Source organism: Hibiscus syriacus, unplaced genomic scaffold, assembly GCF_006381635.1.
Source record: "Hibiscus syriacus cultivar Baekdansim isolate YM2019G1 unplaced genomic scaffold, ASM638163v2 tig00110328_pilon, whole genome shotgun sequence".
Classification (NCBI taxonomy): domain Eukaryota; kingdom Viridiplantae; phylum Streptophyta; class Magnoliopsida; order Malvales; family Malvaceae; genus Hibiscus; species Hibiscus syriacus.
This window is the reverse complement of record NW_024062685.1, coordinates 1,599,438-1,671,526: the sequence shown is the minus strand read 5'-3', so window position 1 is coordinate 1,671,526 and position 72,089 is coordinate 1,599,438. Positions and strand designations below refer to the sequence as shown.

At 34.7% G+C, this 72,089-nt stretch overlaps 2 protein-coding genes across 2 annotated transcripts; one reads left to right on the top strand and one right to left on the bottom strand.

Annotated features, from left to right (window-relative positions):
* Window positions 1-29,249: 29,249 nt before the first annotated feature.
* LOC120118455 lies at window positions 29,250-48,750 on the top strand. The gene is made up of 14 exons (XM_039138479.1): window positions 29,250-29,865; window positions 38,961-39,047; window positions 39,268-39,371; window positions 39,546-39,596; window positions 39,711-39,882; window positions 39,982-40,302; window positions 43,431-43,634; window positions 43,765-44,244; window positions 44,375-44,584; window positions 45,080-45,268; window positions 45,887-46,053; window positions 47,231-47,383; window positions 47,464-47,545; window positions 47,833-48,750. Exons 1-14 carry the CDS (start codon window positions 29,341-29,343, stop codon window positions 48,220-48,222), a joined length of 3,135 nt encoding a protein of 1,044 aa, XP_038994410.1. The 5' UTR covers window positions 29,250-29,340; the 3' UTR covers window positions 48,223-48,750.
* A 2,862-nt stretch (window positions 48,751-51,612) lies between these two features.
* Window positions 51,613-54,820, bottom strand: LOC120118831 (LRR receptor-like serine/threonine-protein kinase FLS2). Its single transcript, XM_039138791.1, has 4 exons — window positions 54,762-54,820; window positions 54,575-54,637; window positions 52,154-52,312; window positions 51,613-52,033 (listed from the first exon to the last, which is right to left on the bottom strand). Exons 1-4 carry the CDS (start codon window positions 54,818-54,820, stop codon window positions 51,613-51,615), a joined length of 702 nt encoding a protein of 233 aa, XP_038994722.1.
* Between the last annotated feature and the right edge of the window lie 17,269 nt (window positions 54,821-72,089).

The following is a 72,089-nucleotide window of genomic DNA, read 5'->3' as shown; positions in this document are numbered from 1 at the left end:
CATATCACCATCTGATTGAGGATTAAATTTATTGAATTAATTAAAAGTTATGACCAAATTAATAGAATGTGTAAGTAATGAGGATTATAAGTATAATTATACAAATTTTATTAATTGTCGCGTCATCTCCTCCGTTAATATTTAACAGCATGTGGCTTGATTGACAAGATTTAAATAGTTAGGTGACCTGATTGACAAAATTAAAAAATTGGTGGTTAAAGTAAAAAGGGTAAATAGTTAGGTGGTCAATAATATAGTTTACCCTAAAAACTAATGTTTTATAAATATTGTAGTTTAATTAAATTATATTTAAACTTTTAACTAATTTATAATTATACGTTTAGTACTTTATAATTTAACATTTTATAAATTAATTTAAGGGTAAAATATAGTAATGGTCACTGAACTTTTCTAAAGCTTTCATTTAGGTCCCCCAACTTTTAAAACTTACAATATAATCCCCTAACATTTAGTTTGTTTGTAATATGGTCCCTCAACATTTAGTCTGTTTGCAATATGGTCCCCGATGTAACTGTTGGGGGACTATATTGCAAACGGACTAAATGTTGGGGGACTGCATTACAAGTTTTAAAAGTTGAGGGACCTAAATAAAAGCTTTAGAAAAGTTCAGTGACCATTACTATACTTTACGCTAAATTTTATATTCATTTAAGCTTAAATACATGATAAATTAACATGATATTAACTAAAATTTCATAAAAACTTGGTCATCTTTCTCCTTAATTTCGTGGCCTTCATACCTTAGGTAAAAGAATTTTTCTTTTTCTTTTTCTTTTTTAAGCCAATTTATTAGGTTTTTTGGACTAAGTCGTGAAATAGAAAATTGTTCTATTCGATGAGCTCTATTATTTGATACCAATATTTCATGCTAATCTTGCTTGAGTTCAAAGATCCCAAATTCCAGGGTTTATGTTCATGTTAAGGTTTCATGAATTGATGATGGATTTTGAGGTTATTTAGGTTATTGTGTTTTAATGAAATTTGATTAGGGGTTTGATTGTAGAGATTTTTTAATGTTGAATGGAGGTTGATTTCATGCTCGAATCAAATCAAAATCAAGTGAAATCATGAAAACCATAATCTTGAATGTTCAAAGTATTCGACCTAGGCTATTGAGGGTGAAAAAAATATGGAAATATTATATAGGGGCTGGAAATAATGTAGGAAGTATTCTAAAAGCCTTAGCAAAAAAATTGAAAACCATTTAGTAATTTTTTGGAAAGCTAGGGGACCTATTTGGCAATTATGGAAAGGTTATGGGTTAATGTGTAAATGTGCAATAGTTGATTTACTATGCTAGAAATTAATGTGTGATTGTTGATATTTAAGTTAGGATGTGAAATTGGATTATTTTGGAAAGTTGGTAAAAGTTGAGGTTCAAATCACAAATATGAAAATGTGGGGATTTTAAGTGAAAATGTTATGTGAAATTTGGATAAAAAGGAATTTGATTGGTTAATTAGAAGTGTTAAGGTCAACATTTATGTTGTGACATGAAATTTATATTGAATAAGCATCAGAAGATTTTTAAGAATTTATTTTCTAATGTGTACCTATGTTAATAAGATTCTAACATATTGTTTGACTTTGTATATGTTTTGTAATGACGCTCATTTAGATTGTGTGCTTGAAATCAATATCAAACATTATTAAAGAAAAGGAGAAGTTTAAGGATGAAATGTGAATCCCTAAGGAAGGTTTACGAGCTAAGAACATCACGTGAGTACAAATTTAATTTGTACTTATATTATCAAACAAACATTGGCTTGCGATGAGCCAGTGACAGAGTTACTATGGTAATAAGTGATTCCTAATTGTTATGTGTTTTGTGGTTTATAAATATATGTACATTTTGTGAGCTAATAAAATTAGTGAATAAGCTAAAAATGCAAATTGGTGAAGTCTGCCTAGAAATTTAAGTTATGGATAGTAAGTTTAGTAAACCACCATAATTTCTATAGAAATGATTAGAGGATGAATTTATACCGTTAGATTTTTATATCAATCCAGTTTTATGCAAAACAAATAGAAACTAATATTGAGGTGAATACAAAAAGATATGATTTTTTAATCGAGGATGGGTCAGAAAATAGGACATCAAGTTCTGCTCAAAACAGATTCTGTCGGTCAACTTTGAAATTTCATTATAAATAGTAAAAATTAAACTAGAAGGAGAATCTTATATGGATAGATTTGTATTCGAGTCTAGTATAAACAGAGTAATTTTTTATTGTGTAGATTAATACAGACTAATATTTCTTTGAAGGTAGTGCAAATTGTCAGGATATGAAATTATGATAAATTTTGTGATTTAACCAAATTAGAAGCAAATGATCAAGTTAAAGCTTAGTGAGGCTTATAATTTGACTTGTATATAATGTCAAAGTGAGTGCAATGCACACATAACACTATACATGGATGTTTTATACATCATTGGGAAGGAATTGTAATAAGTCTACCTTATTTATATTGGCATGATATTTATGTCATTTATCATATAATTGATATATTCTAAATATGCCAAAGGCTATTGATATATATTATATATATATATATATATATATATATATATATATATATATATATATATATGATGTTTATTACAAATGTTATTTTGGGTATGAACTACCCCATTATTAAATTAAATAAATACACATTGCCAGGGATGAAACAAAAATAGACTATATGCCCAAGTGAGTCATTGAAGGACAGAGTATAGTTGGCATGCCATAGAGTCCAACAACTATAGGTTTCAGCACTATAGTGTGCAAGGACACTTAGTTCAACATTATAGTGTGCAAGGACACTTAGTGCATGTGGTGGGCACGACCTTATGTGTCATAATTAATTCATCACTCTAGTGTGCAAGGACACTGAGTACATGTAATTGACTCGAGTACCCAGGGTCTTCATAGGTTTATATTTGGGCAATGATTTATTGGTTAATAAATGATAAACATGTGAATAAGCTTATGAGCTTATAAAATAAATGGCAAGTATATTGGTAAAAAAATTTATATCCATTTTATATCATGTTAGTATATGGTAACATGGTTGGAGATCAGGTAAAGTGAGCATATGAATATTGTCAGTCATTACATTTATGTGTTGCATCGCTTTAGATATTTCTATGATTGTCTAACTAAGTGTATACTTAGCATGTGATAATTTTCGCATGTAGGTAAAAGAAAGCGAGAGGAGTAAACAGTTGAGCTTAGCATCAATCTCCAAGGGATAATTACAGATAATAGTGATGAAATCCTATTGTGTTCTAAATTTTCTAGCTGACATGTATACGAGTAAAAAATATTTGAAAGTTTATAAATATGGTTAGTAATTAATATAATTAATAGTTTGAATAAATATTTTGATATTAAACTATGTTTTAAATATTAATTGATTGGATGTAAATAAGACAGTTATAGACTGTTTTATTTATTATATGAAACAGAGCAGAACTATCTGTTATTGCCTGAAACAAGATTTGAAATAGAAGTTAAAATGTTGTAATTTGATTTTCTATAATTAACTATTTTAATATAAATGGTTACAAATATGAAATTTGTGAAAGAAACAAAATTTTACCTATTTAAGCTTAAAAATGTTTTGAACATTTAATGTGACATCTTTAACTCGTAATAATAAAAATATAATGGTTAAGGGTGTAACACCCCCAACCCATATCCAACTCGGATACGAGTCCGAGGTGTCACATTGACTTTTCAAATCATTTACTTTGACAAAAAATAAAATAATTAAATAAAGATTCAGTTCGACATTTTAAATAAACCAAATAATTGCTATTGTGTAAAACATATTGATTTACAAAACTTATCATAGCGTATCCGACACCAATCTTTTATCTTACATGCCAACTACATTTCATAAAATGCATATAATTCAAGATTTTTCTGATCTGAACTTCAGGAAGGAGATGTTGACCTGATGAGCTCATCTTCGATCCCTTTTTCCTCTTCTCGAAACCTACGTGTGAAACATTCACACGCTAAGTCGATGACTTAGTGAGGCATTAACACTTAAATATTAAATCTCAACTCTAATTCATACTCTACACACTTCATGGAATTATAGTAATTTAATAAGCTCATAATACCTACAAAACATAATTACATACATATATATATACCATACCAAATCATATATTCTCTTATGTACTAATTACATATAGACACACATATCATCATTTACATTCATAATCTTTTATATGTTATCATCGTTTCTCCCTTTTTTATATTATCCTCTTCTTCTTATCTTTAATACATATACATATCATATAACATCACATCACCAACAAACATATAACATCACATAGAATTTTCACATATTATATCTTTAATGGCCCATGTACACATGTGAGAACTATAGATATGTGAGTTTATAGAGGTTGTGCAATAATGTTGTCACCACAACTCATATAAATGCACCGAAGTGCCACGTAGGATTGCACCGAAGTGCCACATAGGATTGCACCGAAGTGCCACGTAGAATTGCACCGTAGTGTCATATAAGATGTATTTAAGGACCACATAGAAAATTCCTTACGATTCATATACATATACTAAGGACCAAATATGTGTCTCACAAGACCTCATACATGTTCCAAAGAATACATATATGTCCCGAAGGACCGCGTAGACCCTCGACTCTTGGCATGTCAACTATACCTCTAGCTCTCAAGACACATAACATGGGCATTAATATTTATGTTTGTCACATATTCATACATTCGTATCAAATAGGCATATAATCTCATAGCTTCTTGTCACGTAGATCGTGTAATATTCTAGTAAAATCTCATATCTTATTATCATATATATCTTATCACATATCTTGGTATTCACATAGACAAATAGTCCTATAGATCACTTTCACATAGCTTATATTATACTTTCATGTAATCACACATCTTTTGTCACATGTCTTATATTTTATGATCATATAATCATATAACTTATTATCACATATCTTATAATCACATACCTTATTTCATTTTTCCCTTTAATTATATAAGTCAATTATATTAGTTCACATGGTTTATCACATACACATGCATTCACATAGATCATGTATAAAGATGCACTTAACATCTAGACATAGGCATATACTCATGTACACATAAGGATCATAGCACTACATGCTTGTATTCGTGTACTCATGTAATCTAATATCAGAATTAGACTCATCGCAAGTCTTAATTCCATAAATAACTTATACTTAATACCATGTACTCATTTTCATATAGTCTATTTATATATATATCATAACTCCATGTTTTACATAATTACTTATCTCCCATCATTTATTTACTAATTTCATATATTTACCTAGTTCAGTTTCACATAGCTTATCACATATACAAGTCTTCTAATAAATTATCATCAAAAGCTCCTATAATATCTCTCTATGACTTCATAGATTTTTACTATATATCTTATTTATTATAAATTCATTTAAGCCTATAAATCTTTCCCATATAATTTATCTTACATGTTTATATAGTCACTTCCTCTTGTTATCACATAAGTCATTGGTATTTTACTTAGTTCGTGATCCTATAATTTATATCTCAGGTTCATATAACTCAACTAACATTTTCCTATAATACATAAATCATTGCCATATAACACATATCATATAAATTCATACCACCTAACATGTAATACAACTAAGCATATTCACGTAATATCAAACATAATCATACTTCTAATCATACAATCATATATTCAACATATTGGAAACAGACTTGTCGCAAGTTCAATTTCCATATACAATATTTATATTTTAATAATACGCATTCACCTGGCCTCATTAGTCAATACCGATATGTTATTTTTTCTTTGATCGATCTTACTTGCCAAGTTTCGGAACTTGTTTAGGCTCTGTATCTACATAGTAATTCATTGATACTTATCAGTATACTAATTAATATATTCTAAACTATCATTACTTAGGGTAAAAGAAAAGTCATTTTCATCTTTTAATGAAGGTATGCATCGATGCACTACACCATGTATTGATGCATCCCTTGACGGGTGCATCGATGGACTATCTATGCATCGATACATAAATCCCATTCGATGTTTGTATTTAAGGGGGTGTATTGATGCACTACTTGTGCATCGATACACTGATGGCATTCGATGTTTTTATTTTAAAGGAGTGCATCGATGCACTTCATGTGCATCGATACACCTTGAACAATTTCTGGGATTTATCCTTGATGCATCGGTACACATTGAATGTGCATCGATGCACATAGCCCAGAAATGTTATTTTAGCACAAAAATCTCTTCATAATCTTCTCAACACTTTATATTTCACCTTTTTTATATCCCTAACTTGCATACTCTTACTTAAACTAATTATTATCCATTCCATACCTCTAAAACTTAGAAATCCAATTCTCCATATAGAATTTAAGAATCTCACTCAACTTCTAACATGTTCTTAATCTGATTCTAACACTTCCTATTCCTTAATTAGCTTGATGACAAGTCAAATCCCACTTCTAATTCTTATTATGAACTCTAATCCAAGATTTCACTTTTCTACTTCCTTTCTTTAATTCTTCATGTACTCCTCATCTTATTGTTTTAAGATAATATAAGCTTTCCTTAAGCTTAGTTATCATCTAATGATCATAACCCAGTCTTAAATTCAGTTAAATATCAACTAACAAGAAATCTTACTTTTGCTCTTGGCTTCCACACGTGAAGAAGAAATGAGAAGAAGATAACTCTGGAAACTAGAACCTTGTCTCTCTTCATTTTCACGTGTTATATACTATGTAAAGGAGGGAAAAAAGCTTCCTTGTGGAATTACTATTATACCCTTCAACATTTCCATAATTATCATCTAATCCAATAAGGAATTATTCATATTTAAGTCATTGAACTTTTAACTTGTTTCAAAATCGAGCACATAGTTTCAAAATTTATAATTTAGTCACTTACCCTGATTTTGGGATATTACAAATCTCCCCTCCTTTAAAGAAAATTCGTCCTCGAATTTTCACTGCATACCTTAATAATATCATGCATTCTAATATTTTCATGTTGCTTCCCTTTATTAATCTTTCATGTTACCACTAGCAAACTTACCATTTCCTCATACTCAATTCTTCATATACGTCCATATCTTTATAAGTCCATATAATATCATTCAATATATAGACAGTAACCCCCAATCCTTATTCCTCAATATTATGGATTAATTGATCTTTTTCATCATTCTCTATGTGTTTTGCACATAAATTAAGCTTTTGCTCATTTCTTAATCCTTGTCTGTATTACTATCCCTTTATTCTTTCATTCTTTTAAAATCAAAATCTTCTTATGCACATATCATATCTTTTCTTTAATGTTCACATATTCTTTTCTTATCATTTATACTCATCTCTGATTACCGATCTTCATCGCATCTTCATAACTTTGATAATCCACTTTACTTATACATAACCTCATTCTTTACCATCTCTTGTACTGGTATTTCCTTCCTTAAAGTCCCCTTTTTAAACATTCAAATACTTATTTCCTTGCCTACATCATATTTATATGATCAAAACCATATCCAAATCCATATCATACTTGATTAACTTAACTTTATCTTTTCTTCAAATCTTATAACTTTATTATCCATACTATTATAATTAATCAGTAACAATTTTCCAATTTAGGGCATAAGTCCTAATCAGACTACTCATATTCATCTTCTCAGTTGAAATCCAACCAGTGCAATTTACTCACTTATCCAACCCACACTCTTATTCATATATATAACCATTCTCTTGTCTCTTCCATTACCTTACATTTCTGTGATCAAAATACATAATCATGTCTCAATTCACACCATACCTAGTTAATTTACCCTGACATCATCTTTTGATCCTTTAACTTTAATATACTTATCATCACATAATTATGTTAGTCAGCACCAATTATTCCAATCTAAAGCATAAACCTTTATCGAACCATTCATATACATTCCTTTCAGTCGGAATTATCTCAGTAATAGTTTACTTAACTTATCAAATCCACATTTACTCTCATACACCATGTAATTTCTATTGTTCCAACTCAACATTTTAACTTCCTTTATCTTATAAATTGATCATTGATGTACCTATTCTTAAACCATTCTTATCAATCCTTAGCTTTACTCAAACATACAAATCATCACCTTCTTCACTATGTCACATTATTATGATCAAAATATACAATTGTATCCCGATCCACCTCATCTTTGGTTGTCTTATCTTGACAACATCTCAAAATATTAAATTTCTATACATTTTCCCTCACATAATCTGGTTAGCCAACGCTAACTCTTTCCATCTAAAATGCAAACCCTTATTCTATCCACATTCTTGCTTATACATGGTACTATTCCTTTATTTCAAACTCATAAACTCTAACTTTATATATATCTTATACGATTGTCACTGATACACTTATTCTCGAACTCTCTACAAATTCTAACCACATCATTAGATCTTTTAACTTTCTTATGGTGACACTTGTTCACCATATTCTATCGTATCCATGAAATAATAAGAATACTTCATATCATTTTCTGATTCAAACCTGTGAAAACCTTCTATCACTATTCTAATATGATTTTAACTTTCTGAAATCAGTCTTTGATCTTACAAGGCACTTCCTGATGTGTCCGCTCTTCATCCTGCCTGACCAGGGCAAGTGAATTGCTATCACCATCAGGTTTACCTCTCATTTTCCTTCAAAATTCTCATGATCCGATTTCTACTATATTAAACTAATCTTATTCTATTAACAAGACAACATACTCCTTACACTATCAGATCAGAAATTTTAGAAATTTTCACTCTGTGTTGACATGTACACATTTTAAAACTCTTTTTACCTTCGGTTTCAGCCTAGAATCAGCTAAACCTTAGCTTTGATACCATTAAATGTAATACCCCCAACCCATATCCAACCCGGATACGAGTCTGAGGTGTCATATTGACTTTTCAAATCATTTACTTTGACAATAAAATAAAATAATTAAATAAAGATTCAGTTCAACATTTTAAATAAACCAAATAATTGCTATTGTGTAAAACATATTGATTTACAAAACTTATCAAAGTGTATCCGACACCAATATTTTATCTTACATGCCAACTACATTTCATAAAATACATATAATTCAAGATTTTTCTGATCTGAACTTCAGGAAGGAGATGCTGACCTGATGAGCTCATCTTCGATCCCTTTTTCCTCTTCTCGAAACCTACGTGTGAAACATTCACACGCTAAGTCGATGACTTAGTGAGGCATTAACACTTAAATATAAAATCTCAACTCTAATTCATACTCTACACACTTCATAGAATTATAGTAATTTAATAAGCTCATAATACCTACAAAACACAATTACATACATATATATATACCATACCAAATCATATATTATCTGATGTAGTAATTACATATAGACACAATATCATCATTTACATTCATAATCTTTTATATGTTATCATCACTTCTCCCTTTTTATATTATCCTCTTCTTATTATCTTTAATACATATACATATCATATAACATCACATCACCAACAAACATATAACATCACAGAGAATTTTCACATATTATATCTTTAATGGCCCATGTACACATGTGAGAACTATAGATATGTGAGTCTATAGAGGTTGTACACTAATGTTGTCACCACAACTCTTATAAATGCACCGAAGTGTCACGTAGGATTGCACTGAAGTGCCTCGTAGAATTGCACTATAGTGCCATATAAGATGTCCCTAAGGACCACGTAGAAAATTCCTTAAGAATCATATACATATACTAAGGACCAAATATGTGTCTCACAATACCTCATACATGTTCCAAAGAATACATATATGTCCCGAAAGACCGCGTAGACCCTCGACTCTTGGCATGCCAACTATACCTCTAGCTCTCAAGACACATAACATGGGCATTAATATTTATATTTGTCATATATTCACACATTCATATCAAATAGGCATATAATCTCATAGCTTCTTGTCATGTAGATCGTGTAATATTCTAGTAGAATCTCATATCTTATTATCTTATATATCATATCACATATCTTGGTATTCATATAGACAAATAGTCCTATAGATCACTTTCACATAGCTTATATTATACTTTCATGTAATCACACATCTCTTGTCACATGTCTTATATTTTATGATCATATAATCATATAACTTATTATCACATATCTTATAATCACATACCTTATTTCATTTCTCCCTTTAATTACATAAGTCAACTATATTAGTTCACATGGTTTATCACATACACATGCATTCACATAGATCATGTATAAAGATGCACTTAACATCTAGACATAGGCATATACGCATGTACACATAAGCATCATAGCACTACATGCTTGTATTCGTGTACTCATGTAATCTAATATCAGAATTAGACTCATCGCAAGTCTTAATTTCATAAATAATTTATACTTAATATCATGTACTCATTTTCATATAGTCTATTTATATATATATCATAACTCCATGTTTTACATAATTACTTATCTCCCATCATTTATTTACTAATTTCATATATTTACCTAGTTCAGTTTCACATAGCTTATCACATATACAAGTCTTCTAATAAATTATCATCAAAAGCTCCTATAATATCTCTCTATGACATCATAGATTTTTACTATATATCTTATTTATTATAAATTCATTTAAGCCTATAAATCTTTCCCATATAATTTATCTTACATGTTTATATAGTCACTTCCTCTTGTTATCACATAAGTCATTGGTATTTTACATAGTTCGTGATCCTATAATTTATATCTTAGGTTCATATAACTCAACTAATATTTTCCTATAATACATAAATCATTGCCATATAACACATATCATATAAATTCATACCACCTAACATGTAATACAACTAAGCATATTCATGTAATATCAAACATAATCATACTTCTAATCATACAATCATATATTCAACATATTGGAAACAGACTTGTCGCAAGTCCAATTTCCATATACAATACGTATATTCTAATAATACGCACTCACCTAGCCTCACTAGTCAATACCGATCTGTTATCTTTTCCTTGATCGATCTTACTTGCCAAGTTCCGGAACTTGATTAGGCTCTGTATCTACATAGTAATTCATTGATACTTATCAGTATACTAATTAATATATTCTAAACTATCATTCCTTAGGCTAAAAGAAAAGTCATTTTCATCTTTTAATGAAGGTATGCATCGATGCACTACACCATGAATCGATGCATCCCTTGACGGGTGCATCGATGCACTATCTATGCATCGATACATAAATCCCATTCGATGTTTGTATTTAAGGGGGTGCATCGATGCACTTCATGTGCATCGACACACCTTGAACAATTTCTGGGATTTATCCTTGATGCATCGGTACACATTGAATGTGCATCGATGCACATAGCCCAGAAATGTTATTTTAGCACGAAAATCTCTTCATAATCTTCTCAACACTTTATATTTCCCCTCTTTTTATATCCCTAACTTGCATACTCTTACTTAAACTAATTATTATCCATTTCATACCTCTAAAACTTAGAAATTCAATTCTCCATATAGAATTTAAGAATCTTACTCAACTTCCAACATGTTCTTAATCTAATTCTAACACTTCCTATTCCTTAATTAGCTTGATGACTAGTCAAATCCCACTTCTAATTCTTATTATGAACTCTAATCCAAGATTTCACTTTTCTACTTCCTTTCTTTAATTCTTCATGTACTCCTCATCTTATTGTTTTAAGATGATCTAAGCTTTCCTTAAGCTTAGTTATTATCTAATGATCATAACCCAATCTTAAATTCAGTTAAATATCAACCAACAAGAAATCTTACCTTTGTTCTTAGCTTCCACACGTGAAGAAGAAAGAAGAAGAAGAGAACTCTGGAAACTAGAACCTTGTCTCTCTTCATTTCCACGTGTTATATCCTATGTAAAGGAGGGAAAAAATCTTCCTTGTGGAATTACTATTATACCCTTCAACATTTCCATAATTATCATCTCATCCAATAAGGAATTATTCCTATTTAAGTTATTGAACTTTTAACTTGTTTCAAAATTGAGCACATAATTTTAAAATTTTACAATTTAGTCACTTACACTGATTTTGGGATATTACAAAGGGTGTTTCACAACGTGTGTGGGAATAATTCGGAACCATTCATACAATTGGATTACGGGTTTTTCGAAGCGTATTGGACGTTGTGCGATGTTAGATGTAGAATTATAGGGGCTTTATGTAGGCCTTTTGATGACGTGGGATCGGAATATTCGAAAGCTTATAATGGAAAATGATAGTTTGGAGGCAATCAATATACTCCGTATTGAGACTGAGAGAGGTAACACTGCTGTGATGGTTCTGCATGTAATGGAGATGATGAGGCGTGATTGGTGTATACATGTTTGCTACGTGCCAAGGGAGGCTAACCGAGTTGCTGATGTATGGCAAGAATCACTTGGAGCTTGCCCGTTGGTTTACGAATTTACACTGGGAGAGATCCAAGACTGCTTTGACGAAGATTCTGGTCAGGGGCGGACCCAGGACAAAAATTCAGGGGTTGCACAAAAAAATTCTTATAAATATTTTTAGGGGTTGCACAATATTAAAGGTGACACTTGTATTAATTAAAAAAATTAGAAAAAATTAACACTAAGTAGACAATTTTGTTATATAAAATTTTTTTTCTATAAGAATTTATCTGAAATATAGGGATTCTACCTAAAAATCACAAAATATATATATAAAAATACTAAAATAATATCATTTGATCAATGTTCCTCACAATTTGAGGGGTTGCCTGGGCTACCCTTGGCAACCCTCTGGGTCCGCCCCTGATTCTGGTAATAGGTTAAGCGTATAGAGCCTTTTGTCTTTCCCTTTCAGTAAAATAAAATTCTCGATCTATTTAATAATGCACCTTTAAATATTTTTGACATGCGATATGTTCGAATCCAAACTTTGTAAGAATAACTATAGCCGTTTAAGTACTGAAGTAGTTTAGTTCATATAATTTATTGAGATAATCATAGGTTATATTTAGGTATGGACATGGAACACGAACTTGACGGATTCCGACCCGATCGACCTGATCAGATTCGAGTTTAGGGTGAAAAATATTTGACCCGAAAAAATATAGTTTTATCTTATATATTTAGGAATAATTACAATAATACATCTCTATATATTATTTTTTTCAAATAAATCACTATTTTTATTGAATAAAAATAATATTTTATTATTATTTCGAGTCATGTTCGAATTTTATTTCAAAAAGTCGGGTTGAGTGGAGGGTATATATTATGTGGGTCGGGTCGGATTTCGGGTGGAGTTATTATTATCGGATTGGGTCGAGTGGACCAAAAATCCGACCCAACCCGATCCATGCCCATCCCTAGTTATATTCTCGTGACACAATTTATGTTTCATATATTAAATCAAGTTGCAATATAAAATATCGTTTTATGTGAAGAGTAAAGGCTCAACCAAACTCAACCTCAATATTTGAGTTGTGTCATACCATGAGAACATAGTTCAAAATTAACTTATTTGAACCCTTATAATTCTTATAAGGTTTTATCATGCTTATCATTGTATATTCGAATTCATGTGCATAATATGTTAATGTGTTTTCTAACACGAGATTAAATCTCTTAAAGTAAAATTGAAGATGAAAAATATGATAAAATACATAAAATTTAAACAAAATAATCCAAAATAATATTCTTACATATATGTATAAATGCAAATATAAATAATATATGGAAAAATGATATCCATTTGTATATCTAGTTTTTACTTATTTACGTACATTTAAAAAAAGCTGTGATAATAATATATGAAAAATATGATATATATTTGTAAATTGTGATTAAGGGATTTATTGTTATCTCTTAAAATTTTGGATTCGAGCATCGTAAATATAAAAAGTATGATATTTTATTATTAAATAGTTGATAGTATTTAAATATATATTGCATTCTATGTATATTAGATTTATTAAAAAAATTGGGTTAATAAATTTGGATTTTCGAAAAGTAAACAGATTTGAATAATTTTCGGGCTTTATCATTTTTTTTTTTGTTACAGAGAATGGTCTCTGTATTAACAATGTCGAAGTACTTAATGAAAATAATTGTATCTATAATGAAAATAATAGTGTGCATAGATTGATCTTGGATGATTTAATATTGCTTCAACGTTAAGAAAAAAAATGTTATTATTTTTAAAGAGTATATATTAAATAATAAAAATATTATATTATTAGTTATATATTAATTACTGATTATATTATATTACTTTTAAAGAGTATATTAATTATTTATTATAATAAAAATAATATATAATTAGTTATATTAATTATTAATTAAAATAATAATATTATATTACATTTTAAAGAGTATATATTAAATATTCAATAATTCAATAATATTATTTTTATGAAATTAATAAATAATATTAAATTTTATTAATAATTTATTATATATTATTAAAATTAAAATATAATATTATATATTATAATAATATAATTATAATAATAAAATATAATATTATATTATTAAAATTATTGATAAATATAATTTAGTAATTAATATTTTTATTAAAATGATATTAATGTAATATAGTAAATTACATACATAAACTAATAATGTTTTGAGTGTTTATGCTTTGAAGTGAAAATTACATAAAATGACTTACGGAAAATCAGATGGTAAGTCATTTTTCAAAAAGTGTAAAAGAAATTCAGTTGACTAGGAAAAATGAATTAGATTGATCATCTGTTTTCCGCCAACTAAACACTGATAAATGAGGAAAACATTTTTTGAAAAAACAATTACAATAAAATAAAGAGATCCTTAATTATAAACACATCAATTAATATATAATATATATTTTTAACTAATTAAACAAACCATCATATCAATTTAAATCGATTTGTTTGGCAAATCGTATAGATAATAATTGATAGATTCTTAATAAAAATAATAATTGATAGATTGAGTTTAAATATTTGATTTGTTTTTACTAGTTAAATATTATAATTTTAAATTATATTTAAATTCGTAATTAATGACAAGGGTATAAGGCTATTTGCTCTCAAATATCAATTAATTAAAAATATGTTATTTTTACAAAATATCAAATTTAGATATATCAATCAATTAATTGAATTTATTATACTATTATATATAATAGATTAAATTAATTGAATTCATTATCGATTTAATTTTGAAATGATTAGTTTTTTTAATAAATTAAAATATTTATCAAATTTAAAAAAAAAACATATTTCAAGGCTGGAATATAATTGGGATAATAAAATATATATTCGAACCTTTCAAGGGGAAAACATTTGGGCCAAGTGTAAGGGTAGCGAACCTAATAAAATAAAGGGTAAAGTATAATAATGGTCACTGAACTTTTCTAAAGCTTTCATTTAAGTCCCTCAAATTTTAAAATTTGTAATACAATCCTCCAACATTTAGTCTGTTAGCAATATGGTCCCTGTCGTTACACTGTCGTTAGTACGTTTGCAATATGGTCACTGAACTTTTCAGGCGCTTGCATTTAGGTCCCCCAACTTTTAAAACTTACAACACAATCCTCAATTTTATTTTAAACCCCAAATTCCTTTTTGGTCTCGAATTTCCTTTTTTGGTCTCGAATTTCCTTTTTCGCTTCTCTCTTCTCATTTTCAGCGTAACTTTTCAGTCGGGGATGCATGAGAAATTCTAATCTAACTTTGAATTATGTGGTGGTGTTGACTTGAATAAGGGTTCATTGAGAGAATACCCGACCAAATGAATATCGAGACCATCAACGATTCAAGGTGTAATGTTAGATACAGGTCATCTCAGGTGAAGCATAGATGTTCGATGAAATGCTTGTAAGAAAAAATGGGGTTAGAAATGTAGAGTTGACAAATACTACTTGTAACAACCCGGAAAAATTTAGAATAATATTAAATTGAAATTGGAGGTTAATTGTGAAAATTGGTAAATTTTTTTGGGACTAAATTGAAATATTTTAAAACTTGGAGCTTGTTTTAGAGTTAAAGGAAATTCAGGGACCAAGCCCTAAATTTATCCTAAAAGTGTCGGTAGCTTTGGTGATTTAAGCGTGTTTCTGGTTTCAAATCAGAAACCACAAATGTTAAATTGCTTAAGTTTTTCTCCTCCCGTACCCTTACTTCCAAGCCCGATTCCGACGCCGTTCGACGTCCAATCGTAAAATTGAAACCACCGTTGTGTTCATCATCAAGCGAGGAACAAACCCTTCAAATTAATTGAAGTGAAACGCTGCCAAACGTCGGGAATTTTCAGTCAAAGCATCGTCGTTTTTTTTTAGCTCTATCGCCGGGAAAAACTTAAATTCACCGCCGATCGTTGTTCCGTTTATGACACCTCCTGCATCATCGTGTTCCTTGTGTCGTTGCGAGTCCGCCGGTGTCAACCTTGTTCGCCGTCGACGGCGGCGCGTGAGGAGGTGGAGCAGTCAAAGATTCGGCCGAGTTGAAATACGAGCTCTCCGCCGTTCAAAAATTTGAACCGATCGTTGTAAGTATCTCGAAATCGCTCAAAATAATTTTTAGAAATTTTTCCGGGAATTTTCCGACACCGTGGCACTGTTCACGCGCCGCACGCGCCGCCGCAGGGAGAGTGAGCAGCTGGAAAACCGGTTTGACCAGTTTTGAACCGGTTTGACCGGTTCGAACCGGTTTGACCGGTCTGAACCGGGTTGACCCGACCCGACTGTTGACCCGACCCGACCGTTGACCCGACCCGACTGTTGACCGTGACCGTTGACCGTGACCGTTGACCGTTGACTTTCTTTGACTAAAACTTAAGATGGCTTTGACCGACCCTTAAACGACCGTAAATCTTTTCCGAGTATACCTATCCTGATAGTTTTCAACGTGCCAAATCCATTTCCGCAGTCTGTTTCACCAAATTCAAACCCAAAGGTCTCCAAATCGACGGTCAAAGTGGTTGACTTTGACTTTGACCAAGAATTTGGATTTTCGAAAAGTCATACTTTATATTTTTCGACGTCCTGATTTCGATTCCGCAATCCGTTTGGCCAAATTCAGACTCGAAATACCCCAAATTGATAGTCAAACTCGGAAAATGCTTAGATACTTAAGAATTTTAGCTTTGAACAATTAAGTAAGATTTGGGGCTGATAAATTATTGTTATTTGAAGGTGCACGAGACTCACCGGATCGTTCAACAGCTCGACCCAGCTCTTCTAGATCAGTTAAACCACGTATGCCAGTATTCACCCGTAAGACCAGTAAATTTTATGATTTTAGAGATTTATTTATGTTACCAATAAGTAATATAGTGTTACTATAAATTAGGTTCGAAAACTGTAGCAGAGCGTGGTGAAACCAGCAATCAGTAGATCTACGATTTGAATCTATTATCGAGGTGTGTTCCCTATTTATTACTGAACTGTTTTATTTGTTTTAATATGTGGTACACTGAATTCTTTGGTTACCGTATTGTTGATGCACCGATTTAATGTGATGATTTATGGATTATGACTGTTATCTGATATTTGTTTTGAAATGGTATATGATTACCATGTTTATGGATTTATGGAATTTATAACACGGTGCAATTGAATTTTTGGAATACGAATTTATAAATTACAGCTCTGATCAAGCTGGAAAATTTTACAGACCTAATGTGACTCTTAGGTAGGCTCTGCGGCCCTGAGATCATTCTCGGGTAGGCCCTGCGGCCCTAAGATGTGTTCTTAGGTAGGCCTCACGGCCCCGAAATCTATCTTGGGTAGGCTCTCAGGCCCTAAGATGTTCCCTTAGGGTAACGCTTTTTAAAGAGATTTACTGCAGTATAATTTTATGAGACTTTTTGGACTATGATATGTTTAGTGTACCTATAGTGATTTTATGGTAATATTGGGACACACTGAGCCTAGCTCACTTTTCGAAAATGTTTTTTTCCCTTTCAGATACTATTGGTTAGATACCCTGGATTGAGCACTTGGAGGATCAACATATCTCTTGAAGTATATCTGATTGTAACGTTTTTACCTTGCAAGTTGACTTTATTTTGTTGACATGGACCTTATTTTAAAGTATGGGATTTTAATATGATGACATTTTTACTATTACTATTCGGTTTATCGTGATTTGATTTTTAAGATATGTTTTAAATTAATTTATTACTTATTGGTATTATATTTACAAGTTAGGTTTTGATAGTATGATTTATTATAATTTCATGTCATTTATAATGTGATTTTACATTGTTTGAATAACGGTTTCGGAAAAATATCTTAAAGAATCATAATGTGATCCACTAGACTTAGTCAAAACGCATAGGCCGGGTCTAGGGGGTTATGGTCTAGGGGGTTACACTACTAAGATGAACTAAGTATCATTGTTGAAAGTCACCAACAAAGTTGGAATTATTTTGTATAAATGACATATAATAATTTCTTCGTTTGATCCTTGTGATTAAAGATTTTTCAACAGATAATCAAATATAATGAAATCTCAAACAGTGCATTCACCTCTCAGTCTCTTTCGCTCACATGCACTCTCGTTTGGTTTTTGTTCTTCAATTTTCTGCCATGTAAAATTGTAAACCCAAGAAGTGCTTTGTCTTTTAGCTTTTTATTTATAAAGAAAAAAATGGAGGAAGAATTGCTGGAACGCAACACCGATTGCGTTTATTTCTTAGCCTCTCCCCTCACTTGCAAGAAGGTACTATTTTCTCTTTTGGGCTATCCGAAAGTAAGCTTTTCCTCTTTCGCACTTTCCTATTTTCAGCTCGCATTTTGTGTTTTTTGTTGAAATTTTTATGTTTCTGGAACTGCATGTCAATGATATGGATATTCAGTGTTAGTTTTGAACCAAAACCATCTAATTTTCTTTCTTTCTTCTTAATCAAAACTTTTAGTACTCCTTATGAAAGATATTCAGTCAATCAGAATAGAAGTGAAAGAGGGTCCTAGGCTAAATTTTTTTTATCTTCTTGTTTGGTTTTTCTTTAAATCAGGAAATTGGTTGTGAGTATCAATATAGTGAAATCGCCAGGCTCAATTCGAGAGACTGCTGGTACTAGTTTACTGGGAATTGTATCGATCCGACCTATGATTTTCGGCATCCTGTGAGCTTGTATTCTTTTTAATAAGTTCATGTTGATTATGAGACTAATATATCGTGAACGAATTGGATTTTTTTAGATGTTTTGGAAATTTTATAGTTGAATTGTATTGAATTATAGCTTTAGAAGACCATTCTGCATGCATGCAACTCGAAATGCATCATGACAGGGTAGTATATTTGGAGCAGCTACTTGACCCTGTCATGATGTCTTTCAGGCCCTAAGAGATTTACTGCAGTATAATTTTATGAGACTTTTTGGGTAGGCTCTCAGGCCCTAAGATGTTCCCTTAGGGTAACGCTTTTTAAAGAGATTTACTGCAGTATAATTTTATGAGACTTTTTGGACTATGATATGTTTAGTGTACCTATAGTGATTTTATGGTAATATTGGGACACACTGAGCCTAGCTCACTTTTCGAAAATGTTTTTTTCCCTTTCAGATACTATTGGTTAGATACCCTGGATTGAGCACTTGGAGGATCAACATATCTCTTGAAGTATATCTGATTGTAACGTTTTTACCTTGCAAGTTGACTTTATTTTGTTGACATGGACCTTATTTTAAAGTATGGGATTTTAATATGATGACATTTTTACTATTACTATTCGGTTTATCGTGATTTGATTTTTAAGATATGTTTTAAATTAATTTATTACTTATTGGTATTATATTTACAAGTTAGGTTTTGATAGTATGATTTATTATAATTTCATGTCATTTATAATGTGATTTTACATTGTTTGAATAACGGTTTCGGAAAAATGTCTTAAAGAATCATAATGTGATCCACTAGACTTAGTCAAAACGCATAGGCCGGGTCTAGGGGGTTACATTTATTGGTATCAGAGCTTTTGGTTTTTAAACCTCGGACTGTGTATGAGTCCAAATTGAAAATACGATTTTGAAATATTTACAAAACGAGTTACTAAGGTCATGTCACAAAGTTATTAAATTTTTAACTGTGTTCGAGACTCCAAGTGCTTATCTAACCCTAAGTTTTATCTTCTGTAGCAAACTTGAGCTCCACCAAAAATGAGTGCTAGACGTGGTCGTCGAACTAGCCGTGGACGAGGTCGAGTGGCTAGATTTGCAGATCCGATCGATGAGATACGAGTAGATCCCCCACCTCCGATAGGTGATCCTGCTCCTTCGACCCCAACGAATATGCCTCCTACCGATGGTATTGGCATGACTACACCGATCATAGGAGCGACCGATATTGAGCCAGAATCTACCGGAGTTGCTTTGGATGAGACTTTTGGTAGACAGTTTCTGCAGTTGATACAGGGAGCAGTCAGAGCTGCTGGTGTTGTATCTGAGGTTCCTATTTCGCAAACTCTAATTGCTAATGGGGTCAGGACTTTTGGAGGACAGCTTGGAGGAATTCCTACTGAAGCAGAAGATTGGCTACAGGATACAGAAAGACGCATGGATCAGTTGGGTTTGGACTCAACTAAGAGATATTTGGGGGCAGTAGCGATGTTAGATGGCAATGCCCACACATGGTGGGAGTCAGTGACCGGTAGTGTTCCTACCGATCGTTTGACATGGGATTTCTTCAAGGAGCGTTTTCGGAGCCGATTCTTGGGTGAGCGCTACTTAGGCCAGAGACGACAGCAGTTTCAGGACTTGGTTCAGGGTGACATGACTGTTTCAGAGTATGAGATAGAGTTCTTGAAATTGTTAAAGTATGGAATCAGTCTGGTGCCTACCGAGAGAGATCGATGCCGTAAATTTGCCCTCGGACTCAGATACGAGCTACGTAGGCAGGTGGTAGCCCTTCAAGATGAGATTTTTGATGTGCTGGTAAGCAGAGCCAAGGATGCTGAGGAGATGGAGGCGTTAGCTTCTGGTAGAGAGCGTGTTGATCAGGAGCGATCTAGGAAATCTTTTGGCCCTACTGAATCGTCCGCACAGTCTGGTAAGAGGACTCGTACTTCAGCCCCTCAGAGGAGCAATACACGCTTCAGGCCTACAACATCATCACCTTCAGCTGTTAGTAGAGGTGGTTCTTCGGTTCCGATTCTAGTGCCTCAGTGTGACTTTTGTGGGAAACGACACAGAGGAGAGTGTTATAGGAAGACCGGAGCATGTTTTCATTGTGGATCTAGTGGACATTTTCGGAAGGATTGTCCTCAGCTAGCTTCGTCTGAGCGGACCGCTACCCAGACTCATGTGCGTTCTCAGACAACAGTACAGACTCCAAATAGAGATCGTAGCCAAGTAAAGGCTCGTGGTTCAGCGTCCAGGACAGACAGTAGAGCCCGACCTCAGCAAAATAGAGGGCCAACAGTTTCTGAGGCTAGACAACCAGCCTTGGTTTATGCCACTAGACATCGTGATGACAGAGATGAGCCTGAGGTTATTGCAGGTACATTTACTATTTATTCCATTCCATACTTTGCACTATTGGACAATGGCTCCACCCACTCCTATGTATCGAGCTCAGTATCTCGAAACCTTCAGATTCCGATCAAGAACACTAAAAATACTATTACAGTTACAAGTCCAGTAGGACAAGCGGTATTAGTGAATAAGGTATTTCGGCGTTGTCCTTTTGAGGTGCAGGGAGAAATTTTTCTCGCTGATCTTATGGAGCTTCCTCTAGAGGAGTTTGATCTAATTCTTGGGATGGATTGGTTGAATAAACACAAGGTAAATCTGGATTGCGAGTACAAGCGAGCTACCCTGAAGACTTCAGATGGTCGGACTGTTGTGTTAATTGGTGAACGGCGTGGCTATCTCTCCAATATAGTTTCAGCGATGAAAATTGATCGTATGATCCGAAAGGGATATGAGACGTTCATTGCCTGTATTTTGAACACTAAAGGTGCATTGTCCACAATCGAGGAGATTCGTACAGTTAGCGAGTTTCCTGATGTTTTTCCTGAGGAGTTGCCTGGGTTACCTCCTGATAGAGAGGTAGAGTTCGAGATTGAGACTTATCCGGGATCTTCACCTATTTCTATGGCACCTTATCGCATGGCTCCAAAGGAACTTAAGGAGTTGAAGGTCCAATTGCAAGAATTATTCGATCGAGGATTTATCCGACATAGTACTTCACCATGGGGAGCTCCAGTTTTGTTCGTGAAAAAGAAGGATGGGTCTTTAAGGCTATGCATTGATTATCGGAAGTTGAACAAGATGACGGTCAAGAATAAATACCCACTACCTAGGATTGATGACTTATTTGATCAACTGCAAGGAGCTATTGTATTCTCTAAGATTGATCTTCGTTCGGGGTATTATCAATTGAAAGTTAAAGGATCTGATGTTGCAAAAACGGCCATTCGCACTAGATATGGTCATTATGAATTTTTAGTGATGCCTTTTGGTTTGACGAACGCTCCTGCAGCTTTCATGGATTTGATGAATCGGGTGTTCCGACCATATTTGGATCAATTTTTGGTGGTCTTCATTGACGATATTCTGATATATTCTCGTACTGAGGCAGAGCATGACGAGCATTTGAAAATCGTTCTACGGACTTTGAGAGAGCATCGTCTATATGCCAAACTAAGCAAGTGTGAGTTTTGGCTTCAAGAAGTGTCGTTTTTGGGGCATATTATTTCTGTGCGAGGTGTTCAGGTCGATCCCAGCAAGATAGAGGCTATTATAAATTGGAAACGACCCAAGAACATCTCTAAGATCCGCAGTTTCTTGGGCTTGGCTGGTTATTATCGACGTTTTGTTGAGGGCTTCTCAATCATTGCTTCTCCTTTGACAAAGTTGTTAAGGAAGGATGTGCCATTTGATTGGGGCGAGACACAACAGGAGAGCTTTGAGAAATTAAAGGTGGTTTTGACTCAAGCACCGGTGTTGATTCAACCACAGTCCGGGAAGGATTTTACAGTGTATAGTGATGCTTCACATTCAGGACTTGGTTGTGTTTTAATGCAGGAAAGTAAGGTGGTGGCTTATGCATCCCGTCAGCTGCGACCGCATGAGTGTAATTATCCTACTCACGATTTGGAGTTAGCAGCAGTGATTTTTGCCTTGAAGATTTGGAGACACTATCTTTATGGAGAAAAGTGTTATATTTTCACGGATCATAAGAGCTTAAAGTATCTCCTGACCCAGAAGGAGCTTAATTTGAGACAACGGCGCTGGCTAGAGCTTCTGAAGGATTATGATTGTGTGATTGATTATCACCCTGGTAAAGCTAACATTGTAGCGGATGCTTTGAGTCGAAAGGCAGTATCGGAGTTGAGATCTTTAATGGCCAGGATGAATTTATATGACGATGGCACTTTATTAGCAGAATTGCAAGTTAAGCCAACCTTGGTTGATGAGATCAAGGCTAAACAGCCCCTTGATAGCTCCTTGCTTTCCATCTTTGAGCAAGTAGAGCAGGGGACAAACTTAGATTACGTAATTGATCAGGATGAAGTTTTATGTTTTAAAGGTAGATATTGTGTGCCTGATGATGCTGAGTTGAGGCAGACTATCCTTATTGAGGCTCATAGTAGTCCATATGCTATGCACCCCGGAGGAGATAAGATGTACCGGAATTTGAGAGAGAGGTATCATTGGATTGGGATGAAGAAAGACATATCTAATTTTGTGGCTAGGTGTTTGACTTGTCAGCAAGTTAAGGCAGAACATCAACATCCATCAGGTTTGTTACAGCCTATCAAGATTCCTGAATGGAAATGGGAGCATATTACTATGGATTTTGTTACCGGTTTACCTATGACTCCTTTGAAAAAAGATTCAGTTTGGGTAATTGTTGACAGACTTACAAAGTCAGCTCACTTCATTCCTGTGCGGGTAAATTATACTTTGGACAAGCTGGCGAGATTGTATATTTCAGAGATTATCCGATTGCATGGTGTTCCATTGTCTATTATTTCTGATCGAGATCCGAGATTTACTTCGAGATTTTGGAAGGCGCTACATACGGCTTTGGGAACAAGATTGGATTATAGCACATCCTTTCATCCACAAACTGATGGTCATTCTGAGAGAGTGATTCAGATTCTGGAGGATATGCTGCGGGGTTGCGTAATTGATTTTCATGGTAGCTGGGAGAACTTTTTGCCTTTGGCTGAATTTGCTTACAACAACAGTTATCAGACCAGCATTCGTATGGCACCTTATGAAGCACTCTATGGGCGTAAATGTCGCACTCCGATCTGTTGGACTGAGTTGCGTGATAGGAAAACGTTGGGACCTGAGTTAGTGCGAGAGATAGAGGACACAGTCAGATTGATACGTGACCGTTTGAAAGAGGCATTTGATAGGCAGAAGTCTTATGCAGATCAGAGAAGGAAAGATATACAATTTGAGGTTGGAGATCAGGTCTTTTTGAAAGTTTCACCCTGGAAGAAAGTATTGAGATTTGGGCGTAAGGGTAAATTGAGTCCATGATTTATTGGACCATTTCGTATCTTGAAGAGGGTAGGACCTGTTGCATATCAGCTTGAGTTGCCTTCTGAGCTAAGTCGTATTCATGATGTCTTTCATGTATCAATGTTGAGGAGATACTATCCAGATCCAAGTCACATTATTCAGGTTGAAGAAGTAGAGCTGAGACCTGATTTGTCATATGAAGAGGAGCCCATTCAGATCTTAGAAAGAGATGAGCGAGTTCTTCGGAATAGGCGTATTCCAATGGTCAAAGTTCAGTGGAGTAATCGTAGCCCCTCAGAAGCTACTTGGGAGATATTGGAGTCAATGGAGACTCAATTTCCTCATCTATTTTCATAAGGTAAATTTCGAGGACGAAATTTCTTGTAGAGGGGGAGAATTGTAACAACCCGGAAAAATTTAGAATAATATTAAATTGAAATTGGAGGTTAATTGTGAAAATTGGTAAACTAAATTGAAATATTTTAAAACTTGGAGCTTGTTTTAGAGTTAAAGGAAATTCAGGGACCAAGCCTTAAATTTATCCTAAAAGTGTCGGTAGCTTTGGTGATTTAAGCGTGTTTCTGGTTTCAAATCAGAAACCACAAATGTTAAATTGCTTAAGTTTTTCTCCTCCCGTACCCTTACTTCCAAGCCCGATTCCGACGCCGTTCGACGTCCAATCGTAAAATTGAAACCACCGTTGTGTTCATCATCAAGCGAGGAACAAACCCTTCAAATTAATTGAAGTGAAACGCTGCCAAACGTCGGGAATTTTCAGTCAAAGCATCGTCGTTTTTTTTTAGCTCTATCGCCGGGAAAAACTTAAATTCACCGCCGATCGTTGTTCCGTTTATGACACCTCCTGCATCATCGTGTTCCTTGTGTCGTTGCGAGTCCGCCGGTGTCAACCTTGTTCGCCGTCGACGGCGGCGCGTGAGGAGGTGGAGCAGTCAAAGATTCGGCCGAGTTGAAATACGAGCTCTCCGCCGTTCAAAAATTTGAACCGATCGTTGTAAGTATCTCGAAATCGCTCAAAATAATTTTTAGAAATTTTTCCGGGAATTTTCCGACACCGTGGCACTGTTCACGCGCCGCACGCGCCGCCGCAGGGAGAGTGAGCTGCTGGAAAACCGGTTTGACCAGTTTTGAACCGGTTTGACCGGTTCGAACCGGTTTGACCGGTCTGAACCGGGTTGACCCGACCCGACTGTTGACCCGACCCGACCGTTGACCCGACCCGACTGTTGACCGTGACCGTTGACCGTGACCGTTGACCGTTGACTTTCTTTGACTAAAACTTAAGATGGCTTTGACCGACCCTTAAACGACCGTAAATCTTTTCCGAGTATACCTATCCTGATAGTTTTCGACGTGCCAAATCCATTTCCGCAGTCTGTTTCACCAAATTCAAACCCAAAGGTCTCCAAATCGACGGTCAAAGTGGTTGACTTTGACTTTGACCAAGAATTTGGATTTTCAAAAAGTCATACTTTATATTTTTCGACGTCCTGATTTCGATTCCGCAATCCGTTTGGCCAAATTCAGACTTGAAATACCCCAAATTGATAGTCAAACTCGGAAAATGCTTAGATACTTAAGAATTTTAGCTTTGAACAATTAAGTAAGATTTGGGGCTGATAAATTATTGTTATTTGAAGGTGCACGAGACTCACCGGATCGTTCAACAGCTCGACCCAGCTCTTCTAGATCAGTTAAACCACGTATGTCAGTATTCACCCGTAAGACCAGTAAATTTTATGATTTTAGAGATTTATTTATGTTACCAATAAGTAATATAGTGTTACTATAAATTAGGTTCGAAAACTGTAGCAGAGCGTGGTGAAACCAGCAATCAGTAGATCTACGATTTGAATCTATTATCGAGGTGTGTTCCCTATTTATTACTGAACTGTTTTATTTGTTTTAATATGTGGTACACTGAATTCTTTGGTTACCGTATTGTTGATGCACCGATTTAATGTGATGATTTATGGATTATGACTGTTATATGATATTTGTTTTGAAATGGTATATGATTACCATGTTTATGGATTTATGGAATTTATAACATGGTGCAATTGAATTTTTGGAATACGAATTTATAAATTACAGCTCTGATCAAGCTGGAAAATTTTACAGACCTAATGTGACTCTTAGGTAGGCTCTGCGGCCCTGAGATCATTCTCGGGTAGGCCCTGCGGCCCTAAGATGTGTTCTTAGGTAGGCCTCACGGCCCCGAAATCTATCTTGGGTAGGCTCTCAGGCCCTAAGATGTTCCCTTAGGGTAACGCTTTTTAAAGAGATTTACTGCAGTATAATTTTATGAGACTTTTTGGACTATGATATGTTTAGTGTACCTATAGTGATTTTATGGTAATATTGGGACACACTGAGCCTAGCTCACTTTTCGAAAATGTTTTTTTCCCTTTCAGATACTATTGGTTAGATACCCTGGATTGAGCACTTGGAGGATCAACATATCTCTTGAAGTATATCTGATTGTAACGTTTTTACCTTGCAAGTTGACTTTATTTTGTTGACATGGACCTTATTTTAAAGTATGGGATTTTAATATGATGACATTTTTACTATTACTATTCGGTTTATCGTGATTTGATTTTTAAGATATGTTTTAAATTAATTTATTACTTATTGGTATTATATTTACAAGTTAGGTTTTGATAGTATGATTTATTATAATTTCATGTCATTTATAATGTGATTTTACATTGTTTGAATAACGGTTTCGGAAAAATGTCTTAAAGAATCATAATGTGATCCACTAGACTTAGTCAAAACGCATAGGCCGGGTCTAGGGGGTTATGGTCTAGGGGGTTACACTACTAAGATGAACTAAGTATCATTGTTGAAAGTCACCAACAAAGTTGGAATTATTTTGTATAAATGACATATAATAATTTCTTCGTTTGATCCTTGTGGTTAAAGATTTCCAACAGATAATCAAATATAATGAAATCTCAAACAGTGCATTCACCTCTCAGTCTCTTTCGCTCACATGCACTCTCGTTTGGTTTTTGTTCTTCAATTTTCTGCCATGTAAAATTGTAAACCCAAGAAGTGCTTTGTCTTTTAGCTTTTTATTTATAAAGAAAAAAATGGAGGAAGAATTGCTGGAACGCAACACCGATTGCGTTTATTTCTTAGCCTCTCCCCTCACTTGCAAGAAGGTACTATTTTCTCTTTTGGGCTATCCGAAAGTAAGCTTTTCCTCTTTCGCACTTTCCTATTTTCAGCTCGCATTTTGTGTTTTTTGTTGAAATTTTTATGTTTCTGGAACTGCATGTCAATGATATGGATATTCAGTGTTAGTTTTGAACCAAAACCATCTAATTTTCTTTCTTTCTTCTTAATCAAAACTTTTAGTACTCCTTATGAAAGATATTCAGTCAATCAGAATAGAAGTGAAAGAGGGTCCTAGGCTAAATTTTTTTTATCTTCTTGTTTGGTTTTTCTTTAAATCAGGAAATTGGTTGTGAGTATCAATATAGTGAAATCGCCAGGCTCAATTCGAGAGACTGCTGGTACTAGTTTACTGGGAATTGTATCGATCCGACCTATGATTTTCGGCATCCTGTGAGCTTGTATTCTTTTTAATAAGTTCATGTTGATTATGAGACTAATATATCGTGAACGAATTGGATTTTTTAGATGTTTTGGAAATTTTATAGTTGAATTGTATTGAATTATAGCTTTAGAAGACCATTCTGCATGCATGCAACTCGAAATGCATCATGACAGGGTAGTATATTTGGAGCAGCTACTTGACCCTGTCATGATGTCTTTCGAGTTGCGAAAGAGATTGAGATGTGAATGCGCTGTTTGTGATTTTATTATATTTGATCATCTGTTAGAAAATCTTTAACTACAAGGATTAAACGAAGAAATTATTATATGCCATTTGTACAAAATAATTCCAGCTTTGTTGGTGACTTTCAACAATGATACTTAGTTCATCTTAGTAGTATTTGTCAACTCTGTATTTCTAACCCCATTTTTTTCTCACAACAATTTCATTAAACATCTATGCTTCACCTGAGATGACATGTAATCTAACATTACACATTGAATCGTTGATGGTCCTGATAGTCCCTTGGTTGGATCTTCTCTTAATGGACCCTTATTCAAGTCAACACCTCCACATAATTCAAAGTTAGATTAGAATTTTCCATGCATCCCCGACTGAAAAGTTACGTTGGAAATGAGAAGAGAGCAGCAAAAAAGTAAATTCGAGATCGGAAAAAAATTTGGGGTTTATAATGAAATTGAGAGTTGTTTTTCAAATTTTAAAAGTTAGGGGACCTAAATGCAAGCGCCTGAAAAGTTCAGTGATCATATTGTAAACATACTAACGAAAGTATAACGGCGGGGATCATATTGAAAACGGACTAAATATTGGAAGACTGTATTATAAGTTTTAAAAGTTAAGAGACATAAATGAAAGCTTTAGAAAAATTCAGTGACTATAACTATACTTTATCCTAAAATAAAATAGTTAGTAATGAAAAGAAAAAATTTGACGCGTTCTATTACCGGCGCGTGAACTTTGACCACCGTTTCTCGCGGAAAGAAAAATGAAAAAAAATCATATATCCCTAAAAATACAAATAACAACTCGATTCTTCACTCTTGATTTCTCTTTCGAAACTGTCACAAAACTCTCTGAAATTTCCGTCACTTTCTCGAGAACATAACAAAAGGGAAAAGAAAGTAAAGAGGGGAGGAATCACTTCCTATGGGCCGAAACTCGTCTCCTCCGAGACTAGACGGCAATGGCAACGAAAATGGAAAAAACAACGCCATTAACAACAGCAGTGATATCAACAACAATAATAACGATCAAGGACTCTACTCGATCCGCGATCGGTTCCCTCTCAAAAGAAATCCTGGCCAAAGTCGGGACCGAAATAAACAATATTCTCTCCTCGAAAGGCCTCTAGTTCGAAACCGCGCCCGGTTCAACCGGAAAGGATTATTGCACTTCCCCTTTCGAGGCATTTATTTGTTTTATTTCTTGATATTTTTCTCCGTCGTCGCTTTTGCTGTTGCATCAATGGTGATGCAGAGTTCGATTACGGTGATGTTATTTAAGCAAGGAGGGGAGAGGAGTTGGAGGAGGTCTATTAGAGAAGGGTTGAGGTTCGGGAGCTCGTTGAAGTTTATGCCGGCAGGGATCTCGAGGTTGCTCGCCGAAGGTGGTGGACTTGATCCGATAAGATCGACTGATAGGATTGGAATTCGCCGCCCAAGACTTGCCGTTGTAAGTCACATTTTTTTATTTTTCTTTTAATAACTGGATTAATTAATTGAAATTTTATCTTCGGTTAGGAATTAGTATTTCAGATGTTTATATTTCGTTAGAATGTTAAGGGCACTTTAAGTTCATAATTAAGTTCGTAATCAGATGTTATATTTATTTATTTGTTTCTCTTTTGGTAATTTATGATTTTGGATTAGCTTATTGAAGTTTTATATTCTTTTCCTTTATATTTCTAAATTGTAAGTAGTGGCTTGGCCAAATCGAATTTGCAAGTAGTTCTTTTGGCGATTCTTTTAGCCCTATAGTTTATGAATAACTCACGGTTACTTTGGTTATGAATTGCTTGTGAGTCGTTTTTGTTTTATTGCTAAAATGAATGCTGTTCGAATTTTTAGATCTTGAAAGGCCAACTCAGAAGCTTCAGTATAGGTTTCTTTTCTATTTTTGTTGCTGAAGTGTTGGTCGTAGTTGAGCAAAAATTTATTTTGTAATGTTTTCATTGAGGTTCATAAAATATAATTGACACCATGGAAATGATCTGTTCAATGTTGAAAGTTGAATACTAGTAGGTTCTGATTTTTTTTGGAAAAGAGGGAGTTTATGATTACAGATTAATGAGAATTAAAACGAAAAGAAAATTGAAAAAAATAATAAAATAACTGAATAATTTGATCACATTTTTTTCTCTGGTCTTAACTACTGAAAACTTCCAAATTAAGGGAAAAATACACATTGATATATAAATGTAAATATATGTATGTATATGGTTGGTAATTGAAAATTTCAACGAAATTCATTTTCATTGGTTCATCAATTTCTTAAAAAATCTCTTGCTAGACAAGCAATTAAGTATATCTCAAATTAGAAATGAAGCTAGTATTTGTAATATATAAACTCTAAATTGTGCTCTAGATGATCCAGAGAATATCCAAAAACTTTTTTATTAGTCCAGTATACCTGATTTCCTTATGGTACATATTTGTCTTTGAATACATGAATATTGAGAACTATAGAGTTTGGAGTATCCTTGTCTTTCTGGTAAAGGTAAAACTAATAAAAGAAGTGAAAAATAAAGAAATTAAAGAGAACATCAATCAGGTGGAATTTTTTTATTTTATTGCCTTACAAAAATGGGCTTCACCCGAAAAGGGTTTGAGTTGCTTTTGTTGTCTAGTGCTAAAGCCAGACCCCTAGACAACACTGTTCTCTACAGAGGCAATAATTTAAAGAAAATATAACTTCCTTTAGTTCCTTCCTGCAAAGGAAGGAACTTGACTAATTTGTCAGAAAGTGGTTATGAGATTATTGCCAAAGTTTGGCTTCTAAAACATACCTTCAAAGAGAATCTGCTATTTCATGGGAAGTTAAGTATTTGAATGGAAAGATGTTGAAAGTTATACTGATATTATATGCCTACCAACCCATTGGTTAGAATGGGGATGTTTTAAGCAGTATTGTGAAGGCATGCATCTAGACATTCCTACTCCTTTGCCTTAGCATTAGTAAAAAGAAGCACCTTGGACCCTGCATTTGATCAAAAAATGTCTCCTGTCCCTACACACTTTTTTAGGCAATAGAGATAAAAGTGCCCGCTTAATTGAAGTTCTCTTTAGTTTATACTTTTTCAGCTTTTCCATTAGATGTACCTTTACTAGTAAGAAAGAGGATAGTATCGAACTCTCTACTGATTGGGTATTAAACAACAAACATGCAAATTGGTGAACTAAAAAATTGTATGCTTTGTAAATAAACCAGACCACACTTTTAGAGTTTATTATCATAATCATGTCTTAAGCTTGTTATATACATATACAAACATAACAAAGAAATATATACACATTGAGCTTTACATGACACATGTGAACTTTTTTTCTGCCTTGTTCACGAGGCAATATAAGTATTATAGCGTCTAGAGTTGCCTTACGGCCTTGACAACACTGGTTTTAAGTCATTTAGCATTATTCAGCCCACACCTCACATGAAATGCACTGTTTCTTCATGTTATTTCTCTATTTTGAGTGGTTTGAGTTTTGCATTTACATTGTGCATCTTTAATAATTGTCAAAAAGGCTTATTTCTGTGAATTTCTCTCTTGATTAATGTAGGAGAATTACAAGGTTTAAATATACACACTACTGTCTTATCTTTGGAAACTGCTAAACTAGGTAAGTGACTGATTCTAGGAATAAATCTTTTTCCTTAGAGTTAGGGATTATAACTAATTACAGTATATTTACTAGGATACTAACATATTACATAATCTACTCTAATTTAGGAATCTATCTCTGACACTCCCCTTCAAGTTGGGGCATGCATGTCTTCCATCCTCAGCTTGCTTGTCAACTTCTAAAGATATTTATTAGGTAGGCCCTTGGAAGTATATCTTCTACTTGATCTCCAATGGCCGCATAGGGAGTACAGATTAGGCCACTATCAAGTTTCTCTTTTATGAAATGTCTATCCACTTCAACATGTTTTGTTCTGTCATGTTGAACTGGATTGTGAGCAATATTAATTGCTGACTTGTTGTCACAGTATAGCTTCATTGGTCCACTCCATTTGACCTTCAAGTCTTCTAAAATAATCTTCAGCCATAATAACTCACAAATTCCTAATGCTATAGCTCGAAATTCAGCTTCTGCACTAGATCTAGCCACAACATTCTGTTTTTGCTCCTCCAAGTGACAAGGTTTCCTCAAAACAAGGTGCAGTACCCTGAGGTTGACCTTCTATCAATTATGGAACATGCGTAGTCTGCATCAGTGTATGCTTCTAAAGTCAAGTCTCCTCCCCTTTTAAACAGAATTCCTTTGCCTGGTTGCCCTTTAAGAACTACTAAATTTGTGTCACAGCCTTTAGATGTGATTCCTTAGGATTATGCATGAACTGGCTCACAATTCCAACAAAACATGCTATGTCTGGTCTGGTGTGTGATAAATAAATAAGCCTTCCCACAAGTCTCTAAAATGAGCCTCTATCAACTGCTGCATCATCATCCTTTGTCTCTCTGAGCTTGTGATTGACTTCTATTGAAGTTTCTGCTGGTTTACATCCTAGTTTTCCAATCTCCTTCAACAAGTATAAAATGTACTTTTGTTGAGATATAAAAATCCCTTGTTGTGAGTGTGCCACTTCAATCCCAATGAAGTATTTTAATCTTCCAAGTTCCTTCACTTCAAAGTCTTTTATAAGACACTTCTTCAGGCTGTCAATTCCTTCAGCATCATTTCCTGTAACAATTATATCATCTACATATACCAAAAGAACAAGCACTCTCCCTAAAGAGGAATGTTTCACAAACAATGTATGATATCCTTGGCTATGATTGAAATCTTGTCTTAGCATCACCTTAGTAAATCTCCCAAACCAAGCTCTAGGGGACTGTTTTAGTCCATATAGAGCCTTTTTCAATCTGCAGACTGCCTTTCCAGTGCTTGAATCGAATCCTGGTGGTATATCCATGTACACCTCCTCTTCAAGATCTCCATGCAAGAAGGCATTCTTAATGTTAAATTGTTGCAAATTCCATCCTTGAATAGTTGCTAAGGATAGTAAGACTCTTACTGTATTCATCTTTGCAACAGGAGCAAAGGTCTCAAGGTAATCTATCTCATAGGTTTGAGAATATTCCTTTGCCACCAATCTTGTTTTGTACCTTTCTAAAGAGCCATCTGATTTATACTTGACTGTAAACACCCATATGCACCATATTGTTTTCTTCCCTTTTGGCAGTTCCACCAAGTCCTATGTTTTATTCTTTTCAAGTGCTTCCATATCGTTTTTCATAGCATGTGATTAGAGGATAGATTTTTGTAAGTCATGAACAATAAGAAGGATGTTTTGTGGTTCAAGTTCTTTTTCCTTTTCTAATAGCAATGGAAAATTCAAAATCAAAAGCAGATATAGTATTTTCCATATTATTTTGATCAGAAGGAATTTCAGAGTGTACCTCAGATTGTATAGGAGAAGGAGAAGGGGATGATTGAATCTGCATAGGTGCCTTCTTCCTTGAATAGATCAGTAGGGAACGAGTAAAGTCTTGAACGTTTGTCTGTGGTGTATTGGGCTCTGGTTGGGAAAAAGTTGGGGTGGAAGTTGAGCAGGAGGTTTGGGTTGTGCCTGTTGTTCAGAGTGTTGCATGGGTGTAGTAGGAACGTCAATGAGGGGCTGAAGAAGGAAAAAAATTGCATCCTTATCTTCCTTGAATGATATCTCCCCCTGAAGATAAGGAACTTTGAAATAGCTTTCTTTTTCCAAAAAAGTAACATTAGCAGAGGTGTAGTATCTCCTTGTAGGTGGATGGTAGCACTTGTAGCCTTTTTGAGTAGAAGAGTAGCCAATAAATATGCATTTTGATGCCCTTAGATCGAGTTTACCCTTGCCTTGTGAATGTATATGAACAAAAGCAACACACCCAAATATTCTAGGTTTTAGGTTAAGAGATGGACTGAAATTTGGAAAAAGTTTGGTGAGGATTTGAATGGTACTTTGGTATCAAGGGTTTTAGTTGGTAGTTTGTCTATGATGTAAGTGGCAGTCAACACAGCCTCTCCCCAGTATTGTTTAGGAACTTTGTTTTGAAATAAAAGGGCTCTTGTTATGGCAAGGACATGGCCGTTCTTCCTTTCTGCTACCCCATTCTATTGGGGAGTGTTTACACATGAGGATTTATGTATAATACCTTTTTTCTAGAAAGTAGGGAGATAAGATTTGATTAAAATAATCCTTAGCATTGTTAGATCTGAATCTTTTTTTTTTCAGCCCCAAATTGAGTCTTAATCATGGTATAGAAGGTCTTAAAAATGGAGCTAACATCAGATTTTTTTCTTTAGAAGGAAATTCCATGTAACCCGAGTATAATCATCTATCAATGACACAAACCATCTAACCCCTTTTATGTTAGGAATAGTATAGGCCCCCAAATATCATTGTGTATAAGATTAAAAGGATTTGTGGACTTTTTATTGCTTGCTGGGAAGGAAGACTTTTATGTTTTGCAAGTTTACACACTTCACAATGAAATTCTTCAATATTTAAAGACTTGAACAAATAGGGAAATATAGTGTTTAAAATCTTAAAAGGACCAAGGCAAAAATGGTGTAACTAGATTTGGTCTTTATTGGCTGTAGATTCAGATAAAAAGGATAATGGTTGGCTATTCAAGGCTCCAATTGGTCCACTATTGTCTTCAAGATAATATAGGTCGTTTATTTCCCTAGCACACCCAATCATCCTCTTCGTTTCTTGCTCCTGAAAAATGCATTGTGTTGGATGAAACAAAACAATGCAGTTAGTATCTTTGATAAGCTTTTGAATGGATATAAGGCTAGTAAACAGCTTGGAGACATGTAGGACATTTTTAAGTAATAGGGTTCCATTTATGGCAATATCCCCTTGGCCCGCAATGGTTATCATGGTGCCATCTGCAATTGTGAACTTTTTATTGCTAGAACAGGGTGTGTAAGTAAGAAATTTGAGTAATGAATTGGTCATATGGTCTGTGGCTCCATAGTCGATTACCCAGGAATTTTGGGAAGGTATATAGGAGGATGTTTCCAAGACATTAGAACCTTGAGAAAAGGAAGAAGACATACATGAGAAAACAAAATTACATGTACTTGCAGAGGAAGGTTTCTCCAACGATTCCAGTAGATTCTTTAGCTTTTCTACTTCTGTGTTGAACTCAACAGGTTGTTCTTCATGTTTCTTAACTACTTGTTTGGTTATATAAGCTCTGTAGGTTCATTTCCGACCGTTTACTTGGGACTTCCGTTAGGGGCAAAAAGAAATTGTGAGAAATTGTGGGAGCCGGTTCTTGATAATTTCCACAAGAAACTAGCGGGGTGGAAAGCCTCTTCCTTGTCATTGGCAGGTAGATTGGTGCTTATTAAGGCGGTTTTGTCATCTTTACGTGTTTTCTTTCTATCTTTTTTCAAGATGCCTTCTACTATTTGCAAGAAGTTAAATTCTTTTATGGCGGCTTTTTTATGGGGTGATGGGGCCGAGAAGAAGAAAATGCATTGAATAAGTTGGGATAAGATTTGCAATCCTTCGAGTTGTGGAGGTTTGGGAGTTGCCGACTTGAAATATTCTAACCGAGCCTTGTTGGGAAAGTGGGTGTGGAAGTTTGCTAATGAAAAAAGTTCATTGTGGAAGCGTTTCATATGCACCAAACATGATGTTAGTTGCGATTCCATGGATATTACCAAAGTCCTTTCACATAAGGACTCTTGGATTTGGAGGGGAATTGTTAATAACTTCACCAGAGATGATGTTGTTGGAGGTTGCCTTAGAGCCCATGCGAAGTTACAAGTAGGGAATGGCAAATCAATCTCATTTTGGAATGATTCTTGGTTAGGGGATGTTCCTTTGAAAATGCTTTTCCCTAGGATTTTTGCTCTTTCTCCAATCCAAGGGGCAAGGTTGCTGATTTTGGGAGCTTTGATTCGAATGGATGGGGGTGGAATATTAGAACGAGGAGGAATCTCTGTGATTGGGAGGTGGTTCAGTTGGTGGAGCTATTGGATAGACTCAAAGACATTAAATTAACCGAATCTTTGGAGGATTGTTTGCTATGGGATGGAGTGGGGGAGGAGTTGTTTTCGGTTAAAGTTTGTAGGAAGTCTTTTCCTATTCTAATGAAAATTCATTTTTATGGAACAAATATGTTTGGATGGGTTTAGTTCCTCCAAGAGTTGAGGCTTTCCTTTGGCAAGTATCCCATAAAAAATTACCGGTGAGAGTGGAGTTGAAGAAACGGGTGGTTCCCTTAGGGGACAATATTTTATGTCCTCTTTGCAATCTTTGTGAAGAATCTGTTCAACATCTTTTTATTTCTTGCCAAGTTTCGTGGGAATTGTGGAATAAAATTATCGGCTTTTGGGGTATTTCGTGTGTTTTACCCTCTGATCCTCTCTCCCTCCTTAGCTCTTGGACATACTTGAAGCTTTATTCTGCCATGTGGAAGTTCATTCCATCGGCAATCCTATGTTCTCTATGGAAATTTAGAAATGATATCATCTTTAATGGAGGTAAACTGGACAGTTTCGCTTTGTTTTTCACAGTTCGGCTAAGGTTAGCGAAATGGTTCTTAGCAAAGTATCCAAAAAGCTTTACTCAGGTGGATTCGTTAATTGTTGATCCTTCATTGGCAGACACTTGCTCAGTTATAAAAGATTTGAACAGGCCGGTGGTTAGTTGGAGTCCACCTCCAACTGACTTTTATAAAATGAATGTGGATGGAGCTGTTTGTACTGTTGGGAGAACTGCTGGAATTGGGGGTATTCTCAGAGACTGGAATCGGACAAAGCTGATTTCTTTTTCAGAAAATGTTGGTCCTACTCCTATCATCGTAGCAGAGTTGAAAGCAATCAAGAAAGGAATAGATTTATCTGTTTCTTCAGAATGGGCACCAAAGGGAAGGTTAATTGTGGAATCTGATTGCAAACTAGCAGTGGAATGGTTGAAAGATCAAGCAACTGTCCCCACTTTTCTTACTAATCTAGTTAAGGAGATAGCTTCTACAATGTCTGCGCACGAGATTATTGTGAGGTGGATTCCGAGGTGCTGTAATTGCGAGGCTGATAAGTTAGCAAAGGAGGGGATTGGGTGATGGGATTTGTTGTTTCAGCGAGTTGTGGCATTCAGTTGTTATGATTTTTAGCAGTGTGTTTAAGTTTTATGTATCTTGTAGGACTGTTTTTAAGTCTTATGTAATTCTTTTGCAATCAATAAAGTCTGGCACTCTTTTCCTTCTTCCGCTAGTTGTTATGATTTTTTAATGAGGCCATCTATTCCTATCAAAAAAAAAATATAAGCTCTGCCTTGTCCTCTTGATGAACCTCCTTTCTCTGTAAGATTTTTGCTTGCTGATTGTGGTTTCCCATGTAACTTCCAGCACTTTTCTCTGTATGAGGAGATTTCTTACAGTAAGTGCACCATAAAGAATCCTTGTTTACTGCTCTTGCTGCTTCAATGCCCTGTTGCTCCAGTCATGTTGCTTCCTCAGTTACAACCCTAGTAACCAAGGCTGAACTTTCTACTTGATTGTTTTCAACCATCATCACCCCTCTTCTTCCTTTCTCAGCTCGAATGATGCAATAGTTTCATTTAGTGAGAGTAAGTCTTCTTTTCCTAGAATTTGGACTCTCACTGCATCAAATTCTATATTTGGTCCAACAAGAAAATCATAAATTCTATCCTTTTCGACAAACCTTTTTAGGACAACTGCATCTTCACTGCACTTCATTTCAATGCATTGATAGTGATCCATCTCTTGCCACAGATTTTGTGGCATGTTAGAATATTCTGTAATTGATTTGTTCCCTTGTTTGGTGGATGAAATCTTGCTCTTGATTTCATATATCTGGGCAGCATCTCAGACCTTTGAATAGGTTTGTTTCATTGCCTCACATATCTCCTGGGCTGTCCTTAGAAACATGCAAGTGTCACTTATCTCAGGCACCATTGAGTTTCAAAACCAAGACATAACTAACGAGTCTTGTTCATCCCAAGCCTTGAATCTAGGATCTCCTTCCTTAGGACCCGTTCCAAGAAGATGACTGAGTTTTCCTCTTCCTTTTAGGAAAGTTCGAACCAATTGGACCACTTGAGATAGTTTTTACCGTTCAACCTATAGGCAACCTGTATGTTTTGTAAGTCACCAATTGGAATAGGGTGACTTCCTTCACTCATTGTGCCTCCTTGAACCGTTTCAGTATTGCTGGAGTCTTCCACATCACCCATATTCTTGTTGGGGTTATATCCGACTCTTTAAAGGGAGGATAAGACTTAAAGGGACAGCTAAGCAACGATGATTGGACCCAAATAGAGAGCCTTTCTCGCTTTGATACCTTGTAAAAAAGGCTTATTTCTGTGAATCTCTCTTGATTAATGTAGGAGAATTACAAGGTTTAAATATACACACTACTGCCTTATCTTAGGAAACCGCTAAACTAGGTAATTGACTGATTCTAGGAATAAATCTTATTCCTTGAGTTAGGGATTTTAGCTAATTACAGTATATTCACTAGGATACTAACTGATTACATTATCTACTCTAATTTAGGAATCTAATCTCTGACAATAATTGACAGATTTTGGGGAACATGAAGAAGAACCCTCAATCATTGATGCTTGTGACCGTGGTAAAGAGTCTTCAGAGGCTTGGCTACGTATTTAAGGTGAATTTACTCTTAAAAATTTTATTTCCATTGGTGCTGATATTTTTCTTTTGAATATGCTCACAAACTGATTTTATGAAACACACATCTTCTCCAACTTCCATTGTACGGTGGAGATGTTAGTATTTCTGCTTTCTATCATTATAGGCATGAAAGCTTTATATTTTTCAACTGATTAGTTCGGAAAATGTAATGGATCCTTACAATGTCAAATTGACAGATTTATGGATTAGGAAGTGGCGAAGCACGTGCAATTTGGGAGAACCTAAATGTTCAGTTTTCATTTTTAGGTCCAGAGCAATTTGGTCATATTGATTGGTCTCTGTATGTTATCTAATTCCTTTATTATTAATTCTATTTCTCCTCTTTCCCCCCCTCCCCTCTCAATTATGTTTATATTGGTTTTTATCTGGATTTGCGGTTTGTGGTGACTATTAGTTTTATTTGTTTACTTGTCATTGATTTTATATGTTTTTTTTTCTTTTGCATTTTCTACAGGTTTGATGGTGTTATTGCTGATTCTCTTGAAGCAAAAGAAGCTGTCTCAAGGTACCTTTTATATCTAGCTTACTATTTCCACCATATGCATACATTTTCTGAACACTACAAACACCCCTAATGTTTTGTTTTAGTTTGAGATGAGTGAGTTATATCTGCATGCAGCCTTATGCAGGAGCCTTTTAATACAGTACCACTTATATGGATAATTCAAGAAGATACTCTGGCAAAACGACTTCCTGCCTATAAGGAGATGGGGTTGGATCATCTTGTTTCTAATTGGAAAAATACTTTTTCCAGGGCCAATATTATTCTGTTCCCTGATTTTACACTACCGGTAAATCTGACATTCTGTCTATACTTCCTCACAGCTTTTTTTGATGGCATTCTAACAGACATCTTATGTGGTTTCAATTTCCATTCCTTCCCATATCAGATGTTATATAGCATGCTTGACACTGGAAACTTCCATGTAATTCCTGGATCACCTGTGGATGTGTGGGCTGCAGAAAGTTACAGTAAGACCCATGCAAAGCATCAGTTAAGGAAAGACAATGGGTATAGCATGGATGATATGGTGGTTCTTGTTGTTGGAAGTTCTTTCTTTTATGATGAGTTATCGTGGGACTATGCTGTTGAAATGCAAACTATCAGACCTCTCCTTATGAGATTTGCAAGGAGAAATGATGCGGAAGGGCCATTTAAATTTATTTTCTTGAGTGGCAACTCCACTTATGGATATAATGATGCTTTACAGGTAACCAATTATTTATAGGTGCATCATGTATATGTATAATATTATATATTCATAAGTTCCTTATACCTTTCCGTTTTGTATATTGATGCTCCCATTTTGAATTGAAAGAAGTCTTTATTGGCTGAACTTGTTTGATTAATGTGATATGGGTAATATAAATAGGTAACAAAGAAATGTTATGTCTTATTGCATGGATTAAAGGAGAATACCTAATTTTGCTATTTAGTTTGAATATCTAGATTAAGTTATTCAGTTGTAGTTTGTCTTTCGTACTTCAGATTATTCTTTTGGAGTTACACGCTTACAAATTGTAGTATAGCCCAACTTCTTTTTCCTCTTTCAATTAGTCACATATATAAACCTAGTGAGAGAAGCTCTCTCTTGGTTCAAGGTGACTTTTATTTTCATTCTTCATCTCAGCTCATCTTTACCATCGCCGCCCGCCGTCGTTTATCATCGCCGGCAGGCGTCCGTCATCCGTCGTCTGTAGTCTGCCGCCACACTCTGTCGTCCGTTCACCGCCACTTTTCTTCAGGAAGAACGTCTCACTCTGATTTCATTTTTGAGATTAGATTTTCGAGTAAGTCATTCATTCGGCGTAGATCTAATCGCAGTTCTTCTCTGATTTTAGCCGTCGGCCGTCGTCAGTTCACCGTCATACCTCCGGGCTCGTCGTACACTCGCGATCTAATCCTTTCTATCTTAGCGTTCAGACTTGCTGCCATTCCCCGTGAGTCTGCCTTTGACCGGTTCGACAAAGCAGAACAAGCCATGGTTCTGCCAAGCTGTTCTCCCGATATATTTCATCTCTGAGGGTTTTGTTGAAGGTCAACTCGTAGTTCCTCCTTCACTCAGGCTCAAGATCTGCCTGTCGGACTCTTTCCATCACTTCCGCCCTTCTATTCTTCACCGGCAGTCACTATTTTCACGAACCAGATTAAGTCTGAGAGTTTCGTTGAAGGAAGAATACGCTATTCCACCTTCTCTAAAGTTCAAGACCTTCCTGTCCGACTCGCATCATCCCTTCCACCCTCCTCTTCTTCGCCGGCCAGTCACAGCATTAACCATCACTGGGCGCGCGACAGGGATTTTACGTCAGGTCACTGAGTTTTCCTCTAATGTCGGGTGCTGGAATCCACCCTTGTCATCAACAGGGACCTCCAGTCCAAGCCCCTCTGCCCTCTGCAGTCGCGCCTTCTCCGCAATCTCACCCTTCTCATCATGACGAGGTTTTGTACGATATTCATTATGGGTCTGCCTGAAGATTTCAAAGAGAGAGAGTTGCAGAATCTACTGAGATGGCTTCCAGGTTTTGAAGCTTCGCAAGTGAGCTTCAAGGGAGAAAAGCCTAAGGGTTTCGCTCTCTTCTCAAATGCAGATTTTGCAGTTGCTGCCAAAGATGCACTTCAGAAAATGATTTTTGATGATAAGTTGAAGTCCCTTCTACATATTGAGATGGCAAGGAAGAATCTTGTTGTTAAAAGAGGAATAGTTGCAGCTTCTGATGCTTTAGACAAGTATAAATGTGATCATGTTCCTCCTGTTCTGCCAATGCCAAATTCAACTTCTGTAGCATCTCCTAGTATTCATGTGATTGGTAAAAATGGGTGTTGTGATGAAAAATCTGCAGTAGATGGTGTCCACGAGGGAACCAAGGAGTCCACCACAAAAGGGTGCAGTAATAACAAGTATGTATGCTACACAATATTTGTTGAAAATTTACCGGAGAAGATTCATTGGAAGAGGCTTGGAGCTTTATTTTGCTCCCATGGTCTTGTACTTGATGCTTTTATCCCAAATAAAAGGAACTCAAAAGGAGTTCGCTTTGGTTTTATTCGCATCGCATCAATCGAAGAAGCTAGGAGAGCGATCTCAAAAATGAATGGCTCTCGTATCGACGGCAGAAAAATTGGTGTTTCTTTCGCTAAATTCAAACCTCGACATTCCTATTGGAGAAAGTCCTCGACAGGTGTTCTTCGCAAGTTCGGGACGGAGGATGTTTCGAGGAAGAATCATTTTAAAGTTGAAGGTGTTATAGAAGAAGAAAAACTTCAGGTGTTGAGAAATTGTCTAGTGGGGTGGTGCAAGGACTTTGTCAAAATTGGTCATCTCGCCAGACAAATGCAAACGAAGGGCCTCATTGGCTTCACCTTAATGAGAGCTACTGGTAATGCGATTTTAATGATTTTCGAAGACAATGCTTCCTTGAGAAGTGTGAAGAACGATAAATCAAAGATTCTCGCAGAGTGGTTTTCCATAGTCGAAGCTTGGTCAGAGAGTTTGGTAATGGAGTGTCGTCGAGTATGGTTAGTTTGTGAGGGTGTTCCTTTTCACGCATGGAATTGGGATACTTTCAAGAACATTGCTGATAAGTGGGGTTTATTACTAGCTATCGACGAAAGTTGTCAGTCTCCATTGTCCTTTGATCGGGCAAAAATTAAAGTCTTTACAAAGGCTGATGCAAGAATTGATGCGATGGTGGAATTGAAGGTTGGTGACAACTTCTTCAAGGTCACGGTGCATGAGATAGAGCCTTCATTCAAACCAAACTCTTGGGCTCCTGAAGAAGACGAGTCTCATTAGATATTGTCTCTTCAATTGTGGTTGTTTTAGTCTATATGGTTGTAGGTGTTGCTTTTAATTTGCATTATGTTCTGTTGTGTTGTTTTATTCCTACTGTTGGTGGTGTAATTAGAAGTAAGGTGATTAGAATGTGGCTTTGGATGAGGTTATATGAGGTTAAGGTGTTTGTTGTAATGGTGTACATCACCATGAGAGGATATTCCGTGGTGTCTTTTGTATCGGGTATTTTATCAATAAAATTTGAGGTACTCTTTTCTTCCTTCCAATGTTCGTTAACATACCTTTAGTATGTGAACGAATACGAAGGGAGTTTTTAATGAGACCTCCAACTTCTATCAAAAAAAAATTAGTCACATATATGCTAGAATGATAGAGGCTTAGAAATATTAAAAGACTTATAAACCTGGAGAGAATATCATAAGAAGTTGTCATGTAATTTTCCTTTTGTCCTCTATTCTATGTATATGATGTATTCAGCACACTGCATTGTGGTTAGTTTGCTGCCTATGTTCAAGATTGATGTCATACCTTGTGTTTCTGTGCAGCAAGTTGCATCACGGTTAGGACTTACTCAAGGCTCTGTTAGGTGTTATGGCTTGGATGGTGATGCCAATGGAGTTTTATTAATGGCTGACATTGTTATTTATGGCTCCTCCCAAGAAGAACAGGGTTTTCCTCCATTAATTATCCGAGCCATGACCTTTGGAATCCCTATCATCACACCTGATTTTCCTATCATAAAAAAATATGTAGGTCCATTTAAATTATATCCTCTTAGTTCCTAGTTCCTGATTTGTGTCTGAGAAAGAGGGTGAGATAGAGAGAGAATTGGAGGGACTTTCCATTCAGATTACATTTTAGGCTGCTCTTTTGTTGCAGGTGGCTGATGGAACCCATTGTGTTTTATTTCAAAAACATAACCCTGATGCTCTATGGAGGGCTTTCTCACTTTTGGTATCGAATAGCAGACTGTCTAGATTTGCTGAAACAGTTGCTTCTTCTGGAAGACTGCTTGCTAAGAACATTCTGGCGTCTGAATGCATAACTGGTTATGCGAGCGTTCTGGTGAATATACTTTATTTCCCATCAGATGTTTTGCTGCCAGGTTCTGTTTCTGAACTTAAGCAGGGATCCTGGGAGTGGAATCTTTTCAGGAAGGAAATTGAACACAGCAATGTAGATATTTCCGTAGATTCTAGTGTTGTTCTTGCCCTTGAGGAGGAATTCACCAAACATATTGTTGACAAGTCTAAGAATAGGACTGAGATTCAGGATCAGGATGCCCTTACCGGACAAGACCTGGATTTTGTGACAGAAATAGATAGCTTTGAAGATTACGAAAGACTTGAAATGGAGGAGGTATAACATACTTAACTATTACAGCCCCCTGTTTTGATCTCTCCCATCCCCACCTTTTCCTCCTAACATTAACATTCTCATGAATAAACTGTGATGTGAAAAATGTTTTCTTTCCCCCTTAAATCGATAGATTAATGGAAGAACGGAGAGCGACCTTGGTGTATGGGATGAGATATATCGAAATGCTCGGAAATCTGAGAAACTGAGGTTTGAAGTAAACGAAAGAGATGAGGGAGAGCTAGAAAGAACAGGTCAAACTGTATGCATTTATGAGATCTATAGTGGAGCTGGGGCATGGCCATTCTTGCACCATGAATCGTTGTACCGTGGGCTAAGCCTTGTGAGTTTTTCCTGATCCATATTTGACATTTTATCTTTTAATCAATCTTTTTTTTTCTTCATCACCTTCTCATAAGTGTTTCTGTGATTGGGAAACTTTATACTTAACTGTTGAGTGTGATATGATGTAGACAAATCACTTTGCAGAAATTGTTGTATAAATAATATATTCCTATGGTTCTTGATGAAAATGCTTTGATTTTTCTATTTTTTTTTAATTATTGCGTAACTTTAGTCTTCTTGGAAATGTGCATAGAAACATGATTGCTCAAGAGACTGTCGGATAATAACTTCCTCACCATCATTCTACCTCACCTCTATCCTTGTTCCTTAATGTAGTCTTCTTGTTTAGACCTAGCTGATTTCTTTCATGTGCTATACTGCTCCTTAGTCTCTCTCATCTCCCCTTTTATTATAGGACCTTTCCTTTTTAGTTTGTCTGAAAAATGGAGTGAAATACCTTCTACATTTTGTAACTATTCATTTTATATGCCAGTCTAGAAGAGCAAGGAGGTTGACATCAGATGATGTGGATGCAGTTGGCCGACTTCCACTTTTGAATGACACTTACTATAGGGATTTATTATGTGAAGTTGGAGGAATATTCTCCATTGCAAATAGGGTGGATAGCATTCACAGGAGACCTTGGATTGGTTTTCAATCATGGCACGCTGCTGGTAGGAAGGTATTCCTTATATTGATATTTAATATGGCGTTCAAAATGTTGAATATTAGATGGAGTTTTATGAACCAATCCTTGTTTTCAATTTTCTTACTCTCTTTTCATTTTTTGGGTGGTGGGGTGTCATTCAACAGACTATAACGCAACTCTATCCTTTTTAGATATGCATTTGTGTGCTTTTTTCGGAAATAAGTAATGTGGGGTATTGGGGGATGGTTTGAAGGTTAACCAATCCCCATGAACCTTCATTTTCTAATCCCCTCCAGTCTGGAGGATTTTAGAGGACAGTATTCTGCTTGATGATTTCCATTTTACCCCTCTATTTATTGAAATAACTGCCTTTAAGTTTCAATGATAATGCCTTAAGTTTACTTCATTCTCCACTACTCTCAAATAAATTAACGAATGGTGGTTTACTCTCATATTATATCATCTTTCCATTTGTCTACGGTCTTTTACCTTTAAACCATCCATATTCTGTTCCAAGGGAAAAAATGAAAAAGATCCTAAAACTAAAGAGATCCATTTTTACTTCCATTCTGGTACCTATTGCCTTAAGTGTACGAGTATCAGTTTTTAGAGTCTTTAATTATTGACTGCTCTGTTTTTTTCTTGAAATAGGTTTCATTGTCCACAAAAGCTGAAAAAGTTCTAGAAAAAACAATACAAAGAAGTAAAGATGTAATGTACTTTTGGGCGCGCCTTGATTTTGATGGTGCAGGTGAAGGAAGCAATGATGCACTTTCATTTTGGTCGATGTGTGATATATTAAATGCTGGACACTGCAGGTTTGTTTCACCTAATATCAGTTGGATATATGATTATTAAGCATAATAGATGACTGATTCATCTGTACTGTAACAACTTGCTGATGCCGAGATTTGTACTTGAATTTTGAACAAGTTGAGTGAGGGTGTTTTGCTTGCCATCTTTTCATGTTGTGGATATAGAGTGATACAACTTCTCCCTTGCTTTCCATTCCATTGGTCTTGCTTCTATTTTATTTCCCTGCCCCTAGCATAGATATGATCTCTTCTATGTTAAGTTGCTTTCTCCCTGGTTTCTTCTTTCTGTTACGATTTACTTCAAATAAATTGTGTCATTTTTTCTCTGCTTAAGCCATCATGGTACCATTTTTATTACTCTTTTAAATATGGCACCAAGGAAAACATCGTTCTTCAGTTTTCACAGTAAAAGCTGTATTTTCCTGTTCAATGACGTGTTTTATAAGAAAAAAAACAAGATAGGTGGGAATCATTAGCTGTGATTTATCAGCTGTTAAGTCTGGTCTGATTAGGGTTCAATATTTTTTCCTGAAAATGGGCCAAGGTCAGGTTCAATGGGTGACAAGATACACAATCACATTGGCTGGGATTTACTTCATGGCTGTTATATTCAAATGTCAACAGTTGTTCATGAACCTGGCGGTCAGGTTTCATGGGCTTGGAGGTGACAATTGATATAAGCTTTAGGAGAACCACCCCCCAAAAGTAATATTTAGGATGGGAGATATTAGTTCCAAATAAACCTCTCAAGGAAGGGATTCAAGTCCCAGACCTCGCAATTAGGATCATAAAAAATCCAGGCATGCTCTGCAATCCTGCCGCCTACATGGGCTATGGCTCTGTGCTGCTTATTTTAACCCCAGGCAAGCATTTTTATTCTTGTGTCACCTTGTAGGCTGCATGATTGCATTTGAGGTATATGGTGGATAACTCTGATACCTTATGCGAACTGCACTCCAAAAGTTAGCTATTAAAATGGGAGTGCTTTAGTCCACATAATCCTTAGGTGGAAACTCATACTTTCTATGAAGTGATGGGGTCCACATAGATTTGTGGTTGAATTACCTCTACATGCAACTGCTTTGTGATTTAACTTGCAATAAATTTCTGCTCATATTAGATGACTTCTATTATTATATGAAAACCGTATGAGTAGTTTTGATGCTTTAAATGCCCGCAGAATTGCTTTTGAAAAGGCCTTCCGCAAGATGTATAACTTACCATCGGATATGGAAGCACTTCCTCCCATGCCCCATGACGAAGGCCACTGGTCTTCCTTACATAGCTGGGTGATGCCAACCAAGTCCTTTTTGGAGTTTGTTATGTTTTCACGGTAATTTACAAGTTCTCTACTCATTTTATTACATCTTATCCAGTTGATGATGACTGAAAACTTATATAATTTAACTGCAGGATGTTTGTTGATTCTCTTGATGCCTTGCATTCCAATTCTAGTGAGCCCAGTATATGTTTGCTGGGCTCAACATATCTCGAGGTAAGCTCTTTTGTTCTATAATTGACTTAAATAGCAGCCGCAACATGATATTATGACCACTACACTTCAGTTTTGCTCTCTCCTCCACTGATATTCATGGTCAACAATTCATTATTCCCGCAACTGCGGAAAACATGACTGCTTCGAGATTGCATCCGTGACCGCTATTTAAATCCTTGTTCCTATTTATTTAAAAAAAACAAAAATCCTTGCTCCTATACTATTTGTAGGTTCCATTGAGAGTCTAATCTAATGTTGTTCTTCTGGGTTTATTTAATAATGGGCAGAAAAAACAATGTTACTGTCGGGTATTGGAACTTTTGGTCAATGTCTGGGCTTACCATAGTGGGCGGAGGATGGTCTACATCGAGCCGCTCTCTGGTTTGCTTGAAGAGCAGCATCCGGTTGAACAACGGAAAGAATTTATGTGGGCTAGATATTTTAATTTCACATTATTAAAGACCATGGATGAAGATCTAGCTGAGGCTTCAGACGACGATGACAATCCGAGGAAGATGTGGTTGTGGCCGTTGACGGGAGAAGTACATTGGCAAGGAATTTACGAGAGGGAGAGGGAAGAAAGATATCGGTTGAAGATGGATAAAAAGAGGAAAACTAAAGAGAAACTGTTGGAAAGGATGAAGAATGGGTATAGGCAGAGACCACTTGGATTATAGGATACGTAGAAGCTGATTCAGATGTTCATATTCTAAGTCTAACCTAGAATCACCGAACTCCTAACACGGATACCAAACCCATATTCCTTTTTCTCAAACCGGGAAGCCGGAGAAAAGTGTTGCCGGCAAGAGAAGGCGAGTTAAATCTAACTGGAGACATTTTATTCTTCCAATTCTTTTTTATAAAGTAAATTGCTTTTCAGAAGCAGAAGTTAAACAAAAACAGCATCCCGGTGTTTTCATGGTTCGCAAGTGATTCAAGCCAATTTACATGGTTATCTCCGGTGGCATAGTGGGTTTTTGGTTAACAGGGTGACGGTTATGGTAATTCTTTTTCACACCACAGCAACATTCAGTTCAGTGATGCGTCTTTTTATCTCTCCTCTTTCACTAACTTTTTGATCGTTCATGGGCAATTTTTATCAGTTATAATTTAGTTTCGACCGAGGCTTTGCTATTTGTTTATTTCTTTGATAGCTTTTTAAAAAGCAAATTTTATATTCGGATTATTGAAGAAAGTATTTTCCATCCTGAAATTGGTCTCATGTAAGATGTTACATGTGAATGAGAGTAATTGGGCCAGAGAACGAGTTTGTATCTAATTCTAACAATCTGAGCTTAGAAACATTGCGGATGGAATCTGGAATATTTCCGCTGGGAATATTTCCCCATAGATAAAGCTTCTCAAGGTTTGAAAGAGCGCTCAGGTCTGGTATTCTACCTAAAAAAGTTTGAATATTTCAATATAAGAAACCAAAATAATTGAGTTGTTTTGCTGTGTTTACATGATTAATTACGCATTATTATTAATTGTTTTTACAATTCTTTGATTAAAACTACTATTTTCTTAGAAATTAACTTCAAACATAAAAAATGAAGAGAAATTTGTGTTGAGATACCTGATAAACTATTGCTTTGGAGAGCAATGTTTTTCCAAATAAGAAATGTTGAAGATGGAAGTCGGAATTGAACCAACAATACTCGTATGTCTGGGAGAAAGATGAACCAATCTCTCAAGTTTTCCAATTTCCCATGGAATTTTCACCTGCAAATTAAAAGGCTATAATTTAGTATCGTATAGCTATTAAATTGCAAAGTCAAAGGATAAGGACCAAACTGAGAGAAATTGGAGAGCTGCCATTTTAAAAGGGGAATTTCTTTCTTGATAATTCACCTAAAATCAATTGTTGACTATAACCTCAAATCCATTGATATGTAAATATTTCAAACTGAATCAAATATTATTGAAATCATATATTATAATTATGAATGTGAGCTTTAAAGCAAGCTTTCACGGGGATCAACCAAGTTGTGAATAATAATAAAAGTAAAAGATACAATGGGATGATAACAGTGAGCTATTTTTCACTCTCTTGAATTTTTTTTGGGTAAACTACGTAAGACATTTAATATTGTCTCTTTTCATTTTGACCATATTTTTTAAAAAAATTAATTAGGTTATCCAGCTATTTAAAAACATTCAATAAGCCACTAGCTGTTAACACTTAACATATAAGATGATGTGGCAATAAAATATTTTGATAAAAATACATATTTAGTCCATGTTACTTATATATTCTATTAATTTAATCTTATTTTAATAAATTTAAATCTAATAAGATGATGCCATGTGTTACTGTTAATAAGTGTGATGACACGTGTCACTATTCAATTAAATGATAAATTTTATTTTATTTTAATTTGATAGATTTAAATACCACCAATAAGACGTATCACCCTCTGATATAGATAAATTATTTTTTTTTTGGTCTGATATAGATAAATTAAACCACACACAAATGGGTTCAATGGGAATTGATATTAAGATTCTTTGGTAAGGTAACGAGTACTAAACCACCAAGTCGAGACAATCACTTGAAATAATATTGACAAAATATAATATATATTTGTATAAATACTTAAAATATATATTAACTTCTAATATATAATATATATTTGTATAAATACTTAAAATATATCTTAACTTCTAAAAATATATTTTAACTTTGTATTAACTTATTAAATATATTTTATTTTAATTTTAATATAAAATATATTTTTTATTTTCATTTAAAAATATGTTTTTTATTTTTAATTAAAATATATTTTATTATTATTTTAACTTGAAATATATATTTAATTCTTAACTTAAAATGTATATCTTATTTTTATTTTATTTAAATATATATATTATTCTTATTTTAAGTTTAAAAATATTTTATATTTTTATCTTAACTACAAAAATGGAGTATTATGTTTTTAGTTCAACTACAAAAAAAAATATTTTATTTTTATTTTAACTACAAAAAATTTTGAACTCGTAACCTACAGTAAATTAAGCCATACCTCCACTACTAGGTTAGGCCAAATTGCATAAACCAAACGACCTCAACGGTAAAGGAATTATTGTTGTTCCTTGAGGTCCTGGGTCCGAACACCAGGAATGTCAGGGGTGTGAGCGTTTAATGTCAAATGGTTGAAAATTTCTTTGAACATATATTGCATTGTACTTACCCCAGATTAATAAAAAAAACTACAAAAAATTATCACTTTTTATCTTAATTTTAAAATATATAAGAATAAAATATATTTTCAAAACTAAAATAATAATGAAATATATTTTTAAGTTAAGATAATAATAAATTATCTTTGATAATTTAAAAAAAATAAAATATACTTTTTAATTTTAAGATGTGTTATGTTTACAATAAGATATAGGGTATATATATTATATGTTGTCCAAGTAGAATCAAATACTCAGTTAGGTTCAACGGAAAAGCCTTCGCTTTATCACCTAGTAGACCTAGGTTTGAACTCCCCATTCTCCTATCGCCTTAAATTTTCTTTTAATCATAAGATGACACATTTCATTCTCTGGTTGGTAGAAAATATCTGATAAATTAAAATAAATTTAATCATTCAATCTAATAATGCACACTAATTTAATAGAATATGTTAGTAAGGTCTAAATGTATAATTATAATAAAATGTTTAACTATCACGTCACCTTTTCAATTACATGTTAACGATTAGTGACTTAATTGAGTACCTTTAAATAATTGGATGACCTAATTGATAAAATTGATAAAATAATGGTGGTCAGAATGAAAAAAAATAGTTCGAGGATTATACGTATAATTAAATCAAAATTTTCATTGAACTGAGTATACTTCAATTTATTTTTTCAAAATAAAAGTTTTGTTATATTATTTAAAATATGAGTTGAGACAACTGAGTCGTCTGGAGCACATTGAAATAATGGTCAGAATGAAAAAAAATAATAGTTCGAGGATTATACGATTTCCTTGGAATGCTGCTGCTGAATCTATTGGTATGCAAACTTAACCCTTGAAGGTTCCTGCATTCATCTATTCTTACTGGAATTTGACCTTACAACTCATTTTCTTCCAAGAAAAATGCCTCGAGATCGGGAAGATGACGACATATGTTTTCCGGCAAACTACCAGATAGATTATTGAGTGGCTGAGAAATCATTCGCAGAGAGGACATACCATAAATGGGTTTAGGAATGGGACCTGAAAGTCGGTTATGAGCCAGGCGATGTATCCTCAGATTAGCAAGTTTGCTTATCTCACAGTTAATGTTCCCATGGATGAGATTGTGGTTCAAGTCCAAGTTCTCCAAGCTGGACATGTTGGATATTGATGGAGGGATTAAGCCTGTCAAATTATTGCTTCGAAGGATCAAATCTAAAACTTCATCCAACCTTCCAAACCACAACGGGATTTCACCATCAATGAGATTGGAGTTCAGGTCAATGTGCTCCAGACGACTCAGTTGTCTCAACTCACTGGGTAAATGGTCATGGAAATCGTTGACTCAAATTAAGAGAGACTAGGAACGATAGGTTTCCCAACTGTGGGGGGATGGTTCCGATGAGATCCAAATTGGAAAGGTCCAATGATCTGACTCGACCGTGCTTAACAGCGCAAGAGATGCCGACCCAGTTGCAGACGAGTAATCGGTCGTCCAGTTGTTGGCCAAAATGTTGTGAGAATTGGTGATTTGGTGTTTAAATGATAGAAGTGCATGTTGATCGGTGGTGAGGTTCCTCACAATCCTGGCGTAGCTAACCATGAAACACCGGATGAACATTAAAGCTGAAGAAAGAAAATGGGATTTGGGCATGTTGATGAAATTGGACAAGGGTTGTAGATTAATCTAAGGGATTGTTTTTGCTTTTTTTTTTTTTTTGCAAATTTTTGGGAAGATTGTTGACTGTTCTTTCTTTTTTTTGGATAATTAAATTGTAGATTAATCTAAGAAAACAACAAAGCTGTAACATACAAATAAGAACAGATCCATGAATAGATCCCTCGACTGTTGCATAAAACAGAGTTCACCCTATCTAGCCTATCAGTGCACTAAGATTGCAATCGAACCCTAACCACCTCTTTAATACAATAACAATACACTCAACTGATCGGGAAACTCCCCCTAAATTGCCTGTTATTACGCTCTTCTCAAACAAAGTACAAAAACCCTACTCAAGCAAGTTTAAGGATACAAACAATAAGAGTGTTACCCTTAAGATTCTCCATTGCACATCTTATAGCATTGTCCCAACCAAGCTGCCCCAATTGCAGACAACAAAGTTGCATAAACCTCGCCCAAATATTGCACGAAAAGCCACACTCCATGAAAATATGAACCCTTGTCTCAACAGAAACACAACACAAGTTGCAAAATTAATCCGAAGCCACCCCCATTCGCGCAAGTCTAACTTTAGTCGACAACCTGTAAAATATGGTCAGCCACGCAACAATCTCGTGCTTAGGATTATGAAGAGGAAACCAAATGACCCCATGCCACTGCACCTTAGATCTTCTATCCCTAATTCTGTCCCAAATCCATCTGCTAGTTACCTCTGTCCAACTCACACCAACCCCAAACAAGGTACTAGCTTCAATTCTCAACTTTAGTAGTCTCCTCAAAGTCCAACTATAATGAGACTTACACTCCATCTGTCAGTAATCCTCACCTTTCAAAACGTACTCCTTAATCCAAGCCACCCAGATAGAGCCTTATACTTCCATAATGCACTAAATTAGCTGAAAGCTGCAAGCTCTACTCCAACACCGCAAATCCCTAACACCTAAACCCCCCTCTGCCTTTAAAAAACATATTTGTTGTCAACCAACACGAGCACCACCCTGCGCAAAATCATCCCTCTCTTTCTAGAACAATATCATGCATATATACTCACTTTCCTTATCACCACCATAAGGAGGATAACCGGCCTAAAATTAAATATATAAAATAATTTAAAACATGTCTTTATTTTTATTTAAGAAATAATTTGAAATAAAATTAAATATTAAATATATAATTAAAACATATAATATTAAATTAAATAACATTAAACATAAAAGAAAATAACACTAAACCTTAAAACTAAATATGAAAAAATATAAATATTCAATTAAACATAATATAAAAATATAACATTAAAACATAATATTCAATTAAAAAACATGACATTAAACATAAAAACTAACAATGTTTTCTTTGTGAATGCGTTTCACCAAGCAGTGATTGTCTATTTCGAGTAGGATTTCTTCATATAGGTCATTCTTCCTCTTCACTCTCATTATCTTCATAGACATAAACTTTATCCTGTTGGGTCGATTTAATGTAAAAAAATGACCTCCATGGAATAATGAATGTGGACGTGTATGATAAACAATCACATCGTTTGTTGAGAACTACGAAAATTGTGAAAAGAATGACATCGGAGACTAGGTTACATAAGGTGTTGGTGGCGGAGCATCAACCGCCAGATGAGATGCATATGAAGCAAATGTTAGGTTTATATGCGTATAATATCATTCAGGGGCTCAAAATGTAAACTGGCGGCCACTAAGTCAATGTAAAGCGCGATCCTGGGACATGCTTCCCAGGTGGCAAACTAGATCAATAGAAAGTGTATCCTGTAAAAAACGCATTTTCAACACGTAGGTAAAGCGCATCCTACAAATCTTACCTTATTGTCAAGCTGTACGAAAGGGTGACATTCCGATAAATATTGGTCAAAGGTGTTATAACACCTTAGACCAGTACGACACACAGTCGACATATCAGAATGCCACGCGAAACCACCAGAGTGACTAACCAAAATTTTTCTTTTTAAATTTTCCATTTAATACAACCGTTTGTAAATACTCATGCTAAGATAAATCAAACACAATTTAAATAGATTAGTTTACATCAGGAGCTCCCAAAAATAATAATTCAAATCATACATACCATTGTTTAAAATAAGTTATAACTCGAATATATAAAATAGGGTTTACAAATATACACGCCCTCTAAAGATGAACTCGAGACGTACTCTGCAATAGTCTGATCTGGATCACTGGTGGCAAAAAGGTCCTTGGACTGCTCCTTGACTAACCTGATTAAGAAAACAAATTCCGAGCATTGAGCTAACTAGCCCAATGTCATACTAACAACTAAGGCATACTAAAAATGTTCATGTCATGCTTAAGCTAACTGATAAACTGCAATAGTGAGTATACTCGTATACTGCACTCTCTACTATATAGTAGACATCAATGTGCGGTTGAGGGTTCTGCATCTTGGAGCTCATACACCCCTCTAGTCTTCCAATGATGGTATCCGAAATTCCTGCATCGGTCAACACCTCGACTAGGCCACTCCTTGAGTGTCGGATCTTGCGCCCAAGCTAGTAGCTTAAAGTGCCTCGCTCATTACCTAAGGATATATCTGAATTGATTCTATACTTCAACGCCATAATCTTGCTAAAGGAACTCGGGTGTCCTGATTGTTTCCCGAGCATCAATCAAGGCTAGTTTTATGTCACCCTAATTAATCTCGTTTCTAAATGTGATTTGACATTGTTAACGTTCTCACTAGTAGTCTTATTTGATGATATACTGAAGTGTTGGGTACCTCGAGTCTAATTCCCTTAAAAACGAACTTTTCTACCCAAAACAGACTGTTGGTATCGATACTGACCCTTCAGTATCGATACCCATGACATAGTTTCGATACTTTATGGAAGTATCCAAACTAAAATGGCTACTGGAATTTCGGTCTCGATAACAAACCTAGGGGTCTCGAGACCATGACCTCGATATCGATACTCTTGAATGGGTATCGATACCACTGCCCAGAAAATCATGATTTTTCCAAGAAATGAAGAACATGTCTCGATATTGACCCTCTAGTATCAAGACTTAGCCTGCAAAAAGCTCCAATTTTTCATGAAAATATATATTTTCCTATCCCAAAGACCTTAAAGAGGTCCCCAAACATTATTTATGTTTTATGTAGATACAAAGGAGTATAAATAGGGCTTTAAACATATTTATAACTCTAAAACATGAAATCTACCATGAAAATGCTTATCATGCTCAAACTCAACCATTATACCATCTTACTCTTCTAATGACTCCTAGAAGTATAGAAGAGTTGTGAGTGTGTTACCTTTCTTCCTTGATGACTAGAACTCTCCCAACTCAACCAATATTCAACTTTTATTTGCCTCTTGATTTTGATCTCTCTCCCACTTTCTTCACTAAATAAGGTAAGAAAAGTGATTATCAACTCGATTAAGCTCATAGATTGAGATTAAAGACTCCGTCTATAACATTTAATCCACTAAATACAAGCTAGAAACCATGGACCCTCATAAAACTCTCAAACACATTTTGGTTTCTATGGATAAAACTAGAGAAGTAGAGCTTAAACTCAAGCTTGAAAGATGGAAAGAAACATTCTTACATTTGCAAAACAACTAGACTTGAATCTTTAGAAATTTCACATAGAAGAAGAATGAGAAAAAAGATAATGATGAGGAAGAAGAAGATTGTGAGTGTTTGGTGAGAAATAGGGATGACTTCAAGTGGTAAACTCTTAAAATAAGGGGATTTTTAGCTCTTTATTTAAATAAGAGGTAAATTGCACTTTTAGTCCCTCAACCTTCTAATTCCTAAAACATTCATCACCAAACATTAAAACTCTTGGGCCCAATCTGTTGAACCATGTTTTATAATATTTTGATATAACAAATTTAAGGCAAAATGTTTTTGGACTTGATTAAATGTATTCAAAGTTTTCAAAAATAATTCAAAGTCCATCAAAATAGAATTTGAGCACAATACAAGTTTTCTGGGAAAATAGTATCAATATTGTTCTTAGAGTATCGATACTTCATGAACAATACCGATATTATTCATGTAGTATCGATACCAAAGGTAAGAGAAGTATTGATACTCTCTGGGTAGTATCGATATTACTAGCTTGCTCAAATTCTAGAATGCAAAATAGGTACCGATACTCAAAGTAGTACCGATACTGCTTTACATAGTAGTATCGATACTCTTTACATAGTAGTATCGATACTATGAGCATAGTATCGATACTAGTCATGCCCAACGACTAGTAATAACTAGTTGATTTAAAAATTATAAAGGAAATACCGATACTCATTAAAGGAGTACCAATACTCCCTGTCCTGGGCAGTTTTATTTTACAGAAAAATCATCCCCAATGACTACAAATATCTCTAACGGTTAGAAACAACCATAAACATATTCCAACCTATAAAACAAGTTGTGGACACTTGAAGAAGGGTAATAACACCTATCCAAGCAATCAAACACAAGAGAAGAGTTTTTTATTCTTATTTTACTTTCTCTTGTAAATATTTTTGTTCTTGTGAGCTTAACTTTGTAAACACCTACCTTGTAAGGGTTTTCTTGTTTACATTTTTTCTTTTTGTAAAAGGGGTTTTGGTTCTAGTTTAGCCTATTGAAAAACTAGGGAGTTGTAAAGGTTATCTCTTTTTCTTTGAAAAAGAAAGGACTAATTAGTAAATTTGTTAGAAAATCCTTGGTGATGAGCTAAAGTAGTGGATGTAGACTTAGTTGAGAAGTCGAACCACTATAAATCGATGTGCAAATTTCCTTGTCATTTTAATCTCCTTACTCCCTAAACTTTAAATTATTAATTCACCCCCTTTTGGCACATTTTTAATTGTTCAAACAAGCTTTATCAATCCTAATAATTGGTATCAAAGCTTGACTCATTAGAAAGTTTAACAATCTTGAGACGTCCTAGAATAAGCTCTATAAATTCTTGACGCAATCGAGAATATGACTTTAACCTCCAGCTCTTACTACATTTAAAACTCTCAACCAGTCAACAAGTCACCTTATTTCAATGGAGCCAGTTATGCCTATTGGATTAATAGGATGATGTTCTTCATTCAAGCCAATGATCTAGGAGCTTGGAACTTGGAACTCAATCATGAAATGATACTTCATTCCAACCGGTAAGATGACTGATTGAAGTGATGAAGAGAATAAAAAGTTCCAACTCAATGTTAAGGTTATACACATTCTATTTTGTGCATTAGGCCCGGATGAATATGGAAGAGTATGTTCTTGTTCTAATTCCAAGGAGATATGGGACAAACTCCAAGTCACTCATGAAGGAACTGATGAAGTGAGGGAAACCAAAATTAGTCTTCTCAACCATAACTATGAGAATTTCAAGATGAAACTAGATGAAGACATCAAAGCTATAACAGATAGATTTTTCGTGATTGTTAACGGCCTCAAGCGATTTTGAGAAGTAATCCTTAATGAGAAGCTTGTGAGGAAGATGATCTACTCTCTTCGAAAGTCTTGGTAATCAAAGAAGATGGTGATTATCGAAGCTAAGAACTTAAAGTCTCTCTCTCTATGAGCTTATTAGTTCTCTTCTCATCCATGAGTTGATGGTAGAGGAAGAAGAATATGAAGAGAAGAAAAACAACAAAAAGAATGAGATATAATTTGCCTTCAAAACCACCAATGAGAGCAATCAAGACTCAATTTAAGAAGTTGATGATGAAGATAATGATGAAGAAGAATAGATGTCCAAGCTCTTCAAAAGATTTAAGAGATTCATGACTTCTAAGGAAGTGAAGCTTGAATCAAGCAAAAGGAAAAGTCCCCCAGTGTGCTTTAATTATCAAGGAAAGGGGCATGTCAAGTATGATTGTCCCCTTCTAAAGAAGAAGGGATCAAGTAAAAAGAAGGCATTTGTGGGATTCGAGTGATGAAGATGGATCCAATGATGAAGAAGTAGCCAACCAATGCCTCATGACCATCGAAGAAAATTCAATGGTAACTTCTAACTCTAGTGAATTAGATTATTATTCTTTTGATGAGTTACAAGTTGCCTATGATAAGTTGTATTTAGAATTTGAGACCATGAATTCCAAATATAAGAAATTAATTTCAAAGTTTAAAGTTGAAAATGATTTGATTTTGAAGGCAAAGGTTGATTTTGAAAAACAAAATGAAACTTTGAAAAATGATTTAGAGCGTTCAAAAATCAAAATCAGTGATTTAGAAAAAGAAAATTTTGATTTGAATGTCAAGCATGAAATCTTAACAAAAGAAAAAGAATTAATTTCTAAAAACAAATCATTGTGTTTAAAAATGGCAAAATGCTCACATTGTCATTTTCATGGTCATTTGGAACATACTTGTCCTTTAAAGAAAGGAAAACGTTTTAAAATTAAACAAGTATGGGTTCCAAAAGGAACAAGGGGAATTGAAACTAATGTAAGGATCTAAAGCAATTTGGATACCAAAATCCAAATATATCTCTTGTAGGTGTGTGGGAGCAATGGTGATGAAAATGAAGATACTCAAATGCTCTAGCCACACTTGAAAATGAATGAGTAACCTCTAAGCTTAATGCTTTTATTTTGATTAATTGGTTGTTAATTTAGTTTAAGCATGCATGAGTTTTGATTTTAAATAATTTTATGTTTTTATATCTCATGTATGTTGAAAAGAATTGTGATGAACATTTTCTAAAGTTTTAATGATTTTTCCTAACTGTTATTTCATCCTAATGAATTTTGGTCAAAATTGGTTTTAATGCTTTGTTTTTACAAATTTTAACTTTTGACCTTAATTTAAATGTTTATGCTAGTGATTTATTGCAAATGATATCCCTCTAACAATTGATATCAATTTTTTTAAAATAATAGCTTTATACACATGCATGTAAATTCAACAATTGGTGTTGCATAAAGTTTATTAGACTTGGATATATTGAATTTCTTGTGCTACTAACATGTTTGTTCATATTTGTTGAAATTCAATTTCTTTTAAGTGTCAAGCTTTTAAAGTCAAATTTTTGTTTGGAATGCACTTTTTGAGGGGGAGCTTTGATTTTTCAAATGATTTTTATGATAAAATTACCACTCACTCCCATTGTTATTTTTGAACTTAAAAGTTTGAATTATTTTTTTATATAAAAAAGGGGGGGAGAAGTATATGTTTGAAAAATTCAATTTTAAGAATGAAAAAGGGGGAGCTTTAACATTTTCCAAAATATGTCACTTTTTCATTAAATGTTTTACTAAAGGGGAGTTTTGTCAAAAATAAATTTTCAAATGTTTTGTTGTATCAAAAAGGGGGAGATTGTTGAATCATGTTTTATAATATTTTGATATAACAAATTCAAGGCAAAATGTTTTTAGACTTGATTGAATTTATTCAAAGTTTTCAAAAATAATTCAAAGTCCATCAAAATAGAATTTGAGCACAATACAAGTTTTATGGGAAAGTAGTACCGATATTGTTCTTACAGTATCGATACTGCATGAACAGTACCGATAATGTTCATGTGGTACCGATACCAAAGGTAAGAGAAGTATCGATACTCTCTAAGTAGTATCGATACTACCAGCTTGCTCAAATTCCATAATGCAAAATAGGTACTGATACTCAAAGGAGTATCAATACTACTTTACACGGTAGTATCGATACTATAAGCATAGTATCTATACTGGTCAAGCCCAACGGTAACAACTAGTTGATTTAAAAATAATAAAGGAAGTACCGATACTCCATGTCCTAGGCAGTTTTATTTTGTAGAAAAATCATCCACAACGGCTAAAAACGACCACAAACACATTCCAACCTATAAAAACAAGTTGAGGACAATTGAAGAAGGGTAAGAACTAAGGGTGTGCAAAAAAAACCTGATCCGACTGATCTATTGATCCGATCCGAAAATTTGGATATCCGACCCGTTTTTCAAATTTCAGATAGTTCGGATCGATTATCCGATTTTTTTTTTCGGATTTTCAGATTGGATTCGGATCGATCAAAATCTAATTTTGGATTATCTGAAAACCCTAAAAAATTTAGGCTATATTATTAGCCCGGAGCTATTTGGGCAATATTAGACATTAGTAGGTTTCAAACCTTGTTCTGCCATTTATAAATACGAGCTTACTCACATAACAATATGCAAATCAAAGTTGATCATGTACTCACTAAATTAACAACGAGATGATAGATTAATACCAATAATAATAAGTGGAAAATTCCATTCATCATATACACCTAGATAGGCATTTCATTGGAAGCAAACAGAAACTTTCATATTCAGAGAAAATGAAAAAAAAACAATTTTTCAAAGATCAAACCTGTGTTTTTTCCTTCGAAGCACTGTTTGTTGCAATTAGCACATGAAACAACAAAAGCCAACAAATGAGATAAAATTCATTTCACTAACTTGAGATCAAACCCACTTAAAAAAAAACCAAAATCAATGAAATCAAAAAAAATCAAAAGAAAAAACCCTATGTAACATCCTCAATACCAAACAATTGTGAGATTTTAAATTTCAATGACCAAATTAGATAAATTGAGAAAAATTCAAGGATTTAATTGAAACACTTGGTGAATGATGAATTAGCAAATAAAGGAAGAAGAAAGGGGTAAAGGAGTCATTAAACAAAGAAAATAATTAAATATTATTTGGGGTTATTTTATAACCCATGTGGAGCATGTTTTGGCAAACAAATGTTTCCAGACAATTCTCTCATCTTCTTCTTCTTCTCCAACGTGAAGCACCCAAGCTAAGGTAAGTTGTATTTCTTTTGGTTAATCCTTAAAATTCAAGTATGTTTTTGGTTAAGGAAGACTTAGGAAATAGGATGGAGATGAAAAATGTCATATAAACTCAAAGATTTGTAAGTTATAAAGGATTAAAGATAAGAAGTGGATAAGTAAAATTTTGAATAAGGATGTATAAATGAATTTAGAAGTTAAATTTGACTTGTCATAGGTATGAATAAGAAGTTATAAGTGTTAGAAGTAAGTTTGGATTACATGGAAAATTTAGTAATATTCTTAGTTTTATGAATCTGAATGAGATATGAGAGATAATAAGGTGTTGGAATGATAGAAGTTAGTTAAAATGGTTGTAGTTGAGTTGGTTGATATAAAAGAAGTTTTATATAAGGAAATTTAATGAAAAGCTATGGAAATTTTGGGTGAAAAAGTCTGATATGGGCAGGGTGTATCGGTACACTATGAATGGGTACTATATACTAAGACCAATTTTAAAGGTGTATCGATACCTGTGAATTTCGAATTGAATTTGGGTACCGATACACTCATGTGTATCGGTACACTCATAAAGGAAAAGTTGTGGTTTGGTTCATTAAATTAGCTTAAGTTATTAATATCAAGTTATAAGGTTTAGGCTTCTGATAATTGTCTTGAAAATTATATTTATGTAGATGCAGAGTCTAAACAAGTTCTGAAACAATTGACAAGTAGGATTGATCGAGGAAAAGACAATGAAATATAGGTGAGTGTATATACATAGCATGATTATGTTAGTATATTCAGTTATAGACTTGTGATAAGTCTAGATTTAGTATCTTGATAAATGATTCATTCCATATTATGAAACATGATATGAATTTATGCCATATGCATTATGTGATATGTTTGAAATAAATATGCATGAAAAGTTTATGAGCCATGTGATGAAGGTAAGGAAGTTATATGTTTATGAGATATACTACGTGAATGGTGAAAGCCCATGTTATGTCGATGAGAACTGTTGGTATAGTTGGCATGCCAAGAGTAAAGGGTCTAAGCGGTCCTTCGGGACATATATGTATTCTTTGGAACATGTGTGAGTCTTTTAAGACACGTACTTGATCATTGGCATATGTATATGAATCTTAAAAAAAATTATGTGGTCCTTATGGACATCTTATATGGTACTTCGGTGCATTTCTACACTGTCCTTCGGGATAAATTCTACGTGCTCTTAGTGGGAATTTATACGAGCTATGGTGATAGCATAGTGCACAACCTCATTGTACTCATATACCTCAGGTTCTCAGTATGGTATCATGGGCTAGTGAACTTATTATATGAATTCATGATGGTTAATGTGATCAAATTATGGGTAAGATACATGGTTATGCAATTTGCATGGATTAAATATGTGATTTCATTATATTTCATATCATTATGACATTATCATTATGCCTCACTAAGTCTATGACTTAGCATGTAAGCATTTTACACGTATGTACCCAAAAACAGAAAGATCCAATATAAGCTCAGCAGAATAACATATCTCTACTTGAAGATCAGATCAGAAGTAAATTACACAGTTTTATGTGACAAGAAGGTGCCTCTAAAACTTAAGGGAAAATTTTATAGAATGACAATAAGATCAGCGCTGTTGTATGGATCAGAATGTTGGGCAATCAAGAAGGATCACATAAGGAGGATGAAGGCCGCAGAAATGAGAATGCTTCGATGGGCATGTGGTAGGACTCTATGGGACATGACACCAAACTCTGCTATTAGGATGTCATTGGGGGTGATGCATGTATCCGAAAAATTGAGGGAGGGAAGACTACGGTGGTTTGGGCATGTCCTTAGGCGACAACCGTCGGATGCAGTCAGGAGGGTAGAGTCGATTACAATCGACGGTGCCAGAAGGAGAGGACGACCAAGGCGGAAGTGGAAAGACTGCTTGAGATCTGATTTGAAGGATTTAACCCTTACCGAGAACATGACCTTTGATAGGAAAGTATGGAGACTTAAGACCAGGGTAGCCGAGTAGTGCGGGTCACAGCCATAAGGTGTAACATCTCTGTCTTCTTTTTAATGCCTTTGTAGTAATTTTCATGACTTCTATATTTTACACGTTTCTGTCATTGGAATTTATGAAGGCTTAGAACTAGGGTAACGGAGTAGTGTTACCTTAGTTTAGGTTTTAACCCATTTGACTTTATTCCTTCTCGTAGCTTACTATCGTTGACTTCTGTGTATCATTCTCTTACGTTTCTGTCTATATGCAGAGATTTTTACGCAAGGATTTATTTGCAGGGATTTCTTACCATTATAGACGCGCATATGAAGACCGCATACGAAGACTGTTCAACTATGTATTTATTTATTTATACATGCATTGCATTTTATCTTTATTTTTAATTTTCTGACTGCCGGAGGTTTTCCACGGAAGCTGCTCTCAACCTGGCGTTGGGGCAGTCTACTACCCTACCTCCCCCTTACCCATTGCATATGTGAATAGGATTTTGTTATTGTTATTGTTGTTGTTGTTCTGGTCGATTTTTATAATGTTTAAACTTGTATATGTAAATGGTAACTCTATAGTGATGAAAGTTTAAATTTTTATGAGTTTTATATATGTTTGGCTAAAATTACTATAGCAGGGTATTAGTACACTGTAGCAGTATCGATACACCTTTTATATTATGTGTTTTTATGCATCGGTACTATTCATTACTGTTCACACGGTATCATTACTATTCATGTAGTACAATACTATTCTTAAAAATATTTTTGCCTTAAATTTGTTACAACGAAACATAATTCAACAGTATATTATTGTATTTTCTTAATATAAGTCCAAATGTTCTGTTATTTTGTAAGAAGATTGTTTTCAAAAATCAATGTGACATTTCAGACTCGTATTCGGGTCGGGTACGGGTTGGGAGTGTTACATTTAATGGTATCAGAGCTACGGTTTAGCCGATTCTAGGCATAAACCAGAGTTTAGAGTGTCTTTATAGGTGTACATGCCAATATAAATGTGAAAACTTCTGATCTGGTATAGTAATGAGTATGCTGTTTTACTAATAGAACGATATGTTTATTCTTATTAGATGTCCGAACATATTAGCTCCCGAAGTGAAGCGGGAGAAGATAGACCAGCTGAGAGTAGCAATTCACCTGCCTTGGCTAGGCAAGGTGAAGAACAGGCACCTTCGAGTGCCTGTAAAAGATCAATACGTTTTCTTCAGGACATTGGATATTTTTCTGACGTGTTTCCAACCTCCTGTTTCATCAACTCCCAGAGTAAATGTAGCAAATGAGTTGAGAGGATTAGGAGCTCCCAAATTTAAGGGAAAAGCTGAGGAAGGTCCGGTTGCAGCGGATCTTTGGCTAAATGATTTAAAAATCATCCTAGATGGTCTCCACTGCTCTGAAGTGGATAAGTTAGATGGAGTTGTGTCTTTACTAAGGGGTCAAGCGAGGATATGGTGGACGAATGCCACCATGAGGATGTCAAGTGACCAGTTGACTTGGACTCTGTTCTTGGAAGAATTTAAGCACAAGTACATTGGAGATCAATTCATCCGGTAAATGAAGCAGGAGTTTATAAACTTGAAGCAGATGAATCGCTCGGTATATGAATACGAGTATGAATTTAATAAGTTGAGTCAGTTTGCAACTACGCTTATTCATACAGAGAAAGATGTTTGTGAATGGTTTGTGGAGGGCTTGTGCCCTAGATTGAAAGAGATGTTGATAGTACTGAACTTGTCCTCATTCCAGGAGGTGATTAATCGTGCTAAAGCTCTTGAGAGAGCTCAAAATGAGAGATTTGGGGACTCAATATTTCAAACATCTAAGAGAATTGGTGCTTCCTCCAGCTTAGCACTACCAAAAAGAGAGAGATTTGGGATTCCAACCTCAAGCTAGATCTAAATTTATTGCATCATTCGCTAAAGGAGCAAGTCAGGTGAGGGCTAGACAGATGCAATCATTGGGATCCGGTGATGGGAGATCTAATCAGGGTCAAGCAAGACAGTGTCAGCATTGTGGAAAGAATCATTTTGAGACATGTTGGATGGCTTCCGGAGTCTATTTTCGATATGGAGAGGTCGAACATTTCATCCGAGATTGCCCATTAATGGTTAGTGAACATGCACCATCTGAAAGAAATGTTTCTGCCTCACAAAGAGGACGAGGAAGAGGTAGAGAGAGGAACCAGTCTGAATCCTCTACACAACCTGAAATTCGCTCAACTGCACGGGTATACAATTTAAAGACAAGTGAGGACCGTGATGATCCTGATATTATAGCAGGTACTTTTCAGTTGTTTGATATGTTGGTATTAGTATTGATTGATACGGTTCCAATTATTCTTATATTAGCAATAAATTAGTAAAAGAATTGAGAATTCCATTAGAAACTACGAGTAATGAGGTGATAGTAACTAATCCTTTAGGGCAAAGTGCTCGGGTAAATAAGGTCTGTAAGAGATATCCTATAAGGATTCAGGGAATTGAATTCCTTGCTAATCTGATTGAACTACCCTTTGATGAGTTTGAAGTAATTTTGGGAATGAATTGGTTGTTTCGTTATTATGGGAATGTGGATTGTAGATTGAAAAGGGTAACTATGAGAAGCCCCAGAGGAACATAAGTGAAAGTGGACGGTGGAAGAGTTAATCTCTTCACAAATGTTATATCATTGATGTCGGCAAAGAAATTGTTGGGTTTTCTTACAAATGTGGTAGATGCAAGAGTTAAAGAGAAAGAGTTAGATTAGATTTCGATAGTCAGAGAATTTCCTGATGTTTTTCTTGCGGAGTTGCCAGGATTACCTCCAGATAGAGAGGCAGAATTTCAAATAGAAGTAATGACGGGAACCGCTCCTATTGTAATGACACCTTATCGTATGGCTCCGAAAGAATTACAAGAATTAAAGAAACAATTGCAAGAGTTGTTAGAGAAGGGATTTATTCGACCAAGTGTACCGCCTTGGGGAGCTCCATTGTTATTTGTTAAGAAGAAAGATGGTTTGATGCGTCATTTCATTGACTATCGAAAGCTCAATAAGGTGATAATTAAGAACAAGTATCCCCTTCCTCGAATCGATGATTTATTTGACCAATTAAAAGGAGCTTCAGTATTCTCGAAAATTAACTTACGTTTTGGTTATCATCAATTGAAGATTCAAGAGAAAGACATTCTGAAGACAACCTTTAGAACGAGATATGGACATTTCGAGTTCATCGTAATGACATTTGGAGTACGAAATGCACCTGCTTCTTTCATGGATCTCATGAACAGGATATTTCAATCTTATTTGGACCAGTTTGTGGGTGTATTTATTGATGACATACTGGTATACTCAAAATCTCATGAAGAGCATAGCACTCATTTGAGGATAGTCTTATAAATTCTCAGAGATAAGAAGCTTTATGTCAAACTGTCCAAATGTGAGTTTTGGCTAAATGAAGTAACTTTCCTGGGCATGTGATCTCTACAGATGGGATTAGGGTGAACCATCAAAAGGTAAAAGCTATAATAGACTGGGAGGTTCCAAAGAATGTGTCTGAAGTTCGGAGTTTTCTTGGACTTGCCGGTTATTATCGAAGATTCGTTAAGAATTTTTCGATGATAGTGTTACCTTTAACAAAACTGATGAGAAAGAACGTACCATTTGTCTGGACTTCGGAGTGCCAAGAAAGTTTTGAAGCTTTATAGAGAATTTTGACAGAAGTTTCTATATTGGTTCAACCTGAATCTGGCAAGAATTTTGTGGTATACAGTAACGCATCCCATAATGGGTTGGGATATGTATTAATGCAAGAGGGGAGAGTGGTAGCATATGCATCTAGACTGTTGAAATCACATGAAAAGAATTATCCAACTCATGATTTGGACATGACTGCTATAGTGTTTGCTCTCAAGATTTGGCGACACTACTTATATGGAGAACGTTGTTACTTGTATACAGATCAAAAGACCTTGAAGTATTTGATGACTCAAAAAGAGCTTAATTTGAGGCAAAGGAGATGGGTAGAGTTTTTAAAAGATTATGATGTGATAATTGACTACCATCCCGAAAAATCTAACGCGGTAGCAGATGCTTTGAGCAAGAAAACATTTTCAGCTTTACGAGCTATGGACACAAGATTATCTTTAACGGGAGACGGTGGTCTATGTGCAGAGTTAAAGCTTAAAATAGCGTGGTTATATCGAATTGGAGAATTACAAAGTAAAGATAAAATGTATTTGAAAAGAATATAGCAAGTAAAGAATAAAGAGATTAAGGATTTTGAGGTTAAGTCGGATGGGAATTTATATTATAAAGAAAGAATTGTGATACCAGGTGATGAGGAATTGAAGAAAGATCTATTGACAGAGGCTCATTGTAGTCCGTTGACGATGCATCTGGGTGGAATCAAGATGTATATGGATTTGAAGAATCGGTATTGGTGGCCAGGAATGAAATAAAGCATCACCAAATTTGTGTCTAAGTGTTTTGTATGTCAACAAGTTAAATCCGAGCATCAAGTTTCGTCGGTATTGTTACAACCGCTTTCTATTCCACAATGAAAGTGGGAAAATGTGATGATGGATTTTATTTTGGGGTTACCATTGACTCTTAACAAAAGAGATGCAGTATGAGTAATTTTTGATCGATTGACTAAGTCAACACATTTTCTTCCAGTTATAACATATTTCTCTATGGAAAAGTACGTAGAGTTGTACATTAGAGAAATTATTAGATTGCATGGAGTGATTGTTTCTATAGTTTCTGATCGAGACCCTCGATTTACTTCGAGATTCTGGAAATCCCTACATGGAGCTTTGGGAACTCGCTTGAACTTTAATACGTATTTTCATCCTCAGACCGACGGACTATTCAGATATTAGAAGATATGTTGAGAGCGTGTGTAATTGAGTTCAAAGGGTCTTGGGAGAAGTATTTACCATCGGAAGAGTTTGCTTACAACAATAGTTATCAGCCCAGTATTAAGATGGCACCCTATGAGGCGTTATATGGGAGGAAATATCGTACTCCATTAAATTGGTATGAGCTTAAAGACCTAAGTGTTCTTGGTCTGGATCTGATTCAAGATGTGGAAAAGAAAGTTCAGGAAATTCAGCATAACATCAAAGTAGCATTTGATCGGCAAAAGTCCTATTCTAACCTTAAAAGAAAAGAAATTGAATTTGAAGTTGGAGAAATTTTTTTCTTGAAAGTATATCCCTGGAAGAAAGTATTACGATTTGGTCAGAAAGGAAAGTTGAGTCCTATATTTATTGGACCTTATGAGATTGTAAAGAGAATATGAAATGTGGCATATCAACTAGCTTTGCCACTTGAGATAGAAAAGATACATGATGTCTTTCACGTTTCAATGCTTCGAAGATATAGATCTGATCCCTCTCATATCGTGACACCAGAATAGATAGAGGTTCGATCTGACTTGACTTATGAGGAAGAATATGTTCAAATACTAGCTCACGAAGTGAAACAACTAAGGAATAAGACTATTCCATTTGTCAAAGTATTGTAGAGGAATGACAAGATAGAAGAAACAACATGGGAGCGTGAACAGGATATGTAGCATCAGTACCCTCATTTGTTCGTGCAATGAAAATTCGAGGATGAATTTTCTTAAGGGGGAGATTTGTAACATCCTGAATACTTGGTTAGTGATCAAATTATGAGATTTTTAAATTTCAGTGACCACATTAGATAAATTGAGAAAAATTCAAGGATTTAATTAAAACATTTGGTGAAGGATGAATTTGAAAATAAAGGAAGAAGAAAGGGGTAAAAGAGTCATTGAACAAAGAAAATAATTAAATATTATTTGGGGTTATTTTATAACCCATGTGGAGCATGTTTTGGGAAACAAATGTTTCCAAACAATTCTCTCATATTCTTATTCTTCTCCAACATGAAGCACCCAAGCCAAGGTAAGTTGGATTTCTTTTGGTTAATCCTTAAAATTCAAGTATGTTTTTGGTTAAGGAAGACTTAGGAAATAGGATGGAGATGAAAAAGGTCATAGAAACTCAAAGATTTGTAAGTTATAAAGGATTAAAGATAAGAAGTGGATAAGTAAAATTTTGAATAAGGATGTATAAATGAATTTAGAAGTTAAATTTGACTTGTCATATGTATGAATAAGAAGTTATAAGTGTTAGAAGTAAGTTTGGATTACATGGAAAATTTAGTAAGATTCTTAGTTTTATGAATCTGAATGAGATATGAGAGATAATAAGGTGTTGGAATTATAGAAGTTAGTTAAAATGGTTGTAGTTGAGTTGGGTGATATAAAAGAAGTTTTATATAAGGAAATTTAATGAAAAGTTATGGAATTTTCGGGTGAAAAAGTCTAATCTGGACAGGGTGTATGGTACACTATGAATGGGTACCGATACACTAAGACCAATTTTGAAGGTGTATCGATACGTGTGAATTTCGAATTGAATTTAGGTACCGATACACAATAAGTGTATCGATACACAATAAGTGTATCGATACACTCATAAAGGAAAAGTTGAGGTTTGGTTCATTAAATTAGCTTAAGTTTTTTAATATCAAGTTATAAGGTTTATGCTTCTGATAATTGTCTTGAAAATTATATTTATGTAGATACAGATCCTAAACAAGTTTCAGAACAATTAACAAGTAGGATTGATCGAGGAAAAGAAAAGGAAAAATAGGTGAGTGTATATACATAGCATGATTATGTTAATATATTCAGTTCTAGACTTGTAATAAGTCTATATTTAATATCTTGATATATGATTCATTCCATATTATGAAACATGATATGAATTCATACCATATGCATTATATGATATGTTTGAAATGAACATGCATGAAATATTTATGAGCCATGTGATGAAGGTAAGGAAATTATATGTTTATAAGATATACTACGTGAATGGTGAAAGCCCATGTTATGTCGATAAGAACTATAGGTATAGTTGGCATGCCAAGTGTAAAGGGTCTATGCAGTCCTTCGAGACATACATGTATTTTTTGGAACATGTGTGAGTCTTTTGAGACACGTACTTGATCCTTGGCATATGTATATGATTCTTAAGGAATTTCTATGTGGTCCTTATGGACATCTTATATGGCACTTCAGTGTATTTCTACGCGGTCATTCGGGACAAATTCTACGTGCCCCTAGTGGGAATTTATACGAGTTGTGGTGACAACATAGTGCACAACCTCACAGTACTCACATGCCTCAGGTTCTCAGTATGGTATCATGGGCTAGTGAACTTATTATATGAATTCATGATGGTTAATGTGATCAGATTATGGGTAAGATACATGGTTCTACAATTTGCATGGATTAAATATGTGATTTCATTACATTTCATATCATTATGACATTATCATTATGCCTCACTAAGTCTATGACTTAGTGTGTAAGCATTTTACACGTGGGTACCGAAAAATAGAAAGATCCAATATAAGCTCAGCAGAACAACATATCTCCACTTGAAGATCAGATCAGAAGTAAATTACACAGTATGTCTTATTATGTGATAAATAGGTTGGCATGTAAACAAAATCGTTAAAATAAGTATGTATGCTCTGATCGATTTTTGTAATGTTTAAACGTATATATGTAAATGGTAAATTTATAGTGATGAAAGTTTAAATTTTTATGAGTTTTATATATGTTTGGCTGAAATTACTATAGCAGGGTATCGGTACACTGTAGCAGTATCGACACCTTTTACATTATGTGTTTTTATGCATCGGTACTGTTCATATAGTATAATACTATTCATAAAAACTTTTTTTCCTTAAATTTGTTACAACGAAACATAATTCAAGAGTATATTATTGTATTTTCTTAATATAAGTCCAAATGTTCTGTTATCTTGTAAGAAGATTGTTTTAAAAAGTCTATGTGACATTTCGAACTCGTATCTGGGTCGGTTACGGGTTGGGGGTGTTACACCTGACTTGAAAACCTACTGCAAACCCATTTCAGAGTTTCTATTTTGAGCCACAGTTAAACTATAACCCATCAAACAAGCTCCATAAAGAATTCAAAATCCACCCAAAAAAATTACAAAAAAGAAAAGAAACCTCTTTGATAGCAAGAAGCTCTCCGGAATCAAGATTCATGCCCATATAAACCCTGCCAAAGGCACCAGACCCAATCAACTGTCCTTTGCGCCATCGGATCAGAGGAGGAGAAGGCGACGGAGAAGAAGGCTTTGAGAAAACCTGTGATTTGCGGACGCAAGAATTTATCTTTTCGACAAAGGCAATGGCTGTGATTTGCGGACGCAAGAGTTTATCTTTTCGACAAAGGAATTTATCTTTTATTATGTTGTTTTTTTTTTTGTTTTTTTGCAAAAAAATCGGATTCAGATCCGGATATTCGGATATCTAATTTTTTCGGATCGGATATGGATCATTACTTTAGGTATCTGAAATTTTTGGATATCCAAAAATTCGGATCGGATAATATCTGATATCCGATAATGCACACCCCTAGTAAGAACATCTATCTAAGCAATCAAACACAAGAGAATAGTTTTTCATTCCTATTTTACTTTCTCTTGTAAATATTTTTTTTCTTGTGAGCTTAACTTTGTAAACACCTACATTGAAAGGGTTTTGGTTCTAGTTTAGCCAAGTGAAAAAAATAGGGAGTTGTAAAGGTTATCTCTTTGTCCTTGAAAAAGAAATAACAAATTAGTGAATTTGTTAGAAAATCCTTGGTGAGGAGCTAAGGTAGTGGATGTAGACTTAGTTGAGAAATCGAACCACTATAAATCGCTGTGTAAATTTCCTTATCTTTTTAATCTCCTTACTCCCTAAACTTTAAATTGTCAATTCACCCTCTCTTGGCACATTTTCGGTTGTTCAATCGAGCTTCATCAATCCTAACACAGTCCATATTAACACCAAACTTGGTCCATCTAATTTATAAGGTCCTTTGGGCTCAAACTTTGT

Excerpts from the sequence above, each read along its gene's own strand:
- LOC120118455 (XM_039138479.1), top strand. The coding sequence starts at position 29,341 with ATGGGCCGAAACTCGTCTCCTCCGAGACTAGACGGCAATGGCAACGAA. Across the intron at positions 45,269-45,886 it reads GGCACGCTGCTGGTAGGAAG|GTTTCATTGTCCACAAAAGC; the intron begins GTATTCCTTATA and ends TTCTTGAAATAG. Across the intron at positions 47,384-47,463 it reads GAGTTTGTTATGTTTTCACG|GATGTTTGTTGATTCTCTTG; the intron begins GTAATTTACAAG and ends ATTTAACTGCAG.
- LOC120118831 (XM_039138791.1), bottom strand. The coding sequence starts at position 54,820 with ATGCAGAACCCTCAACCGCACATTGATGTCTACTATATAGTAGAGAGT. Across the intron at positions 54,638-54,761 it reads GTAGAGAGTGCAGTATACGA|GTTAGTCAAGGAGCAGTCCA; the intron begins GTATACTCACTA and ends TTTCTTAATCAG. Across the intron at positions 52,313-54,574 it reads CCAGATCAGACTATTGCAGA|CTACGCCAGGATTGTGAGGA; the intron begins GTACGTCTCGAG and ends TTTCATGGTTAG.